The 72,089-nt window shown below is 38.4% G+C and overlaps 2 protein-coding genes, 1 long non-coding RNA gene and 1 pseudogene across 8 annotated transcripts in view; all 4 read left to right on the forward strand.

Annotated features, from left to right (window-relative positions):
* Nucleotides 1-8,914, forward strand: part of MTRF1 (mitochondrial translation release factor 1) — a 68,711-nt gene extending 59,797 nt beyond the window's left edge. For 5 of the 6 annotated variants that reach the window (XR_005531931.1, XR_005531932.1, XR_005531934.1 and 2 more), the window contains 3 exons: nt 953-1,051; nt 6,032-6,230; nt 8,650-8,914. Coding sequence is in view for 1 of the 6 variants with exons in the window: in XM_039253151.1 (XP_039109082.1) it covers nt 953-1,051; nt 6,032-6,145 (213 nt within the window). In the remaining 5 variants the exon portion in view is untranslated. Of the gene's footprint in view, nt 1-952; nt 1,052-6,031; nt 6,377-8,649 lie in introns of those variants that run through there. The other variant, XM_039253151.1, reaches the window with a different exon arrangement.
* Nucleotides 8,915-12,557: 3,643 nt separating this feature from the next.
* Nucleotides 12,558-15,976, forward strand: LOC120245915 (annotated as a pseudogene).
* KBTBD7 (kelch repeat and BTB domain containing 7) lies at nt 15,589-19,626 on the forward strand. The gene has a single exon (XM_039253159.1). It carries the CDS (start codon nt 16,199-16,201, stop codon nt 18,236-18,238), a length of 2,040 nt encoding a protein of 679 aa, XP_039109090.1. The 5' UTR covers nt 15,589-16,198; the 3' UTR covers nt 18,239-19,626.
* An 8,802-nt stretch (nt 19,627-28,428) lies between these two features.
* On the forward strand, nt 28,429-46,596 carry LOC120245930. Its single transcript, XR_005531935.1, has 3 exons — nt 28,429-28,513; nt 29,457-29,593; nt 46,586-46,596. It is a non-coding gene; the product is annotated as an uncharacterized LOC120245930 (long non-coding RNA).
* The last annotated feature ends 25,493 nt before the right edge of the window (nt 46,597-72,089 follow it).

Consider the following 72,089-nt stretch of genomic DNA (forward strand, 5'->3'; position numbering starts at 1 on the left):
AAAAAAAAAAAGAATACAAATAAGCATAGCATAAGGCAGACTGTAGTGTGCTGTGGAGAAGGTTCCAGGTGTAAGGAGTTTCAAAGGAGGAAGTTCACCTGTTTCAGTTGTTCCTAGCTGGGAAGTTGGGGATGGTTGAGCATTTGGTAAGGGCATCCCTTGAGATGATATTTTAGCTGAGCGACAGAAATGCACATAATTTTGATATGGTTTAATAAGTGGCATTGTAGTGGTTCACATAATTTTAAGAAATGATGTCTGTTGGGAAGGTTGGCCACATTATGAGGTACCTTGAATGCTGAGTTCAGTTGTGTCTGCTTAGGAGACAAGAAGAAACCAAAGAAGAAAATTTATCAGAAAACTGTTTTAAGCAGACTAAGCAGGGCAACACAATGTAAGCAGAGAAATCGAAGAAGAATCAGGAGATTTTTAAAAGAATGATGGTGAAAATAACAAGTCACTGAATGATAGAAATGGAAAGGGCAGGTTGTTAACAGGTGACCCTTGAAACCAATGGGAATGGGCAAGTGGAGAACACAATGAATTGGAGATGGCTTCTCCCGTCGAGCCTGTGTCAAAGCTCCCATGAAATGTTCGTTAAGTTCCGGGATGTCAGAGTTTCCCACTTGGAGCCAAGGGCACATGGTGGTGTCATTTATAGAAACCAGGAGGAAGAACTGATTGGGATGCAAAGATAATTTGGGTTTAAACATTTGAAGTTTAAAGTACCAAAGAGACATTCATTCTTCGTCCATAACTAAGCTTTACAAACCTGTAGTCTTAAACAGTACGTTTTTGCCCATTCTTGTTCCTTGTTGGTCACTTTGTATATCTAACTTTTTTAAAAAATTGAAACTGTTAATAATAGAAAAATCACTTACAAGTATGTTTCCATTATAATAAGGGTAATTATAAAGTTAAAATATGAATTGCCTTTTTATTATTGACACAGGTGGGAACAAGAGCCCAGTCAGAGCGAATTCGGACATATAATTTCACCCAGGATAGAGTCACTGACCACAGGATAGCGTATGAAGTTCGTGATATTAAGGTAACATTACTGAATATGCTTTATGTACTTTACTTTTCGAAGAAAAACTTTTCAAATTCTAGAGAGTTATGTCTAAAATATTACCAAGTAATTTAAAATCATTAAGCCAGTTTAAGATAGTATCTTAAAATTTGCAGACATTTGTATTAGTTTCATGGTAAGAAATGTAATCTTTATGCCAATTTCAAACAATTCTTTTGAACTCCAAATTCTTTGCTATGATACCATCACAGTGTACTTGTCTGTTCAATGTACATATATACACTGTATCAATTTCCTGTTGCGGTGTAAAAACTTACCACAGATTTGGTGATTTAAAATAATGTTTATTATCTTTATGGCTACTATAGGTTAAAAATCTGGGCACAACAGAAATGAGTTCACTGCTCTCAGGTCCAGTTGCTTGCTCTGTGGCCCTTCCTTCTGCCCGATCCCACCTTGAATCTTTTGCAGGAAGGGCTCAGGCTGCTTAGGTCAGGCCCATGCCAGTGAGATTTCTTTTGAATGACTCAAGGTCAGCTGATTAGTCACCTAATCACTGGAGTGATATTCCATCATATTCACAGCTTCTGTCTTGACATAAGGGAGGGAATTCTGCAAGCTGTGTACACCAGGGGGCATCTTAGAGCTCTACCTACCATGATGTTTTATTGTTCATTAGATTCAGGAGTTATAATTCTGCTGTTGGGGAAAGACCCTCTCATCATGATTTGAACATTATCCTAACTAAATCCCAATTGGCTGGACCACTGACATACATGATGTCACATGTATGTGACACATACATGTATCACATACATACATGACAATGATGAAGCACAGGAAAATTCCCTGTTTGCTTCCAATGAAGGGGAAAATGAAGCGGTTCTCCTAAAGGATTGAGTGTGTACGAAAGGCAAGTGATGGAAAATTCTCATCTTTTTCCTTGATGCCATGTGATACGTAAGGCTTCTTTCATTTGATTCTGTCCCATTCTGTACTCAAAATTAAAGTCTTCATTTTACAAGGGGAAATGTCTGTATTTTCAAATTATTTAGAAATGTCTGTGTATCTTATGCCACTTCCTCTGTCTTCTTAGCAATTTAAGACTGTCTTAAATAGGAACATAATAGTCTTGTCAAAAAGGAGAAAATATTTGCTAACTTCTCTTTCCTCAGGAGATGCACAGTAATAACCAAATATGTTTTGCCATATGTTCTAATTACACCATACTCTTTCAGTCGTTTTTCTGGTAGTGGTTATGTTTTTCCCTGAGTTGACTGCATTCTTAGGACAGATAATATATTTTAGAATAGCCCTAAGGTCCTCAGTTTGTATTCAGAATTGAAACAGGCAATTAAGTAGCTGTTATAGTTATAAAATATCTGGCTTTCACCTAAATACTAACATGTTTTTACTAACTAAACTAGCATGCCAGACTCTGAAATGTAAGGGAAATTATATTCGCATGCTTTCATAATGATGAACCCACCTATTGGAAAGAAAGAAAACATCTCATACTGGTGAAAAGAGGAAGTTTGGAAATGTCATGAAAAAAACATAGTAAAGCATTAAAATCTGTATGAAGGACAGTAAAGAGCCAAGTAGAAGTGAATAATGTAGGAACTGTAAGAGTTGCAGATGAGGCAGGAAAACTGATAAGGGCCTTAACCCAGGGCAGTAGCCCCAGGACAGAATGATGGACCGGAGAGGAAAGAAAGTGGGTGTCTGTGGGATTTAGCTAAGCTCAGCTCTGTTGCTTTATTTTAAAGCCTGACTTTTCCTCCATTTACATAGTTCTTTTTTTTTTTATAATTTTTTTTTTTAATGTTTTATTTATTTCTAGGAGAGATAGAGAGAGACAGCGTGAGCAGGGGAGGGTCAGAGAGAGAGGGAGTCACAGACTGAAACAGGCTCCAGGCTCTGAGCTGGCAGTCAGCACAGAGCCTGACGCGGGGCTCGAACCCACGAACCGCGAGATCATGACCTAAGCGAAAGTCGGACGCTCAACCGACTAAGCCACCCAGGCGCCCCTCCATTTACATAGTTCTTGATGAAACTGCTCTGCTCCTACAAGATTAAAGACAATAATTGGTTTGTTAGGGGAGGAAATCCGAACAAGCCCCCACCAATGGGTTCCTTCCTAGCATTTTTAAACTGGAGACAAAGAGGGTTATTCTCTTTCTTGGCTAAAGCTGAAATATGTAAAATTTACAAGAGGCTAGAAGCCACATTTCCAAATCTTGAGGAGAAGGCAATGTTCAGTAAGAGATGAAGCTGATGTATTGAAAGGAGCAAAAATAGAACTGGATGGAAAGAATCTTGATGATATTAATCCCCACATTCATTTATTCCTGGGCTTCATTCCCAGGGCCATGGCAGTAGCCTTTACATTCCTGTCCTTGGGTTCTGTGAGATCACCTCATATTCTTAGTGTGAGTTCTGGTGTAGGTGATTTTATTTTTATTTTCATTCATCTAGATAATAAGCACAGACTGCCCTATAACATATTGTTTTATGTTTTTATTGTTTCTCAAAGTCCTTGTGCAAAGTCCTGAGCATCAGCCTATCTCTTGCCCTGTATTCCCCTTAAACTGAAAATTTTCCCTTGCCCTGAATACCTTGTATTTTGTTTTCATGCCTTTCTTCATCCTCCTTTTGACTGAAATGCTCTGCTGTCTCTATTTAGAAAAATACTATTCTTTTTTTAAGATCTAATGCAAATTTTTTTCTTCCTGCCTAAACTCTTCCTGATACCACCTTCTTCTTAAAATTAACCTTGCAACCCTCACGTGCTTCCTTCATTTCTTGCGCTGATTATGGTGCCTCACCTCCCTCTGTTACTAGATTATAAACTTCTGAAGGTTAGGAACCACAAGGCCTTCATCCTTGCTCTTTGTATGTCTAGCACTCTGGTTAATCCAGTTGAACTCTACATGTAATGTGATTATCAGTTAAGAGGGATCATCCTTCTAACATAATTTCCAAATGATAATTTGAGTTCCGGGCATGCTAATTTTATAAGCAGTTTCCATTTTATGCTCACAATGGTTTAAATTTTAATTTCAAGAATCCATCATAGTGCTTTTGCTTTACTTTCAAAGTTTAATTTAAAGTTTAATATATTCTGTGTTTTGTGGAATGCAAAGATAGGAAGGCATCTTTTCCCCTACAGTTTAATTGGAGAGACAAATGTATATGCCTAACCTAAAATTCAACTTTAAGATGATTCAAGAAAGACCAAAATAAGATTAGTTCATGCTTACATCAAAACTTTAAATGTTCTGTGTTCCAGATGCTGACATTGAAATAGTTCCATTAAGCCAATGTCTAGATTTTGAACATTTCTAAAATATAAGACTCTGTTAATTCACTGTTTCCAACAGCTCTGTTATGCAGAACTTCTGTAACACAGGAAAGGTACTTAGTGATTTTTTTAGTGACTTGTAGAGATGAACTCTAGGGAAGACTACAGGGAGGTCTGACCGAACAGTTTTCACCCACTGGACATATTTTGAGGTAAAAATAAGAGCATTTATTTTTCTGAACTTTTTATTTAGAAATTTTCAAATACACTTCAAAGGCTGGTTTGAAGGGGGCACCTGGGGGCACCTGGGTGGCTCATTCGGTTGGCGTCTGACTTTGGCTCAGCTCATAATCTCACAGCTGTGGGCTCGAGCCCAGTGTCACGTCTCAGAGCCTGGAGCCTGCTTCTCTCTCTTACTCTGCCCCTCCCCAGGTTGCGCACACTCGCTCTTGCGCACTCTCTGTCTCTCTCTTTGTCTCGCTCTCTGAAAAATAAACATTAAAAAAAAAAGAATTAAAGGCTGGTTCAGTACATACCCTGTACCTAGATGCAGCAGTTGTTAACATTGCTGCATTTGCCTTCTCTTCCTCATCTACTTCCTGTATTGCTGGTGAACCATGTGAAAGCAAGTGGCAGACCTCAAGACGCTTGTCCCCTGAATATTTTGGCATAAATATTTTTTTGGTTACACAGTGCTTCTAGATTTTAAAACCACCAGAATTCCAATGTAAGAAAAAACAGGGGGCACCTGGGTGGCTCAGTCGGTTAAGCGTCCAACTTCGGTTCAGGTCATGATCTCATGGTTCGTGGGTTCGAGCCCCGCATCGGGCCTTGTGCTGACAGCTAGCTCAGACCCTGGAGCCTGTTTCAGATTCTGTGTCACCCTCTCTCTCTGCCCTCCCCTGCTCTCTCTCTCTCCCTCTGTCTCCCCCCCCCCCAGAAATAAATACAAAACATTAAAAAATTTAAAAAAAAAAAAAAAAAGTAAAAACAGAACTAGTAGAAACCACTCACGGATTAAATATACTCTATATTTGAGGGTTGGCATGAGAAGTGTGAGCTGAAATGGTCCTGGGAGGTCCAGAGGATTTGGCAAGGTAGAGAAGGGCAAGGGCTGTGCATGTTAATGTGGCAACAAAGTGCCGAGGGCATTGATGGAGGCCTTTCAGTCTTCCTTGCCCTTGGGAAATAATGTGTTATGAATGAAAAGGGTGGAATTTTCAGGACAAGAGTAAAAAGCCTTATTTTTTCTGGAGCACAAAAGGAGAAGGCAGACATCCTCCCAAAGATGGTTTGAGCCCTAGAACCCTGTTAGGAAGGTCAAGCAAAGAAATTTTAAAGAGAGAGGTGGTAAATTTCAAGTCTGTTCAGATCTCCTTTGTTTTGTTGTCTCCCAAGTTGTTGGAAAGATCCAACTTCTGGAAGGTTCATTTGTAAACAAAATGCTAATGGAAACGAAGAAAGAGTAGAATCCCATTTACCCTTTTGGATTCATTTTTTACATTAAAAGCCAGTGCAACGGGATCCTCCTCGCAAGTTAGCTGTTGTGTTCATTATGTTGTAGAACCACTTTAGTAATCCATTGTTGCTATTAAATATGGACTGTGAAGAAACAAATTAAATATACATCTAATTCTTTGCTTTGTTTCTCTGATTTCTACTAATTAGGTTTTTTAATAACTCTCTTTTCCCAGGAATTTTTATGTGGAGAGAAGTGTCTGGATCAGCTAATTCAAAGACTACTTTATTCAGCAGACGAAGAAGCCATTACTGAATTTTTGGATGGAAACCTTAAATCAGCAAAATAAATGCTGATTTTTATTTATTGTGCTATAAATGAAACAGACCTATCTCAAGAAGCAGCTGTTCATAAAATGCAGCCAAAATTACGCAGTACGTACAAATATATTTTTTAATGAATTAAGTCACATTTCTTGACCTAGGAATATGTAAAGTACAGTCCTGCTCTTCAAGTAGAGAACAAGAATGCAATGAACATTGCAAAAAACAAAAATAAAAAAATAGGTATGCAGTTTTGAAAAGAGAAATAAAGTATTGAGAATTGATTATGTGGTATAGATCACTTGTTCTCTTTACATGATTGTTTTTTTTTTTTTAGTTTGAGAGAGAGAGCACGCACAAGTCGGGGAGAGGGGCAGAGGGAAAGGGAGAAAGAATCTCAAACAGGCTCCATGCTCAGTGTGGATCCTGATGTGGGGATCGATCCCATGACCATGGGATCATAACCTGAACTGGAACCAAGACTTGGATGCCTAGCCACTGAGCCACCCAGGCCCTCTATACATGCCTTTTTTTTTTTTAAATCATCTATAAATTAAACAAATCGATTACTTCAAGATTTTACCACATGGTAAAATTTAGTGATATAAGATTTATAAACTTCTTTGTAAACCCCTTTCATTAATCATGTTAAAATTAGGCTTTAAACTGCTACTTTTATTTTTTTATTTTATTTTTTTAAACTAATTTTTTTTTTTAATGTTGGTTTATTTTTGAGAGAGAGAGAGAGAGAGAGAAAGACACAGAGTACGACCGAGACTAGGGCAGAGAGAAAAGGAGACAGAATCAGAAGTAGGTTCCAGGCTCTGAGCTGTCAGCACAGAGCCTAACACGGGGCTCAAACCCACAAACCGTGAGATCATACCCAAAGCCAAAGTTGGACACTTAACTGACTGAGCCAAACTGCTACTTTTATATAAAAAATAAATATTGTGAAGAATATAAGTCAAAAACAATGATCGTAGAGCTCTTTGAGAGCAGAACAAATTCTCTATTGTATAAACTACGCACCAATATTTAAAGTGAACTCTATGCTTGGCTTTTATTTCTTAGGTTGTTTAATTAGGCTTAACTTTGGCTTAATTTATGAGCATCAACAGATGTGGTGTAATGTGAGTAAATCTCTATGCCTGGTTTTATGCGGTAATACATGTAAAACCTAGTCCTTACTTTACAGAGCTTCCGGTTGAATGACAGAGCCAAAATATAAACCACCAACTCTAATACAGAGTGGCATGATATATTTAGTAGTTGTGCTCAGGAAGTTTCTTGAGTTCAAAAGAGAGGTGTTATTATTTTAGACATTCCCCAGAGGGGAAGCCTAGCTAAAATAGAGTTTTAAGACCAATGCAATTAGGAGGTGAAATTTTTTTCAGTGAAATTGTTTTCCCAGTTTTTTATTGTGAAATTTTTCAAGCATATGGAGAAGTTTTTAAAATACTTTTTAAAAAATAGTGCAACAAATAGTATATATTCTAGTGTTCTACTATTACCCTTTTGCCACGGTTGTTTTTTCTCTCCCTGTACACATATACATACCTGTTGTGGTTATTGGACCATTTAAAAGTCAGTTGCAGACCCTGTAACACCACGCCAAACTATCTCGGCTTGTCCTAAGTATAAGGATATTCTCCTATAATCTTAACTCTCTTATTACACTTGATTATGTAATAATAATTGATAATGATTATATAATATTTAATATCTATCACACGTTAAAATTTCTTCAGTTATCCCCAAAATGTCTTTTTAGCTGTTAGTTTTGCGCAGTCCAGGATCCAATCAAGATTCATACATTATATTTGGTTATGTCTCTTTAGTGTTTGGATTAATTCCCCAACCTTTTTTCCCTTATGATGTTGACCTTTGAAAGAACCCCACAAGGTTGTTTTGTAGAATGACCTACGTCCAGGTTTGTCTAGTTGCTTCATCAAGCTATTGGTAACCTTTATCCATCCCTTCAATGTACTGTGAAGTAATACTAAGTCTAAAAATTTATTACATTTAGTTAACACATTTGACAAGGCTTCTTCGTGGGTAATGTGAAATTCACAGTGTATCATAACAGGAAGGCCTATGGAGTTCTACTTTGGCATTATATAAACATTTTGTTCCTTGGGGAGCCTGGGTGGCTCAGTTGGTTAAGCATCTGACTTTGGCTCAAGTCATGATCTCATGGTTCGTGGGTTCGAGCCCCGCATTAGGCTCTGTGCTGATAACTTGTAGCCCGGAGCTTGCTTCAGATTCTGTGTCTCCCTCTTTCTCTGCCCCTCCCCTGCTCGCACTCTGCCTCTCAACAATAAATAAAGATTTTTAAAAAATTTTTAAATAGAAAAAAAAACATTTCATTCCTCATTTAGTGTTAGGCAGCTTCTGAGATGACCCCAGTGATCTCATTCTTGGCATTCATGCACTTGTGTAATCTGTTCCCCTTCAACACGAACTGGATTTATTGACTATCTTCTAACAAATAGAATGTATAGAAGTGGTAGATTGTCATTTCCAATATTAGGTTATAAAGAGACTTGCCTCTGGCTCAGGCTCTCTGGCTCTGCCTCTCTGGCCACTCACGCTGCTGCTGGATGGATTGGGTCTCTCCCAAGGCCCTGAGACCTCTGCACAGCCTGTCTCCAGAATGTCACCATAGACCCTTGGTCTCATCACAAGAAGGAATCCAAGACCAGACACAACAGTTGAGCAGTGCAAGTAGGAAAGTTTATGAAAGTCAGAGTACACACTCAGGTGAGCACAAACGAAAGCTGGCAGAATATTTATTACTTGGGGAGGAGATTTGTGGGGGAGCAGGTTTCTGTGCCTTTTCTCCCTTACCTGGTCAAGGTTTCTGGCCTTTCTCGTCTTGGGCCTGTCTGGTTTGATCCAGCTTTTTGTGGCTTTGTTTCTGGAGTGCTGCCATGACAGGTCTCTAATCTCCCCCCTCCCCAAGCTGGCTGTGACTCCCCCTTTGCCAGCCTTTAGGCATTCTGTTAAAACCTAACTAACTAACTTCCTACTCCAACAACATGGCGGGGGGCGAGGGGGGGGGCGGGGAGGAAGCAAGGTGATGTGAACAGCTGTATAGAATGGTCTGTGCTGTGTGACAGAACTGAGGCCCTTGTTCCAACAGCTCTCAAGGAGTTAACGTCTGCCCCCTAGCACATGTGTGAGCTGGAAGCAGATCATTCAGCCCCAGAGGTGTCTTGAAATGACTATGGTCCTGCTTGAGAATATCTGACTCTTAGAAATTGAGTAAATTAATTTTGTTTTTAGCTGCAAATTTGGGGGTAATTTCTTACACCAGAATATGTACCTAATACACCCAATGACCTTTCCTCTCACTGATTTAACATCAATTAATGACTCTTGTTTAGCCTGGATCAGCTGTTCCATTGGGAGCTACAAAATGGTGATGTTCTTATTCTTTCTACATTAATAGCTGGTATTCTTTAAAGAAAGCTTTCCTTTGTTTTTCCTCTTACTTTCTCTGAGAGATCATTTAATCCTATTCGAATCAATATCATTATTATCTCCCTAGGAAAGGCATTGCCGTCTAAAATAATTGATGTCCCTGGAGAATCTGTTTAAATTTGAAATAATGTTCAATTAAATAGGGAGTTTCAGGGTAAAGGTTAGAAACACAGAAACTGATTTTTGTTGTCATGTATTTTACATAACAGAAACATTTATCCCAGAACATGTAAATATTAAAACGTTGTGTGAATCAAAGCAAAATGAAGATAGTCTAATATGCTATGCTATGTCAAGTATTAGATCACATCATTTTTATAATTATTTTTTCCCCAGATAAAAACCACTAACACATAAACCTCAAAAGATTATTTCTGTAAAAAAAATTCCTTAATTAAGAAAGTGAAAATTGTAAGAGGAAAAGCAAGAGAAAGGGGTATTGATTTCTTACTACTTACTCATTTGATGATCAGTGTTAACATTCTCTACATGCAAAGGAAGGGTGGGCTCTACGAGGGAATGAGGGCAAAAAGAAAAGTGCTTCTTCAACCAAAAGGAGGCTCTACCTTCCTGGAAGGAAGCCCAGACCTTAGCATCACCAAGGTCTTTGCCCTTCCCTCGTCCACTAGCTCTGGCTGTTCCTTAAAGCACACACTTTATTTGGAGTGAAAAAGTCAAAAATTGGAACTATGAATCTCTAAAAATCTTGGATGCTATTTTTTTCAAACCTCTGTATATGTACAGATCTCTTGGGGATCATGCCATAATAGATTTTAATTCAGAAGGTCTGGGGCCTGTCATTCTGCATTTCTACAATTCATTTCATTTCCATGAGGTCCCAGGTCATGGCAGATACTAGTGACTCACAAACAGCACTTGGAATAGCAAAAATCTAGGATATCTATTATTCAGTGAGTACTTTCAATTGTTATACATTTTATTTTTGGACAGTGAGTCAGTTAAACCTGTAATCCTGCTTCATTCAGATAGACCAATTAGTCTCCCAAACTGTGAAGATAAATTTGGCATCTTTTAACTGTTAGTTAAATGTTAGGAATATGTTCTAGAAGAAAAATGTTAAGAATCAACTAATAAGCCAATAATAAATCAGGGTTCTTTGTTAAAAAAATATCTGGAAAGCCAAAGTTTATTGCCTCATATGTACAACACCTTTAGAAAACCAAGGAATAACAACTTTATTTAAAAAATAAACTTAGAGGGGCACCTGGGTGGCTTATTCGGTTGAGCATCTGACTTTGGCTCAGGTCATGATCTCTTGGTTTGTGGGTTCAAGCCCTATGTCAGGCTCTGTGCTGACAGCTCAGAGCCTGGAGCCTGCTTCATGTTCTGTTACCCTTTCTCTCTGCCCCTTCCCACTCATACTGTCTGTCTCTCTCTCAAAAATAAACACTTAAAAATTTTAAATAAATAAACTTAGAAAGGGATGGCTGCGTGGCTCGGTGGATTAAGTGTCGGACTCTCTCTCTTTTTTTTTTTTTCCTAGGAGAGAGAGAGACAGCATGAGCAGGGGAGGGTCAGAGAGAGAGGGAGTCACAGACTGAAACAGGCTCCAGGTTCTGAGCTGGCAGTCAGCACAGAGCCCGATGCGGGGCTCGAACCNGTCAGCACAGAGCCCGATGCGGGGCTCGAACCCACGAACCGTGAGATCATGACCTAAGCGAAAGTCGGACGCTCAACCGACTAAGCCACCCAGGCACCCCAAGTGTCGGACTCTTGATTTCGGCTCAGGTCATGATCTCAGTTCATGAGATCAAGCCCTGTATTGTGCTCCATGCTTACAGCACAGAGCCTACTTGGGGTTTTCTTTCACTGTCTCTCTGCCCCTCCCCCACTCACACACACACACTGTCTCTCAAAATAAATAAACTTAAAAAATTAGGGGTGCCTGGGTGGCTCAGTCAGTTAATCATCCAACTTTGGCTCAGTCATGATCTGACTGTTCATGGGTTCAAACCCCACATCCAGCTCTGCTCACAGTTCAGAGCCTGGAGCCTGCTTTAGACTCTGTCTCTCCCTCTCTTTCTCTGTCCCTCCCCTGCTTTTGTGCTCTCTCTCTCTCAAAACTAAACAAATCAACATCTTAAAAAAATAACAGATAAACTTAGAGATATTTTTCCTCTTTTTTAAAAGTGTATTTCTTTATTTTGTTTGTTTTCACGTGGGGCTCCATCCCATGAACTGGGAGATTATGACTTGAGCTGAAATGGAGATTCAGATGCTTAACCAACTGAGCTACCCAGGCGCCTCAACTTAGAGATATTTTAAATTGACTTTTAATTTGAGTCAAGGGATCTAAAATCAACAAACTGCTACAGACAGTCAAAAATTAAAAGAAACTGTCTTTAAAAGCATATTCTTGTGTTGGTGGGCAATAATGATTAGAAGGATGTGGAGGCCGGTGCTTCTGGGTGGCCCGTGATGTTTTATTTCCTAAGCTGAATAGGGTTACACAGGTGTATTCATTTTGTGATACTTCATCGTATTTACAACTTTGATTTGTTCCCTTTTCTCTATGTGTACTATACTTCAAATTTTTCAATAATGTAAAATTTTTTAAGTTTATAACATTCGAAACAAGTTTTGAATTATTACTACTATTAATATTGCTAAATTATGTGGAGGCATAATGTGGAGGCAGCTCACTCACGAGGCCCTCTCAAACTGAATGACATTGGACTCATTAAAAGCTCTTATGGTAGCCAGTGACTAATGGCAGTGCAAGTTACTTTGGATATAGAAAGAAAAGAGTGAACAGTTTTGTAGACCCTTTAAAAATGAGAGTAAAAAACAACACAGAGCGCCTGAGCTCCGGCACACAGGACCTGCATTAGAGGTGCTGGAGAGACAGGGGACTGTACTTTCATGGGTGGGAAAAGGCAGCAGTGGGACTGACTCATAAATGGCACTGAAGCCTAGATTCTAAGAGGTGAATGAGTGCTGTGCTTTAATGGGCTTCTTTATGAAACAAAGTGTGTAAAGGTTGCCGTAAAGAACAAATGAGTGAAATACTTTATATGTTATAGTGGTTGGAATGAAAACTGGGAGGAAGGGGTTCCAGAAAGCAGAGTACTCAAACACATGGAAACCAGTCTGCAGAAAAAGAATTTCAAGAAGTCTGTTAGACATACAAACACATTCTCTCTCTCTCTCTCTCTCTCTCTCTCTCTCTCTCTCTTCTCTCTCCTCTCTCTCTCTCTCTCTGTCTCTCTGTCCTTCCCTCCCTCCCTCTAAGTCAGTCAGGAGCAACATTCAGAGGGAAAGATGAGAGAGGATGCTCCAGGGAAAAGGATGTCTGATCTGTAAGAAAGGAATGTTGAAGTCACCCAGAATTGGAAATGGTGACAGTACCAGTGAGATGCTTCAGCCTTCTCAGAAGAAAAGGGCCAGAGTAGATCCGCTGTTGGAAACATTCATGAGCAGAGTTGAAGTTAAACATTTCTGAAGAACTAGGGGCACCTGGGTGGCTCAGTCAGCTAAGTGTCCAACTTTGGCGCAGGTCATGATCTCACACTTCATGAATTCGAGCCCCTCGTTGGTCTCTGTGCTGACAGCTCAGAACCTGGAGCCTCCTTTGGATTCTGTGTCTCCCTCTCTGCCCCTCCTCGACTCATGCTCTGTCTCTCAAAAATAAATAAACGTTGAAAAAAATTTTTAATATTTCTGAAGAACTAAAACCATGGATTATTGATGACTGAAGCATAATTAACAGGCAAAAACAGTTCTTTTAGCTTCCTGTCAAGAAGAGTATGGATTCCATTGTAAAGGATTATGTGAATTATAAGAAATCTTGAGGAAACACAGAAAATAAAGGACTTTATTTTATTGCTGTTAATGAAGTTGCGGCAGGAATTTTAAAATATTGGAATGTAGGGCACCTGGTTGGCTCAGTTGATGGAGCACGTGACTCTTAGTCTCTGGATTGTAAAGTTGAGCCCCACGTTGGGTGTAGAGATTACTTAAAAGTGAAGTCTTTAAATAAGTAGATAGATCGATAGATAAAATGGGTATACCAATTTATATTCCTATGATTAGTACATAAAGGTTCCAAAGGCTCCCTATCATCACCAACTTTTAGCATTTTTGACCTTTTTAAGTTTAGCCATTCTCAAGGGTATGCAGTGTTTTCCCGTGAATTCAATTTGCATACATCTGAGGATGAATGACAATGAGCAGCTTTTTCATGTTTTTACGGACAATTTGGTTTATGAATTTTACATATATATGTATATATACTGCAGACTATCGCTTGCCTTTTTTTTCACTGCTTTTGATAGGCAAAATCTTGTAATTTTGTTGAAGTTCATTTTATCAATTTTTTAAATGATTAGTGTTTTTGTGTGTCCTAAAATCTTTGCCTACCTCAGAGTCAGAAATAGCCTTGTTTTTTTAGAAGCATTATAGTTTCATTTCTCTGTTTAATAATTAAGATCTATTTAGAATTAATTTGTGTGTTGTATAAGCTAAGGGTCAAGGTTCTAAAATTTTAAATTCATTTCCTCAGTTATACTAGCCACATTTGAAGTACCCAGGATACTGTGGCTTCTTCCCACCTTATCAGTTAGCACAGACATAAAATATGTGTAGCATCACGATGTACTGTGGCAGCATTGCTCTAGAATTTCAGGCACAGTGCCTACTAAATACTTTGGATTCTGTAAAAGGTCATTTAAACCAACTAACAAAGGGCAGATACAAGGAAGTTAAAAATCAATCACTGAACTGATATGCAGTACCTAACATAGTCCAATTCAAAGAGACAGAAAGTAGAATGGTGGTTACCAGGGGTTTGGGAGAAAGGAGAGTTACTGTGAATGGGGACAAAGCTTCGCTTCTGCAAGATGAAAAGATTTCTGGAGACAGATGGTAATGGTTGCAAAGGAACATAGTGTACTAACTGACAAAGAAATGTACTGTTAAAGGATTGTTTCAGATGGTAACTAATGCATATTTTACTAATATAAAAATACCATAAATTGGTATTTTTTCCCCAGCTGTGTTAGTGCAGGTGAGAAGCAATCAGTGTTACTAATGACCTAATTCTCTCAAATGTATCAGAGGGATACCCAACAAAGGTACACAGGAGACACTGGAGCCCAGAGCCCTGGAGTATTTCCAGTAGACACTCTTAGGAAAAGAGCAAAACAATTGTTATTCTCCTGCTATGTGTTATCTGCCTATCAGTGTAATACTAAAGATTTCATTAAGTTGTGGTAATGCGTGACAAGCTAGAGGCAAAAGCAACATACTTTTTAAGTAAAACTTCTCTAAAAACAAAACAGATCCCAATCTCTAAGCATTTGATTTTGACAATTTAGCTAACAGTTGGTCAGTACATATATGAAACACTTTTGTAAAGCATAGACTGAACTATATTAATTTAAAATATTAGGGCATGTATGAATAGAAAGTTCTGAGGATCTTGTGCTTTAGTACAAGGTCTGTCTCTTTAAATGTTTTATTTTAAAATTCTCGTGTAAACTCCTTAATAAAGACAATTCCATAATACTCAACTAACTTGTGGAAGGGAAATGAGAGGAGCAGTATTAGACGACTTGAAAACACTAATATTAAGAACTTTATGAAAATAATCTTGCTCCCAAGAAAGAAGTATTAATGAGATATATCAACCCACCTATTTATGTGCCTGATTTTTGAAGCCACCTATATGCTATTCTCTAGGACCTCATCTTTGAGACATCCTAATGAACCTACGGATATCGTTTAGTATTGAAAATATTGTAATAGCCTTTGGAACCTTTCAAAAGAAGCAACAATAAGAAATGGAAGTTTTTCAGAAATTGCTCGTTTTCACACGTGGGTACCTCATACTTATAATAAATTCCAAAAGAAAGGCTAACAATGATTGACTCTTTATATTACAGGCACGGTGTTCAGCATGTAGTTATTCTAATCAAAAAAATTTATTGACGCGTACTGTGTCCTATGCAATTCATCTCATTTCACTCTTACACGGTCCTATGAAAAGTCTTATCCCCACTTCATAAAGACGAAAAAGTTCTCGGAGGGAAGTCAACAACAAATACTAAAACGGAAATTTTTGCCCTGGAATTTCAAAGCCAATGCTCCAAACCAACAAACCTAGAAACATAAACGCTTTCAAACTCTGTTGGCTACAACAGTCCGCCCTAAGAAACCTCGCGATATCACTCAAACTACTACTCCCAACATGCACAGCGACTTTTGTCTGTCCGCCTATCCCATTGAGCCTGGAGGGCCCCAGCATGCCTCGAGGCACGAAAGGCAGCCTGGGAGTTGTAGTTCTCCTGGACGCGTACCGCTACTGCCAGCGCGGCGGTGGCGCTTTTCTTGGTTCTGTCCAGCCTCTCTTGTAAGGTAGCTAAGACGGAGAAAGGGCGCGGAACTGGAAAGGGTGAGTCAGGCACTGGCTACACGATAAAGGGAGGCAGCACCGCGGCGTAGGGCTGAGTTAAGTAAGTGCGGCCCCTGCTTAGTCAGGGACGCCGCGATCTAGCGCCAGCGAGAAGAGGGCGAGGAGGAGCCAGAGCCCAGTCCTTGCACCCATTCTCGCCTCGTAGCCCGCCGCCATCTCCACCATGCAGTCCCGGGAAGAAGCTCCGCGCTCTCGCCGCCTGGCCAGTCCCCGCGGCGGGAGGCGACCCAAGAGGATTTCCAAGCCTTCTCTTTCGGCTTTTTTCACGGGCCCGGAGGAGCTGAAGGACACGGCTCATTCTGCAGCCCTGCTGGCGCAGCTGAAGTCTTTCTACGACGCGCGGCTGTTATGTGATGTGACCATCGAGGTGGTGACGCCTGGCAGCGGGCCTGGCACCGGCCGCCTTTTTTCCTGCAACCGTAACGTGCTGGCTGCCGCGTGTCCCTACTTCAAGAGCATGTTCACAGGTGGCATGTACGAGAGCCACCAGGCGAATGTGACCATGCATGATGTGGATGCCGAGTCCTTTGAGGTGCTGGTCGACTACTGCTACACAGGTCGCGTGTCGCTAAGTGAGGCCAACGTGCAACGCCTTTACGCGGCCTCTGACATGCTGCAGCTCGAGTACGTGCGGGAAGCCTGTGCCTCCTTCCTAGCCCGCCGCCTTGACCTGGCCAACTGCACCGCCATCCTCAAGTTCGCTGATGCCTTCGACCATCACAAGCTGCGATCACAGGCCCAGTCCTTCATAGCCCACAACTTCAAGCAGCTTAGCTGGATGGGTTCAGTTAGGGAGGAGAGTCTGGCAGATCTGAGCTTGGCCCAGCTGCAAGCCGTCCTGTGTCTGGATAGTCTAGACATAGAGAGTGAGCGGACAGTGTGTCATGTGGCGGTGCAGTGGTTAGAGACAGCTCCCAAGGAGCGGGGTCCCAACGCCGCGGAAGTCTTCAAGTGTGTCCGCTGGACACACTTCAGAGATGAAGATCAGGATTACCTGGAAGGGCTGCTGACCAAGCCCATTGTGAAAAAGCACTGTCTGGACCTTATTGAAGGGGCCCTGCAGATGCGATACGGTGACAAGTTGTACAAGACTGTAGTACCAAAGCCAGAGAGCAGCAGCAGCTCTGTTGTATCTGTAGCAGAAAATCCACCTCAGAGACTGGGTATGTGTGCCAAGGAGATGGTGATCTTCTTTGGACATCCCAGAGATCCCTTTCTCTGCTATGACCCATACTCAGGGGACATTTACACAATGCCATCCCCTTTAACCAGCTTGGCTCACACTAAGACTATCACCTCCTCAGCTGTCTGTGTCTCTCCAGACCATGACATCTACCTGGCTGCCCAGCCCAGGAAAGACCTCTGGGTGTATAAACCAGCCCAGAATAGTTGGCAGCAGCTTGCCGACCGCCTGCTGTGTCGTGAGGGCATGGATGTAGCCTACCTCAATGGCTACATCTACATTTTGGGTGGGCGAGACCCGATTACTGGTGTCAAATTGAAGGAAGTGGAATGCTACAGTGTTCAGAGAAACCAGTGGGCACTGGTGGCTCCTGTACCCCATTCCTTCTACTCCTTTGAATTAATAGTGGTCCAGAACTATCTTTATGCTGTGAACAGTAAGCGTATGCTGTGCTATGACCCTAGCCACAATATGTGGCTGAACTGTGCTTCTCTTAAACGTAGTGACTTTCAGGAAGCCTGTGTCTTCAATGATGAGATCTATTGTATCTGTGACATCCCAGTCATGAAGGTCTATAACCCAGCCAGGGGAGAATGGAGGCGGATTAGTAATATTCCCTTGGACTCAGAGACCCACAACTACCAGATTGTCAATCATGGCCAAAAGTTGCTTCTCATCACTTCTACCACCCCTCAGTGGAAAAAAAACCGGGTGACTGTTTATGAATACGATACTAGAGAAGACCAGTGGATTAATATAGGTACCATGTTAGGTCTTTTGCAGTTTGACTCTGGTTTTATTTGCCTCTGTGCTCGTGTTTATCCTTCCTGCCTTGAACCTGGGCAGAGTTTCATCACTGAGGAAGATGATGCACGGAGTGAGTCTAGTACTGAATGGGACTTAGATGGATTCAGTGAGCTGGACTCGGAGTCAGGAAGTTCAAGTTCTTTTTCTGATGATGAAGTCTGGGTGCAGGTAGCACCTCAGCGAAATGCACAGGATCAGCAGGGTTCTTTGTAAATATTTTGAAGCACTAATATGTTTTTACTTCTATGGAATGTATCTTTAAAAGATACTCTTTCCTTTTCCAAAAAAAAAAAAAAATGTTGATTAGGACTGCAGATTTGGTTTAGACAGGGTTATGTTGGAATTATTAATGTAATGTTACAAAATTATAACAGTCCATGAAATCATCCTATATAAAAATTTACTAAAATTTGAGATTAAAATAGGCAAAAAAAACTATATAATTGATTAGGATGCTTGGTGGATTTTTCATTGTTCAAGTATTTGTTGCACCACTGGTTTGTTTTGGTTAGTTACTGTTTATATTTTAGTGATCTACCTTAGTCTTCTGTTAACTTCATAATTCTATTTAGTGCTGCAAGGAATTTAACTTTTTAATTTTCATAGTATAAAATTGGACTAGAGGTTGTTCGTAGGGAATTGAATTCTACTTCAGAATAATGAAAGTAGTAGATTTCCCCAGTTTTGAATTAGCCAGTTTTAAGTATTATAATTTAACAACCTTGTTAAATATGGTTTGGTTTTCTCCCCAATGCAAAGAAAAAAAATGGTTATATATATATATATGTTATAAAATAGGGATTTCATTTTGATAATGTGCAGAATGGTCTTAAGAGCTCACAAAAAGAAAAAAATCAGGATTCCACTGCTTTAAAAGAAATTTCATTTTTAATTTTGGGATATAAAACATATATTTTCTAGAAGTGACCATTTTTCTATCTTAAAAAATACCCATTCTCGTAGTGTCACCAATTAAACACCCTTCTAAACCAAAAAAAAAGAAAAGAAAAAAAGAAAAAGTAACTTGCTTTGTAAGATCATATTTTTAATCTATCCCTGGTACATGCTTCAGTGAATCAAAGAAACAGTCCTTTTGTTCACTGGACATATGTTTGAGTAATGTAAATGTTTATCCATTGGTCATGCCTAGTCTTAAAAAGTTCATATGCTTTCCTAAAATATTTTGGCTGTATGGTTTTGGTGTTCATCTTAGAGGATTCTTCAGCAGGAAGTGATTTACTCTTTACTGTTCTTGTGAGGTAATACTGGCTTTGAAAATACATTTAAGCTAAAAAGAGTATTTTATTGAGATCAGTAGTTACTGTGTCTGTCAACTATAAAATCAAGTGCCAGCAGAGAACTTTAAAGCTTTAAGCTGTGTATGGAGTTGTTTTGTGTAGCATTGAAATGTTCTGTTCAGTTTTGTAAGTCACTGTATATGATTATCAGCTCAAAGTATTTTTGTATTAAAAGTTGACAGTTAAAGACCATAAGTGGGTGATGGCATTTGGGGCCAATAGTGAAAGTATGTTTCCTCTAAAATATTTCCCTAGCAGTGGTATACTTGGTTATTTTATTAGGATATATTTCTGTGAACCATGCTCCAGTCTTTGTTTTTTGTCTTTCTGTTTGTTTTTGTATCACCATAAAATTAGGGAAAATCCAGAAATAGAGACTAAATCACACAATTGATATTGTTAAATACAGAGAAATATAGGTGCTTACCTTTTGAGTGTCTCTTAATACATATGATTGTCACAATACACATCCATGATAAATGGTGTACATAATATAGATGCTTATAGCCCATAAATTTTTCTGTACCGACTTAGGATCCTCTTTCCGCATCTTTGTTCAACACGTTAATTCCTCTTCTGTTTTTTCTCTAGTAACTGAATGCTAACATTTTATACACTGTGGCACAGTACGAAGAAGTATGCTCCAGGATAGGGAACTGAACTTTGAGTGAAAAAAGAGAGGGAGAGAGAAAAGGATTTTACAAAAACAAGCACACAGATGTTTTCTTAGCCGTTTTCATTGGACATTCCTGTTTAACATTTTTTCTAGTGAAAGAAGATTCTTGCTTTAGCAATATGTTACTAAGAATGTCTTCCTTCAAAACAGCAAACATGCTTTAGTGGCCTAAGGCTACTCTTTGTTCTAGTTGGTATCAGGGATGTTGTTATAAGCACTGGTCTCTGCTTAGAAAGCTGTTTCTTAATAGTGTTATTTTTTGGCCAACTTACCTTCACCAGTAACTTCTTTTGATAGCTTTTTGTTTTGTAAGGTTGAATTCGGACAGTGCAGATCTCAACCAGACTATCCATCTGCATATTTAAGGTATGCAATTAATTGATAAAAGACAAATGCTGCAATTTGTCATTTTCTTCCTTCGAGTTAAGTATAAGCCAATGAGCAGTAATATCGTGGTTTACAAAGAAAGTTTTTGGGGGAAGAATTTTGGTTTCATGATATATTTGTGAATTAGGGAATAGATATTAACCATTATTTTATAGATAAGTGATTTGTATATGGTTAGTTACAAATAAAAATGGCACTAGAACCCAGGCCTTCTGAACTCTTAATTTAGTGTTTCTGATAAATGTAGAAAACCCTTGCGTGTGCAGTGAGTGACACAGCTAGCAGTGTTGAAGTCCCATCTTGATGGAAAAGCAACTTTGTCTCAGTTTTACAATTAATTAACACACCTTTTATCAAATGCTCAATAAAGTATTGTTTGTAGGGGTTATTTGTAAGATTTAGAAAGATCTTAATTGTATTTTTTGTATCTTTATGTCTGAAAAACTCAGGGAATCCAAGTTAATTTACGTACTTCAAGTGATAAGTGTCATTGGCATTTTCACAAGGATAAAAGACTAATGTAGCAAATAATTCACCTACTTTGGGTTTAGGATTAAATTTATAGTTCCTTTCATTCTCATCTAGTTGTAATATTTTTTCTGTTTTGTACCTGGATCTGATAAATCTGATGAAAGCTTTTGACTCATTGCCAAAAAATGTACATGTTCATGTTTTCATAATTTCAAGGATATTATGACACTTCTGAAGTTCTTTCACACACCCAGGATAAGAACGCTTGTGACAGAGTCCCAAGAACACTGCTACAAGAGGAATCCACAATTTTTTCACAAGGCATATTGCTCAAATGTAAGGGGAGAAGAGCATTAGTAAGTCATTCCTAAAAGAGAGCTAAAGAAATGATATATTTTTACCATCTGAAAGGGATGTGAATATTAACGGGTACCTCACAACTGAGACAAATTTGACATTTCTGCAGTTCAAATTTCTTCATGACGATTAACACAAGAATAGTTAAGTAACTATGGGGCGCCTGGGTGGTTCAGTTAAGCATCCATCTCTTGATTTCGGCTCAAATCATGGACTCATGGTTCTGAGTGAGAGCGCTATTGGGCTCTGTGCTGACCGTGTGGAGCCTGCTTGGGATTCTCTCTCTCCCTCTCTCTCTCTGCCCCTCCCCTACTCCAGCTCTGTCTCAAAAATAAATAAACAAACATTAACAAAGAGAATAGTTAAGTAATTAAATGTAAGTGACTTAAAGAAATGAATCAAATGCACTAATGTATTTGAGAGCTTTGAAACATGGAAAGATTATACATATATGTTATGCATATGATTACTGTCTAGGACAACTGTGTATAATGAAAATTCAAAGCAAAATATAGGTTCCAGATGTTTCAAACTGCCAACCTCAAACTTTTTATTAGACATGTACCTAAGTAGCAAGAGTTTTTTATCTCCTAATGACCAGGTTAACAGTGGTTGGAAGAGGGCATCTACCCATAAGGAATCTATTTACAATATAATCAGTTTGCTATTAACTGCTCATTAAACTAGAAACCACTGCTTTGCCTGATGTCATTTTTATCAGTTTGTACTGAAATGAGGAAAATATATAAAACATGATGAGTGAATTGTAAAGTAAAATTATTTAATGGAATTTGTTTTCATGTTCATAAGTTGGAAATTTATAAAAAGTTTGCAGCTCTATATTAGTCCATTAAACTTTATTTTTTTTATTTTCTTAAGTTTATTTATTTATTTGAGAGAGAGGGAGAGAATCCCAAGCAGGCTCCATGCAGTCAGCACAGAGCACGATACGGGGCTCAAACTCAACGAACTGTGAGATGACCTGAGCCAAAATCAAGGGTCAGATTCTTGACCAACTGAGCCACCCAGAACTGAGCCCCCATCCACTAAACTTTAAAAGAAAGTTTGTCTTTGATATCCTAAGATGTGGTCACCAAAATGTAGTCATCTCTAGGTTGCCTACATTTGAACTTGGGATCATTTTATGTTGTGTGCTTCTTAGCTGTTTCACTTTGCCCCTGTTCTGTCATCAGCTCTCATCCATGTCTTCACCAACACCATTTCATCCTTACAACTAATTTAAAGAAATATTCATTATAGCAAATATGATAGAACAGGAAAGTATTAGGAAAAATTATTTCTAGAAAATGTAACTAGCAATCTTAAGAGAATTGGTACGCTACTTTTTTTTTCATTGTTTTAAATATAGTTCATTGTCAATTTGGTTTCCATATAACACCCAGTGCTCTCCCAAGAAGTGCCTTCCTCCATGCCCATCGTCCATTTTCCCCTCTCCCCCACCCTCCATCAACCCTTAGTTTGTTCTAAGTACTTAAGAGTCTCTTACGGTTTGCCTCCCTCCCTCTCTCCTTAACTATTCTTTTCCCCTCCTCCTCCCCCATGGTCCTCTGTTAAGTTTCTCTTGTTCCACATATGAATGAAAACATATGATATCTGTCTTTCTCTGCCTGACTTATTTCACTTAGCATAATATCCTCGAGTTCTATCCACATTGCTACAAATGGCAGGATTTCATTCTTTCTCATTGTCGTGTAGTATTCCATTGTGTATATAAACCACATCTTCTTGATCCATTTGTCAGTTGATGGACATTTCTGCCCTTTCCATGATTTGGCTATTGTTGAAAGTGCCACTATGAGCATTGGGGTCCATGTGCCCCTATGCATCAGCACTCCTGTATCCCTTGGGTAAATTCCTAGCAGTGCCATTGCTGGGTCATAGGGGAGTTCTACTGTTAATTTTGTGAGGAACCTCCACACTGTTTTCCAGAGGGGCTGTGCCACTATGAGCATTGGGGTCCATGTGCCCCTATGCATCAGCACTTCTGTATCCCTTGGGTAAATTCCTAGCAGTGCCATTGCTGGGTCATAGGGGAGTTCTACTGTTAATTTTGTGAGGAACCTCCACACTGGTTTCCAGAGGGGATGCACCAGTTTACATTACCACCAACAGTGTAAGAGGGTGCCCATTTCTCCACATCCTCACCAGTATCTATAGTTTCCTGATTTGTTCATTTTAGCCACTCTAACCGTGTGAGGTGGTAACTCAGTGTGGTTTTGATTTGTATTTCCCTGATGATGAATGAGTGACATTGAGCATCGTTTCATGTGTCTGTTGACCATCTGGATGTCCTCTTTGGAGAAGTGTCTGTTCGTGTCTTCTGTCCATTTCTTCACTGGATCATTTGTTTTTTGGTGTGGAGTTTGGTGAGGTTCTTATCGATTTTGGATACCAGCCCTTTATCTGATATGTCATTTGCAACTATCTTTTCCCATTCTGTTGGTTGCCTATTAGTTTTGTTGATTTTCTTTTGCAGTGCAGCAGCTTTTTATCTTGATGAGGTCCCAATAGTTCATTTTTACTTTTGATAAGCAAAACCATCAAGAACCATTTAGAACCATCAAATGATTAGATATATCCAAACCAGTTTTGATTTGGTTTGGTTTGGATTTTGTTTGTTTGTTGTTGTTTGAGGAAGGAGGAAAATGGTGTTCACAGAAGCTGCCAAGTCTTAGAATACCATGGAGGCAATAGGTTCTGTGCTCTTTCCTTCACTCTGAGCCATCCTGTCACTGTATCTACTCTATCAGCTCCAGTTCCTTGTTTCTTTAACCTTATGGACTAAACATGGCCTTAGACCCCAGGTGGGTAAGGAACAGGTATCGTGGCATATTATTTCCTACACGTTGAGACATATTTTCTCACTAACTATCCCTACTCTGTGGATAGTCACCTCTTCAATGGAATTAATCTTTTTATAGTTTCACCTCCAAAGCAATTTTAGCAGCTTGAAAAACCATCTTAGGAGTGTTGAGGGAGGGGAGAGAAAACTATTCCTTAATTATGGAGTAACTGGCAAATAGCAATGGCTCTCACTTCAAGGCACAGTCTGATCAGAGTCTCAATGTCCTTATGGCTTTCTTTGTATAGAGAAGATACCATGGGGTACTGTTTTCCTCTCAGTTTATACATTAGTTATGATCTAGGTGGTGTTGTATGTGGAGACCCTAGAGCTGTTTTAATAGGATAGAGGATTCTCCTGTAAAACTCCAGTCTGTTATGTTGGCCCTCATCTAGAAAGCCATGTGAGAACAGGCTATTTACTCATTCTGCTATTCCTAGGGTGTTGTCCTGGTCCACATGGTCCAAGCTGGTTCACACTCATGTCCATATTCCAACTATAAGGAAGAGGGGAAGGGGAGTACACGACCCTTCTCTATAAGAGAAGTTGTGTACAGCACTTCCAGTCACATGACACTGGCCAGGTCTTAACCATGTAGCCACACGTAACTGCAAGAGTGCCTGGGAGAGGGTCGCCTGGGTGGCTCAATCGGTTAAACATCTGACTTCAGCTCAGGGCATGACCTCACAGCTTGTGAGTTCGAGCCCTGCGATAGGCTCTGCTGACAGCTCAGAGCCAGGAGCCTGCTTCAGATTCTGTGTCTCCTCTCTGCCCCTCCCCTGCTCATGCTCTGTCTCTGTCTCTCTCTGTCTGTCTCTCTCTCTCTCAAAAATAAACAAAAATTTTTTTAAAAAAGTGGGAAAGATACTCTTTTATTCTGGGTCAACATGTATCACGTTAAAATTTACAGATTCCTTGTAGAATGCTGAAGAAAGATATTGTATAAATCGCATTCTCTACTGTATCATCTGTCAGGCTAGATTTTATGATATGGCACCCAAAATTATTAACAGGATGCCCAAGACCCACATCCTACCAACTTAGAAACCCCAGCGGAGAAAAGCAATATTTTCTGATATCTCTGGCAGATAATTCCTGCAGATATTCCTGTCTGGATAGCCAAGTTTGGTCATTTGTAATAGATGAAGTTGGTGGATGGGAATGTTGAGGAAGACAGATAAGGAAATACCTTCAATAAAGAGTTCTAGTTCCTACAGAGACCGTAAAGAGTGCCAACAATGGGAATGTTCCAGTTACAGCATTTTGTTTTGACTGGATCCTAGGATATGAGGGGAAGGTTGGAATAAAAACAACCTGGCAATGTTGGTTAGCATCAGATCTTGGAAGCTTTGTATGCCAAGGCAAGGAATTGACTGTTTTTGCATAGAGTGTGAATTTATTGAGAATTTTTAAGTAGGGACTTGGCACAATTGAATTTGTTTTCTTGAGACTCTTCTGAATGTATTGACAGTGCAAGACTGTGGGAGCAAGAACAGTTAAGGGAATGCTAGTGTAGTCCAGTGAGATGATGTGGTCTCTATTAGGGACAGCAGTGCTGGGCTTGACAAGGAAGACCCAGACATGAAAGGGTAAAGAGATTGAGGTGGACCTATAATTGTATGTTTGGGGATGAGGGAGCTTTAAGGTGTATGCAAAAGGAAGAACCATAGGCTATCTCCTAAGATTCTTGCTTGGATATTGTGTTAGGGCATAAGCCATACTTCTGAGCCATAGAGGCCTTAAGATCAAAGATGGAAACTTGTTTCTCTCCATTGAGTCTGAAAGTGAGTATTCATGGGCTGGCTAGGTGGTTCTGCCCAGTGAGGTTCTCCACGAGCCCAGTTTCCTTTATCATTTTTCCTCCAACTCCTAGTGAATCGTCCTCATCCTCATAGGCAAAGCACACTCACCAGAATTATATCTATATTGCAGCCTGCAGGAAAAGAGGAAAGAGGAAATGCAAAAAATTCCTTTTTTAATGGACTTTTACATAATCTTGCCATTTTTCACTGGGGAGAACTTAATCGAATCACCATATCCACCTGCAAGGTTGACTAGGAAATAGTCATTAAAGGGGTAGCTCTGTGCCCAGCTAAAAGTTGGTATCTATTATGAAATAGACTAATAAGCTAACATTTTAATATAAACATGTCCAGGCTTCCTGTATTTAAATGCAGGCAATTCACAACAGCATGCAGGCTTTATTGCTATGGTGGTCATTTCAAGTCTCCCTCCTTCCACAGTAAATTCACACCCAAAAGTTAAGTTCCGTGTAATCATCTAATGATTTTTCACAAACAAATGTGCCCCTGAGATGCTTTACACCCACACACACCCGCACGCACATGCACACACGCAGAATCACATTCATCTCACACACACACACACACACACATTACACAAACATATTCAGGTTTGCCTCAGCCCAAGTATTCGTAGAAATGGCATAAATTAAGCTTTCAGAGGTCAAAGCTCTCTCCCTGAATGCCTACATTTGTTTCCAGTTCCCTCTGGGTACCTACTGCTTAGTCTTCTCACTCATCCCACACGCCAACAGCTCTCCATATTACCAGAAGGAAAAAGAGGAGAATGAAGAAGAGTAATTAGCTGTCTCTGTCATGGTTGACTGAGTGGACAGTGCTGTCAGTGTATTTGAGGATCTAGGAGTCAGATCAGATTTGGAGAAGCTGGTAGATGCACGTAACGGCCCACGTCACACCAACTTCTGATTTCAGCTGCAGTTATGGCGGGCGCTCCCAGACCATGGTAACCGGCCACTTTGCTTTTCTGGCTAAGGGCTTTCTCTTAAAAGATCATTCTCTTCTACAGTGCTCTTGCAACAGCACAGGAGTTTGAGGGGAAGTGCATGCCCCCAGAGCAGTCCTTAAGCAAGAGATGATGGAAATTGGTAGATCTATGCTGCAGCACCCCAGTTTTAAGAAAGGGACAGCTGTACAGTGCATTGTACATGGATCTTTAGTGCATTGTACATGCTGGATTGAAACCCCATCTCCCACCACAGTAATCAATTCTGTAACACATCTTCCCTGTATTGCTTCAGGGTATGGCCCATCATGTCACATCACAGAAACTTGATTTGGCCACTGGTGATATTTTGCAAAGAAGTTTCAAATCTGAAGATTTGCTTGAGGGCAGAAGGGTAGAGAAAATTAATTAGAATGAGCAAGATGAAGCTTTAATTAGCTACAAACCAAATATGGGTTTACCCAGCCCTTAAAGGGCACAGGCAAGTCCAAGCCTCACAGCCCTTCTTATAACATGACAACAACAAAAAATTCATGTTTTTATAAAAACTACACTGCCAAAAATGGTCAGCCTGAATCTCATTAACCATTAGAACAAACTTCCAGTTGACAGGAAAGACCAGCCAGAAAGATGAATTAAAACCCCTATAAAGAAGCAATTAGCAAAATCCGGAATGTGGGACACCCAGCAGGACAACAGCACAGTGTCAACAGTAATCTTCTCTCACGTGGTAAGATCTGAGGAAGTGGAAAACCCAAGCATGGGCTATTCTTTACAAGGGAATGAATGGTACCTAGTGAAGGAGAGAATACCTCAGGTTGTGGTTTTGGTTGCTTTGAGTCTTAGGCACTTTCCTATGCATGGGCAGAAATCCATTGAGAGAATAATGAGGAGCCTGAGCCCAGGAGCTCAGGGGAAGGGAGAAGATAGACCAAAGCCCAAGGGTCAGGATCATACCGGAACAAGAGCCACAACCTTTCTTCTTCCAAACCTAGAGGAAGAAAAGGAGACTTATGGATGGGGACCTGGCTGGCTCAGTCGGAAGAGCATATGTCTCTTGATCTCAGGGTCATGAGTTCGAGCCCCATGTTGGATGTATTAAAAAATCTTTTAATAAAAATAAATTCAAAAAGAAATAGAGTTCATAGAGATAGAGATGTATTTCTTATTTTTTTCTTTGAATTAGGATGCAAATGTTTCCGCTGAAAGAAAGGAAACAGCTTGGAGGAGAGGGTACATCTACTGAGTGGTGAGTTTCATAAGGGCTGGGGAGATAAGGTCTACCTCTTTACAACCCTCAACAACACCATGCATAACACCAATCAAAGTGCCTTGAACAGAGCTTAAGACCAGAGATGTTACCATAAAATAAGACTGTGCATATCCTAGATCTTGACAATATAATATATATTACAAAAATTTCTATTTTAAAAATAATCTTTACGTTAAATTTCTTTATATCATTCTTTATATTGTTTTACAGAGAGAGAATGGAGGAGAGGGGCAGAGGAAGAGAGAGAGAATCTCAAGCAGACTCCATGTCCAGTGCAGAGCCCTATGTAGGGCTCCATCCCACAATCCTGGGATCATGACCTGAGCCGAATTCAAGAGTGGAACACTCAACTGACTGAGCTACCCAAGACACCCCTTTATATTGTTTTAATCACAAGGTGATTCTTGATTTTTCATCAGTTAGAATCATAGAATACTTTTCTTATTCAAACCTAAAGAACTTTAAATAATATAGCAAGGGTCACACTGCCAGTTTATTAATAACACTGAAATTAGAGCTGTTTCCTGTCTCTTAAATCAGGGCACTTTCTAGTGTACCTTCTTGCCTCTCGAGTATCATTTATGATGACATCTTCACCATTTTTCAATATGTATACCGCCTCAAGCATAGGACTGAGAAAGTAAAATCTCAGTTGTTTTGCTTGAGATATATTCTGTCCTCCAGTCTAGTTTTTATGTGCCATAGAGCACTAAATCTGGAATCTGCACCCCATAGTAAGAACTCTGAATAAAGAGATCTCCAGACTTAACACAAAGTCATCTCAGCATAATTGAGGAAAAAAATGAAAAATTGGCTTTAGTTCAAAATAAAACCCAATAAAACCTCCAGTGATCAAATTATAAGTTTTATATATCAAAAGATGTAGTATGATTTTTAGTGTTTTGACCATTTCAGTTCAAATACAGTTCAGTAACCTGAAATCAAAACATTGAGTTAGTTGAATACATTTTGAAGTTTTCTTATAGTTAAGTTCACAGTTATGATATTAAATATGTCAAAGGTAATAATAAAGTACACTTTCTCAAATACTACCTCGGTTCTATGTGCTTACTGAAAACCGTTTTAATATATACTTGAGGAGCAATGAAACAGCCTCTAAATTTGCATCTGTTTGCACAGTATTGAGGTTCAGATTTAAAGATATGACTATCTCATTTTATTTCAAAATATAATTTAAATTTATCAAAAGTTTGTACACATTTCTCATCATGAAATTTTGAATTACAGCTAGAATCAATATTAACTTAACTATATGATATAATGTTTGAGGTCTCTGAAATGTCAAGGACTGTTAATATAGTAAGTTTCTGATTTTCTAGGAACTCAGGTCCTTCTTTTTTTCCATGCTGGCTGTCTACCAGCTGTGTCTGTGAATGTTCAAGAAAAGATAAGGAATGGAGAGCTGGAATCAGTCAACTGAATTGCTTGTCAGGAGACTCAGAAGATTTGGAGAAAGGTGAGGCACAACCAAGTATTTAAAATAAGATCTCTAAACTAAGGGTCCTATTTATTTTCCTCTATGTGGTTACATCAAGTTTTCCCAGCACCATTTGTTAGAGACTATTCTTCCCTTGTTGGTTATTCTTGACTCCCTTGCCAAATATTGATTGACTTCATATGCAAGAGTTTTTTCTGGGCTCTCTATTATATTCCATTGATCCATGTGTCTATATTTACGCCAGTGGCACACTTATAATTATTATAGTTTTATAATACAGTCACACCTTGATTTATTGTGCTTTGTTTTATTGCACTTCATAGATATTGTGGGGTTTTGTTTTGTTTTGTTGTTTTTTTGGTCTTTTTACAAATTGAAAGTTTGTGGCATTCCTGCATTGAGCCCATCTATTGGCATCATTTTTCCAACAGCATTTGCTCACTTTGTGTTTGTGTGTCATGTTTTGGCAATTCTTGCAATATTTCTGAATTTTCATTATCGTACTTGTTATGGTGGTCTATAATCTTTGGTATCACTATAGTAATTGTTCTGGGGTACCACAAATCTCACCCATATAAGATGGCAAAGCTTAATCGATAAATGTTTTGTGTATTCTGACTGCTCCACTGACCTGCTGTTTCCCTGTCTCTCTTCCTCTCCTTCGTTTTCACTGTTCCCTGAGATACAACAATATTGAAATGAGGCCACTGCAGTGGCCTCTAAGCGGTCAAAGGAAAGGGAGAGCTGCACTTCTCTTACTTTAAATCAAAAGCTAAAAATGATTATGCTTAGTGAGGAAGGCATGTCAAGAGCCAACATAGGCCAAAAGCTAACTCTTGTACCAAACAGCTAAATTTTGAATGCAAAGGAAAAGTTTCTAAAGGAAATTAAAAGTGCTACTGCAGTGAACACATGAATGATAAGAAAATGAAAGAGCTTATTACTGTTTTAGTGGTCTGGAATGAAGATCAAACCAGGTACAACATTCCCTTAAGCCCAAGTCTAATCTAGAGCAAAGCCCCAACTCTCTTCAGTTCTAAGAAGGCTGAGAGAGGGGAGGAAGCTGCAGGAAAAAAATGTGAAGCAAGCAGAAATTGATTAATGAGGTTGAAGGAAGGAAGTTGTCTCAGGGCGCCTGGGTGGCTCAGTTGGTTAAGCCTTTGACTCTTGATTCCAGATCAGCTCATGATCTCACAGATCATGAGACAGCACAGAGCTTGGATTCTCTCTTTCTCAAAATAAATAAAAATGAACATTAAAAACAAAAAACAGAAGCAGTCTCCATAACATAAAAGTGCAAGGTGAAGCAGTAAGTACTGATATAGAAGCTGCAGCAAGTTATCCAGATCTAACTGAAATAATTAATGAAGGTGGCTACACTAAACAACAGATTTTCAGTGTAGATGAAATAGCCTTCTATGGGAAGAAGGTGCCATCTAGGACTTTCACAACTGCTGTGCTTTTATAATCACGCCTTTTCCTTCCTCACTTCCATACCCCTTGCCAACCCTAGACTGTAATCCATACTTGTAATTTTTTTATTAACAGAATGTTATATAAATGCCACCATATGGTATGTAACCTTTTGAGATTTTTTTTCACTCAGCATAATTCTCTTGCGATCTATCCAAGTTTTCTGTGTATCAGTAATTCACTTCTAGATGTAGACATTCTAAATGATGTAGTAACAATCCCTGCAAAATCTCCTCCTCCATAAAAGCAATGAAAACACTAACAAAAACTCTTAAAATAAATTTATTGGAATGATGGAAATTAACTAAAGGCCCACTACATTCTGAGAAGTGTTTATTCAAGAAAAACAGACAAATCTTAATAAAAACAGTAAGCCTTGTGGCATTTTAACACGCCTTAATCTCATCCCTCTCTCCTCAGCTTTATGGGAGCCTTAAAATTCAACAACTTCACAACTCTAGTACCTGTAAAAAATAGTAATTTAGCAGCCACTGGAGGAGACATAATGGATTTGGAGATCCCTAAAAGCCCTATCCCCAGAGATTTGCTTCTCTGATGGCTCACTTAAAAGCTCCATTACCAGGACTCATCTTTATTCGACCTATTTCAGAGTACACTGTGTGAAAAACAGCTTAGCATACAGGGTTTTTGAAAAAAAAAAAAATCAGTGACACAACAAAAGAAAAAAAATAGGTAAATTGGACTTAATCAAAATTGAACTTTTGTTCTTCATATGATACCATCAATAAAATGAAAAAACAATGTAAACAGAGAAATTATCAAGTTATATATCTGATAATAGATCTGTGTCTAGAATTGTAAAAAACTCATACAATTCAATAATAAAAAATATGAATGAAGGGTTTGTATGGACATTTCTCTAAGTGACCAACAAGCACAAGAAAAAATGTTCAACATCAATAGTCATTAAAGAAAATACAAATCAAAACTGTAATGAGCTACCCCTCATACCTACACAGATTGCTAGAATCAAAAACAAAATGAGGGATGGATGGCTGGCTCGGTCAGTGGATCATGTGACTCTTCATTGCAAGGTTGTGGGTTCAAGCCTCTCATGGGTGTGGAGACTACTTAAAAAGAAAATCTTTTTAAAAAAATGAAATGAAATAAACAATAACAACGTCAAAAAAACTGGAAAATAACAAATGCTGGGAAGGATATGGAAAAAATGAAATCCCCATAACCTGCTGGTGGGAATCTAAGTGGTGCAGTTACATTGGAAAACCATTTGCAGTTCTTCAAAAAGTTAAACAGAGTTACCATATGACCTGACAATATCACTTTTAGGTACATACCCAAGAGAATTGAAAACACGCATCTAGAAAAAACAAAGAGTAGGAAAAAACTAAATGCCCATCAAGTAATAAATGAATGGGGAAAATGCCAATATCAATGCAATGGAATATTATTTGGCCATGAGTGGGAATAGAGTTCTGATACATGTTATGGCATGGATGAACCTTGGAAACATGTTAAGCGAAAGAAGACAGACACAGAGGACACATATTGTATGATTCCATTTGAATGAAATATCCAGAACAGCCAAACCCATGGAGACAGCAGAAAGTAGATAAGTAGTTAACTAGGACTGTGGGGCCACACATATGGAGCATCAGGAGGAAATAGATATTCACTGCTAACAGGTATGGAGTTTCGGGAGGGCAATGAAAATATTTTGAAATTCATGGTGATTGCTATACAACATCTACACTGTTTAGATATCTAGTTTTTATTATCATGACTGTAGTAAAATTGAGTGAATTGTAAAGCATGAGAGGATGAACTCTGTGAAGACTTCCAAGGAAGATGGTGAAGTGGAAAATCCTGGACTCACCTCGTCCCATGAATACACCTAGGTAACACCACATCTGTGTAAATACCCAGAAAATGCCCCGAAGCCTGGCGGAATAGTCTCTCCACAGTTAAATGTAGACAAGAGACCACACTAAAGAGGTGGGTAGAGATGTGGCCAGGAGCCACAGTCCCTGTGGGAGAGATGCCATTGGGCAAAGAGGGGAGAGGAACAGACCCCCATCAGGTACCGCAGGCCTGGGGAACTCTCACTAGAAAGACAAATCCCCATACCTTTGGGGATTTTTGAAAACCAGAGATGTCTAACATCAGAAGTTCTTACAATGAGTGGTGCTTAACACCTAGAACTTTAAATATCACCGGACTCAGCTCTAGGAGAGCCAGAGGGTGATAGGAATCTGAGTCCCCACCTTTAAAGAGAAAGCAAACAAACAGCCCTGCTGACATACAACATAGAAGCAGCAGGCTGAGAACTGCCTGGGGTATATGAGGGAGATTTATTTCTCCATCTCAGAGCATGTGCTAGAGGGACAGGGATCTTTGGGTGACTTCTTCAAAAACATCTGACCACTGGGCAAGTGCCATTTCCCTCTCCGAACCCGTAACCTAGTTGCACAGACACCTGCAGGAACCAGCACAGTGCCAACACTCTCCACCTAGCCTGGTAACAGTGTGCCTCTCTACCGCTCACGTTCTGCAGACACATGCCCTCCATCCCATCCTTGGCAAGAGCTTTCCAGGTGGCTGCAAGGCCCCTCCCTCAAAGGACCAGCACCAGCCTTGCTAACTGTGTGCCTAGACCCTGTGTTCTTCTGCAGACCTCTTCCTTCCAACATGCCCTTGGCAGGAGTCGATCCAAAGCAGTGTCACAAGCTTGGCACTGTGCAAACAGTCCAGCACCACTCCAAAGTGACCTGCCCTAACGAAAGGGATAGATAACCACACGCATCAGTCTAACTAAGGCCCCACCAGTGGGCTAGGGGCAGACCTCTGGTCAAACTGCAGGCCACGCCCACCAACAAAAGCTGCTCAGGGGACAACACAGGGAGAGCACCCCGAAGCTCAGAGCTACTGCAGCTCTGGCAAATGTCTTATCTGACTCAACACAAGGCCGAGGCAGCCCCCTGACTGGCCCACTATCAACCCAGGGATGAAATCTTACCCACAAAAGGCAAAGAAAACCATTGCAGATGACTGAACTGAAGGCAAAGGTTGCTCACCCACAACAGTAGGGTGTATCATGTCATTTGATAGTGATTGCATTAAAGATGTAGATTGATTTTTGTAGTATGAACATTTTAACAATATTTGTTCTAACCCATTAGCATGTTTTCAGAGCACAGGCTTTCCACCACCGTGGTTAAGATTATTCTTATGTATTTTATTATTTTTGGTGCAATTGTAAATGGAATTTTTCTCTTGATTTCTCTTTCTGCTACTTATTAGTGTATACAGATGCAATGGATTCCTGTATATTGATTTTGTATCCTGAGACCGTACTGAATTCATTTATCACTTCTAGTAGTGTTTTGGTGGAGTCTTTAGGGCTTTCTCTATATAGTATCACATCATCTGCAAATAGTGACAGTGTTACTTCTTCCTTACCAATTTGGATATATTTTATTTCCTTTTGTTGTCTGCTTGCTGTGGCTAGGACTTCCAGTACAATGTTGAATAAAAGTGGTGAGGGTGAGCATCCTTGTGTTCCTAATCATAGGGGAAAAGCTCCCAGTTTTTCACCATTGAGTACGATGTTCACTGTGGGTTTTGCAAATATAGTCTTCCTTATGTTGAAGTATGTTGCCTATAAACCTACTTTGTTGAGGGTTTTTATCATGAATGGATGTTGTCTTTGTCAAATGCTATTCTACATCTCCTGAAATGATCCTATAATTTTTATCCTTTCTTTTGTTGATGTGATGTATCACATTGACTGATTTGTGAATATTGAAACTACCCTTGCATTTCAGAAATAAACCCTACATGATTGTGATGAATGATTTTTTTTTTTAATGTACTGCTGGGGGCACCTGGTTGGCTCAGTTGGTTAAGCATCTGACTTTGGCTCAGGTCATGATCTCACAGTTTGTGTGTTCAAGCCCCATGTCAGACTCTGTGCTGACAGCTTGGAGCCTGGAGCCTGCTTTGGATTCTGCATCTCCCTCTCCCCTCTCACTCCCCACTTGCTCATGCTGTGTCTCTTTCTCTCTGTTAATTAATTAATTAATTAATTAATATCTCTGTCTCTCTCAGTCTCTTTATCTGGTTTTGTTATAAGGGTAATTAACTGCTGGTAATCAATCTGTTCAAATTTTCTTGTTTTTCCTGATACAGTTTTGAGAGGTTATATGTTTCTAGGAATTTATCTATTTCTTTTAGGCTGTCCAATTTTTTGGCATAAAATTTATCATAATCATCTCTTATTATCCTTTATATATCTGTAGTGTCAATTGTAGTTTCTCCTCATTCACTTCTGTATTTTATTTTAGTTCTCTCCGTTTTTAATGAGTCTAAGTATTTATCAATTTTGCTGATCTTTTCAATGAACCAGCTTCTGATTTCATTGATCTGTTTTATTATTATTTTTTAGTTTCTATTTCATTTATTCCTGCTCTAATCTTCATTATCTTCTTTCTTCTACTGGTTTTGTTTACTCTTTCTTTTAGCTCCTTCAGGTGTAAGGTTAAGTTGTTTATTTAGATCCTTCTTGAGGTAGGCGTGTTTTGCTATAAACTTATGTCTTAGGACAGCTTTTTCTGTATCCTAAAAATTTCGAACTATTGTATTTTCATTTGTTTCCATGTATTTTTAATTTTTTTCCTATGATTTCATTGTTGACTCATTCATCATTTAGTAGCACGTTATTTAACCTCTATGTATTTTTGTTCCTTTCCTTATAGTGTTGTGGTTGGAAAAGATGCATGGTATAACTTCTATCTTTTTCGTTTGTTGAGACTTGTGTTGTGGCCTACTATGCATCTATTCTAGAGAATGTTCCATGTGCACTTGAAAAGGATGTGTATTCTGCTATTTTAGGATGGAGTGCTCTGAATATATCCTTTAGATCCATCTGGTTTAATGTGTCATTCAAGGTCACTGTTTCCTTTTTGATTTTCTGTCTGGATGATCTATCCTTTGATGTAATTCTGGTGTTAAAGTCCCCTACTATTATGGTATTACTATTTATTACTTCCATAATGTTTGTTATTAGAAGCTTTAAGTATTTGAGTGGCCCATGTCCAATTCATAAATATAATTGTTCTATCTTCTTTTTGTTCTCTTTATGGTTATATAGTATCCTTCTTTGTTTCTTGTTACAGGCTTTGTCTTAATGTCTATTTTGTTGATATAAACATTGCTATCCTGGCAGGCCTAATAATGTGGACGGTGGACAGTGTAGTCTGGGACACACTGGGAGAGACAGCTCCCCTTCTTGGAGTGCATTTGGGAGAGGTGGCTCTGCCTCTCAGGGGACAGAAGAGCTATTGGGCACTATTGCACTGCCCCATTCATTAGCCAGAGCAGAGACACACCTGCTGAGGACAGCTAACCTGGACGCCAGCTTTTAGCTGAGCTTTACCATAAACTCCAAGCCCCTGTGAGTTTGTGAGACTGCCCTTCTGGGACAAACTAGCACCAGCCATAGTGTGGCAAGACCCTCCCCTAGAGGATCAGTGCAGGTCCCACACCATACCGGGTCCCTTAAATTTGGAGTTTTGAAAGACTGCTGGTGCACCTGAGATAAAACACAGGAGCACTGCGCCTCCAGGTGGACAGACAGCTCAGACAGGATGGACACAGGGATCTCAGAGATGCTTGTGACACATGAGGTGAGATTGTCCGCTCTTCTGTGAGAGCTTCCTGAGCAGTGGAAGGCACAACTACCCTCTCCAGGAACGAGAGAGGGGACTGAAGCCATTCGCCCCTCCCACCCTCACCCCCCACCGAGCAACACAGACGGACACAGTGAGTGGCACAGTGTCCACAGTGGAGGTCTGAGTTGCTTATACCAAGTCCCAGCCCTCTGTACCCTGCAGATGCTTTTTTACTAGGGAAAGTGTGCCTGAGAGCCAGAGCATCAGCAGGCCCCTCCCCCAGAAGACCAACACACATCCCCCATAGGCACCAAGTCTACTGACCATAGAGTGCTGCAAAGCTTCAGCTCTAGGGGAAATACAATCTAGACTCTTTTAACAAGCTGACCAAAGCACACCTAGTTAAAACTCACTACACACTGGATAAAGACCAAACACTCACCACTAAAGGCAGGGAAAAACTCTGCACAGGATTCATGTAAGTGAAAGAGCAGCCAAAACACAACAGCAGAATACACACAACATACACCAGAAACACTTCCTGGATTGCCAGGCCCTGGAGAGTATATGACCTCTTCTTAATATAGCCATTACTCTCAGGAGCAGGAAACATAACAGGCTTTCCTAACACAGATGAAAGAGAGTAGACAAAATGCCAATATGGAGGAATTCATCCCAAAAGAAGGAGCAAGAAAAGGTCATGGACAGGGATCTAATCAAAACAGATGTAACTAATATGGCTGAACCAGAATTTTAAAAAATCATTAGGATACAAGCTGGGCTTGAGAAAAGCATAGAAGACACCAGGGAGTCCCTTGCTGCAGAGATAAAAGACCTAAAAAGTAGTCAGGCCAAAATTTAAAATGCTGTAACTGAGGTGCAAAACTGACTGGTTGTCAGATCACAAAGATGGAAGAAGCAGAAGATATAAAATTATGATATGTGATATGAAGTAACATAGAATATAAAATTATGGAAAGTAATAAAGCAGAAAAGAAGAGAGAAAGAAAATATTGAATCATAAATGTAGATTTAGGAGAAATCAAGGACTCCATAAAGCATAATAACATTAGTATCATAGGAGTCCCAGAAAAAGAGAGGAAAAAAGGGACAGAAGGTTTACTTGAACAAATTAGAGCTGAAAACTTTCCTAATCTGGGGAAGGAACAAACATCCAAATCCAGCAGGCACAAAGAACTCCCACCAAAATCGACAAAAGCCAGCCAACACCAAGACATATCCTAGTAAAAGTTCCAAAATAGAAAGAAAAGGGGAAGATCCTGAAAGCAGCAAGGGGGAAAAAAGTCCCTAACTTGCTAGGGAAGACAAGTAAGATTAGCAGGAGATCTATCCACAGAAACTTGGCAGGCCAGAGGGGAGTGTCATGATATATTCAATGTGCTGAATAGGAAAAATATGCCACGAAGAACACTTTATCCAACAAGCCTGTCATTTGGAATAGAAGGAGAGATTAAGAGACAAACAAAAACTAAAGGAGTTTGTGACCATTAAACCAGCTCTTAAAGAAATATTAAAGGGGCCTCTTTGAGTGGGAAGGAAAGATCAAAAGCAACAAAGACTTGAACAGAGAAAATCTCCAGATACAACAACTTTACAGGAAATAAAATGGCACTAAATTCATATCTACCACTAATCACTCTGAATGTAAATGGACACAATGCTCCAATCAAAAGATATAGAATATCAAAATGAATTGAAAAAAAAACAAACAAGACCTTTCTATAGGCTGCCTATAAGCGATTCATTTTAGACCTAAAGACACCTCCAGATTGAAAGTGAAGGGATGGAGAACCATCTATCATGCTAATGGATGTCAAAAGAAAGCCAGAGTAGCTGTAGTTATATCAGACAAACTAGATTTTAAACCAAAGACTGTAACAAGAGATGAAGAAGGGCACTATATCATGGTTAAGGGGCCCTTCCATTAAAAAAGATCTAACAATTGTTATGTTACGTTTATGCCCCCCAAATTGGAAATTCCAAATATAGAAGTCAATTAATAACAAACATAAAGAAATTCATTGAGGCATGCCTAGGTGGCTCTGTTGGTTAAGCATCTGACTCTTGATTTTGGCTCAGGTCATGATCTTATGGTTCATGACACTGAGCCCAGCATTGGGCAGAGCTTGCTTGGAATTCTCTCTTTCTCCCTCTCTCTCTCTGTCCCTCTCTCTCTCTCTCTCTCTGTCCCTCCCCTGGTCACATGGTCTCTCTTTCCTCTCTCAAAATAAATAAGGAAACATTAAAAAAAAAAAAACACGAACTCACTGATAATAATAAAATAATAGTAGGGGACTTTAACACTCTACTTAGAGCAAAGGACAGATCATCTAAGCAGAAAATCAACAAGGAAACAATGGCTTTGAATGACACACTGGACCAGATGGACTTAAGAGATATATTCAGAACATTTCATCCTAAAGCAGCAGAATACACATTCTTTCTGAGTGCACATGGAACATTCTCCAGAATAGATCACATACTGCACCACAAATCAGGCCTCAACAAATACAGATTAAGATCATACCATGCATATTTTCCAACCGTAACACTATGAAACTCAAAGTCAACAACAAGAAAAAATGTGGAAAGACCACAAATACATGGAGGTTAAAGAACACCTTACTAAAGGATGAACCAGGAAATAAAAAAGAAGTTTAAAAATACATGGAAGCAAATGAAAAGGAAAACATGACAGTCCAAAACCTTTGGGATGCAGCAAATGCAGTCACAAGAAGGTATTATATAGCATTACAGGCCTACCTCAAGAAGCAAGAAAAGTCCCAAGTGCACAACTTAACCTTCCTCCTAAAGGAGCCAGGAAAGGAATAGCAAGTAAACCCTAAAGCCAGCAAAAGAAGGGAAAAAATAAGGTTATAACAGAAATAAAGGACATAGAAACAGGAAAATCCAATTAATAAATGGGCAGAATACATGAATAGTCATGTCTCCAAAGAAGATATACAGATGGCTGACATATGACACATCATTCTTCATCAGAGAAATTAAAATTAGAACCAAAATGAGATATTACCTCTTACTTGTCAGAATGGCTAAAATAAAAAACACAAGAAATTACAAGTGTTGTTGAGGACATGGAGAAAAAAGAATGCTTGTGCACTGTTGGTGAGAATGCAAACTTGTGCAGCTATTCTGGAAAACAGTATCTCGGAGGTTCTTCAAAAAATTAAAAATAGAAATACCAGGGTGCCTAGGTGGCTCAATAGGTTAAGTGTCTGACTCTTGATGTCAGCCCAGGTTGTGATCTCATGGTTCTTGAGATCTGTGTTTGCTGTTCTGACAGCGTGGAACCTACTTGGGATTCTCTCTCTGTCTCTCTCTGCCCCTCCTCTGCTCTCTCTCTATCTTGGGATTCTCTTTTCCCCTCTCTCTGTCCCTCCTCTGCTCTTTCTCTCTCTCTCTCTCTCTCAGGAGTCTCTCTCTCCCTCTATCTGCCCCTCCTCTGCGCTTTCTCTGTCTCTCTTTCTGTAAATAAATAACATAAAAAATAGAAATAACATATGATCCAGTAATTCGAAGACTGAGTATTTACCCAAAGAATATGAAAATACTATTTGAAAAGATATATGCATCTCTATGTTTATTGTAGCATTATTTACAATAGCCAAATTATAGAAGCAACTCAAGTGTCCATCAATAGGTGAACGGATAAAGAAGAGGTGGTATTATATACAATGGAATATTATTCAGCCATTAAAAAGAATGAAATCTTGCCATTTGCAGCAACATGGAAGATTCTAGAAGGTATAGTGCTAAGTGAAATAAGTCAATCATAGAAAGACAAATACCATACGATTTCACTCATATGTAGAATTTAAAAACAAAACAAATTAACAAAGGAAAAATAAAGAGACAACCCAAAAAACAGACTCTTAACTATAGAGAACAAACAGATAGTTATAAGAAGGAAGGTAGATGGAAGATGGAGGAAATAAGTGAAAGGGATTAAGAGTCACACTATCATGATGAGCACTGAGTAATGTAAAGAATTGTTGAATCACTATATTATACACCTGAAATTAATATAGCACTGTATGTTAATCATACAAAATTAAAATTTAACAAATAAGTAAATAAATAACATTAACTTTATGGGATGTGAACTTATATCTCAATAAAGCTTTTTATCTTTTTAAAAAATACTTAATTTCCTTTTCATTGCTGAAAAATATTTCATAGAATGTAAGTACCACAGTTTGTTTACCCACTCACCAACTGAAAGACATTTAGCTTTGTTGCTAGTTTTTGCCTATTATTAGTAAAGGAATGATAGATATGAAAAAAAACCCACATTTGAAATACACAATTCTTTTTTTTTAATACTTTATTGTCAGATTGGTTTCCATATAACACCCAGTGCTCATCCCCACAAGTGCCCTCATCCATGCCCATTACACCCCTTCCCCTCCCTCCCTCCCACCCCCATCAGCCCTCAATTTGTTCTTGGCATTCAAGAGTCTCTCATGGTTTGCCTTCCTCCCTCTCCCCCACTATTTTTCCCCTTCTTCTCCCTCCGTTAAGTTCCTCCTAATCCTCCTATACATGCAAACATATGGTGTCTGTCCTTCTCTGCCTGACTTATTTCGCTCAGCATAACACCCTCAAGGTCCATCCATGTAGCTACACATGGCCAGATTTCATTCTTTCTCATTGCCATGTAGTATTCCATAGTATAGATAAACCACATCTTCTTGATCCATTCGTCCGTTGATGGACACTTAGGCTCTTTCCATGTTTTGGCTATTGTTGAGAGTGCTACTATGAACATTGGAGTACATGTGCCCCTATGCATCAGCACTCCTGTATCCCTTAAGCAAACAATTCTTATTCTCATGTTGAAACCACCCAATTTGGAGGAATTTGAGTCAAAATAATAATAATGCTTCAGTTAGCAATTTTGTTTCTTTTTTTCCCTTAGTTTCTTTTTAATGTTTATTTATTTTGAAAAAGAAAGAGCAGGGGAGGGGCAGAGAGAGAGGGATACAAAGAATCTGAAGCAGGCTCCATGCTATCAGCACAAAGCCAAATGCAGGACTCGAACCCACAAACTGTGAGATCATGACCTAAGCTAAAATTGGACACTTAACTAACTGAGCCACCCAGGTGCCCCAGCAGTTTTGTTTCTTAAATATTTTTTATTGATAAACTGTAAGACTCCATTCTCTATTTCTCCACTTTACTAAAGTTTATGATATACTTAAAGTCACTATTTATAATATATCTATATTCTATACTGAAATATAGAGAGAACAGTAGTTCTCTGCTTTATCGAGTATCAGGGTCCATTGTTTTATTTCCTACAGGGCTTTTCTCACATGTCGGAAATATTACTGTATTGATGTATATACTCTTTATTTTCTATCTCCTGCACTAGAATGTGCACTCCATCATAAGAGAGGCCATGTTTATTTTTTTAACCTGTTCCTAGCATTGCATCATACATGGAGTTGGTGCTCACTATTGAAAAAATAAATGAATGTGTTTGGTGGTTGTTTGCATTTATATGACAAACACCTGCATTTATAGATCTCATCCTTTACTGAATTATCTATCTTTGAGAGAAAGCTATTTATTATTGCACCATTTTTTCCTGGTTGTTATAGCAACCCACTGTCCTCCTGAGCTACAAGTGAATTCTGATGTATTTATCTTCCCAGAAGAACAAACAGCATTTTCAGTTATGAAATAATGATGCTGTTATAAATCACATTTGTCATACTATAAAGGGGCATTGAGAGTTTTTCTATCTTCTATAAAGATGGCAAAAGACTAGAAGGGAAAAAAAATCTGTTCAATCCAATATATGCTAGGAAAAAAACCAAACAAACAAAACAGTATGACTCTCATCTCTACCCCTAACCTTTTTATATTTACTCCAAGTTCTCCATATTTCCACAAGCATCTGTGTATTTGGTTATGTTTTTTATCCAAACTATTTCAGCAAAATTTATCTTCAGTATCCTAGTCTCATTAAATGAAATAATGTATGTAGTATATAATACAATGTTTGGCATGAAGTATATTTTCAATAAATATTAGTGCTTAATAATATTATAGACAAAATGTTCAGCATACCATAAAAGGTATCAGTCACAACAAGAACCATGAAAATCACAACCTGAATAAGACGATTAACTAAAGTCAACATACATGAATCGTAAGTTGAAATTAAATTACTTTAGTAACTTACTATAAAGTCTCTTGAAGTGGCTGGAGAAAAATGGAGTATCTCAGCAAAGAGATTGAAGTTATAAAGTACCAAGTGGGAATTATAAAATTGTAAGATATAATAACAGAAATAAAACAACTATTCTACTGGATGGACCCAAAAGTATAGTGCAGATAATAGAAGATAGAATCACTGTTGTTCAGGAAAGATCAGTAGAATTCATTCAATATGAAAAACAGACAGGAAAGTAAACTAGAGGAAACTGAACTGAATAGAGCCTCAGGGACCTGAAACAATAACAAAATAACCAACATTTGTATTATTAAAGTCCCATGCAGGGGGGGTAAGGGAGGAAGAGTCTTGAACCAAATATATATACATATGTATGTATGTATGTATGTATATATATTCTATATATTTGAGGAAATAATTGCTGAAAATTTCAGAAATAATTCAGAAATAATTGCTGAAAATAATTGCTGAAAATTTCCCATATTTTTACACAAACTTACATATTCAAGAAGCTGAGCAAACCCCAAATGGGACAAACCTAAAGAAATCCATTCCGTGATACATCATAATTAAAATTCTTGAAACTAATAACAAAGAAAAACTGTTGAAAGAATCCAGAAAGAAATGACTCATTGCCTGTAGGACAACATCAATATATCAGTGGATTTCTCATCTGAAACCATGGAGCATGGAAGAAAGTGGCACAGCACTTTTTAAATATTAAAAGAAAAGAACTATCAACTGCAGAGCCTACATCCAGCAAAATCATCCTCTAGGAATAAAGGGGAAGTAAAGACAATCTCAGATGAAAGAAAATTAAAAGAAGTTGTTGCTAACATCTATTCTTTTTTTTTTTTCCAAATAGTTTATTGTCAAGTTGGTTTCCATATAACACCCAGTGCTCATCCCCACAAGTGCCCCCCTCTATGCCCATCTCTCCCCTCCCCCCCACACCCATCAGTCCTCAGTTTGTTCTCAGCATTCAAGAGTCTCTCATGGTTTGCCTCTCTCCCTTTCCCCCACCATTTCCCCCCTTCTTCTCTCCCATGGTCCTCTGTTAAGTTCCTCCTAATCCTCCTATACGTGCAAACATATGATATTTGTCCTTCTCTGCCTGATTTATTTCGCTCAGCATAACACCCTCAAGATCCATCCATGTTGCTACATATGGCCATATTTCATTGTTTCTCATTGCCATGTAGTATTCCATCATATAGATAAACCACATCTTCTTGATCCATTCGTCCATTGATGGACACTTAGGCTCTTTCCATATTTTAGCTATTGTTGAGAGTGCTGCTGTGAACATTGGGGTACATGTGCTCCTATGCATCAGCATTTCTGTATCCCTTGGGTAAATTTCTAGCAGTGCTATTGCTGGGTCATAGGGGAGTTCTATTGTTAATTTCCCGAGGAAACTCCACACTGTTTTCCAGAGGGGCTGTACCAGTTTACATTCCCACCAACAGTGTAGGAGGGTGCCCATTTTTCCACATCCTTGCCAGCATCTAGAGTTCTCTGACTTGCTCATTTTAGCCACTCTGACTGGCGTGAGGTGGTATCTCAGTGTGGTTTTGATTTGTATTTCCCTGATGAGGAGGGATGCTGAGCATCATTTCGTGTGTTGCTAACAGATCTATTCTTAAAGACTGGAAAAGAAATCATAAAAGAAAATATCTCGTATTAGGAAGGAAGAAGGAACAGAAAAACCAGAAATATAAATACATACAAAAGTATGTTATTAATCATACAATGGCATATTTTATAAATCATAACATTTATAAATCATATTTGACAACTGAACAAAATTATAACACCATCTGATATTCAAGATAATGATGATTAAAAGTAGATTGTCACACTCCACTCAAAAATGGTAAAATGTTGATTATAATAGACTGTGATAGGTCACATATGTGCTTTTTAATACCAAAGCAACCACTACAAAGCATACAGGGGTGCCTGGGTAGCTCATTCAGTTAAGCATCTGACTCTTGATTTCAGCTCAGGTCATGAACTAATGATTTGTGAGATCCAACCTTGCATCAAGCAGGCTCTGTGCTGGCATTTGGTATTCTCTCTCTCCCTCTCTCTCTCTGCCCCTCCTCTGCTCACACTCTAGAAAGAAAGCAAGAGAAAGAAAGAAAGAAAGAAAGAAAGAAAGAAAGAAAGAAAGAAAGAAAGAAAGAAAGAAAGAAAGAAAGGAAGGAAGGAAGGAAGGAAGGAAGAAAGGAGGGCGGGAGGGAGGGAGGGAGGGAAAGAAAGGAAGAAGAGAAAGGAAGAAAGAAGAAAAGAAAGGAAGGAAAGAAAGAAACATTATAAGAACATACACATCTGTGCACTCAAAATACCACAAATAAATACAGATAAATCCCCAAAAATGTTCAGGTAACTCACAGGAAGGCAAGAAAAGAGAAAAAGAGGAACAAGAACCAGAGAAAACAAAGACAAAATAAATAATAAAATGGGAAGCTTAAATGCTAGCATATCAATAATCACCTTAAATGCAAGTGGTCTAAATATACCAATCAAAAGAGGAAGATAAGCAGAATGACTAAAAAACATGACCTAATCATATACTGTTTATAAGAAACTCATTTCAAATTCAAAGACACAGCTAGATTAAAATAAAAGTTTGTAAAAACATATACTACACAAATATCAATTTTTAAAAGGAATAGGTGTCTATATTAATGTCTGAAATAGTAGATGGTAGAGTGAAGAAAATTACTAAAGTAGAATGGAGATGATAACAGGAAATAATACATAATAAGATCAATAGACTAGGAAAACATAATGATCTTTAATGTGTATGCACCAAACAGAGCTTTAAAATACCTGAAGCAAAAACTGATAAAACTGAATGGAAAAATAGCCAACACTTCAGTTATCATTAGGGAATTCAAGATCCCTTAACAATTACTAGATAGAAAACAAACAAGGATAGAGAAGATTTGAACAACACAACTAGTCAAAGAGTGACCTATCACTCCACCCAGTAATAACAATACACATTTCTTTTTGTTTGTCCATGGAACATTTACCAAGATCTATTACATCTTATGTCCTAAAACAAACCTTTGTGCACCTGGGTAGCTCAGTCAGTTAAGCATCAAACTCTTGATTTCAGCTCAGGTCATAATCTCAGAGTCATTAGATCAGATCAAGCCCCCACTTGGGCTCTGGACTGAGCGTGGAGTCTGCTTAAGATTTAGTCTCTTCCTTTGTCCCTCCCCCATGCTGATGCACTCACGCGCACACTTGCTCTCTCTCATGAATGCACGTGCTCACATGCTCTCTCTCTCAAAAAAAAAAAAAAAAAAGAGAAGAGAAAAGGAAAACAAACCTTCACAAATGTATAATAATTGAAATCACACAGTGTATATTTTCTGGCCTTATTGGGATCAAACTAAAAATTATTAGTTAGAATGACAATAAGATGGTCTCTAACCACAAAGAAATTAAACAACACGATTTAAAATAACCATGCAGAGGAGGGGACTTGTGGGGATGAGCACTGGGTGTTATGTGGAAACTAATTTGGCAATAAACTATTTGTAAAAAAAAAAAAAAAAAAAAGAAAGAAAGAAAAAAAAAATAACCATGCATAAGAGGAAATCTCAAAGAAATTAAAAAAAAATATTTAATGTTTATTTTTTGAAAGAGAGAGAGAGAGACAGTGTGAGCAGTTCAGAGAGAGACACACACACACAGAATCTGAAGCAGATTCCAGGCTCTGAGCTGTCAGCACAGAGCCTATTGTGGGGCTCGAACTTACAAACCACGAGATAATGACCTGAGCGGAAGTTGGATGCTTAACCACTGAGCCACCCAGGTGTCCCATCTCAAAGAATATTTTAAAATAGAATTGCCTGAAAATAAAAATACAGCCTACCAAGATTTGTTGGATGAAGCTAAAACATTGTTGAGAATGAGATTTGTAGCATTAAATGCTTACATTAGACATGACAAAAGGACTCAAATCACTAATCTAAATGTTTACTTAAGGTGGAGTTCCTGGCTGGCTCAGTCAGTGGAGCTTCTATCTCTTGATCTTGGGGTCATAAGTTTGAGCCCCAGATGGGTGTAAACATTACTTAAATAAATAAACTGAAGGAAGTAAGTAAAATAATGTTTTGCTTAAGGCACTGACAAAAGAAGAGGAAATTGAGTCCAAATAAGTAAAAGGAAGGAATTCTTATAGATCAGAGCAGGAATTAATTACATTGAAAATAAGAGAGCAGTAGAGAAAATCAATAAAATAAGAGACTGGTTTGTTTTAAAATCAATAGAATTGTTAAAATTTAGTAAGACTGACAAAAATTAAGAGAGAAAACATATATTACCAATATAAGGAATAAAACATGGGGTATCACTACATATGCAGCAGCCACTTAGATAATAAGGGAACACTACAGGAAACATTACATTCATAAATATGACTACTTAGAAATAATGGATTCCTTTTCAAAAACCACAGACTACCAGACTCAACCAGGATGAAATAGATTATATCAATATATAACCTTATGCCAATTTTTAATATCGAATTTGTTTAAATAGCACCTCAAAAAAGAAATTTACAGTCCCAGATGATTTCATTGGAGAATTCTACCAATTGTTTAAAGAATTAACACCAATTTCACATGATCTCTTCCAGAAGAGTCAAGAACACTTCCCAATTCATTTTGGGAGGGCAGTTACACTCTGATATCAAAACCATACCAAACAAGTACAAAAAAGAAAACTACAGGCAAATATCTCTCATGAACATAGATGCAAAAATTCTCAATGAAATATTAGCAAAGTGAGCACAAAAATGTATAAAAAGAAGTATGCATTATGAACAAGTGGGATTTATTTCAAATTTGTAAGCCTGGTTCAAATTTTGAAAAATCAATGTAATACACTAAGCTAAAAAAGAAAAATTATATGATTATATCAATTGATGCAGAAAAAGTATTTGATGAATTCCAACATCCATTCATGATTTTTTAAAAAGTTATAAAGAGTGATATCATGGAAATGGTAGAGTGGAGAGATCTGAGAATCCATCCTTCCACTGAAGCAACCAGTAAGCTGACAAAAACTGACAGATTCCACTTCTTTGGAACTCTGAAATCTAAGTGTAATCTTACAGCAACCAGAAAGGTGCTTAGTGAAGAAACAGACTGTTAAACTTCAACAAGAAAACATTATATTCTTATTTGCCCACCTATCTACATTCCCCAGCTAAGTGATGGCTATGGAAATGGCAGCTTGAAATCAAGGTGCATCTTGCTGGTGCTATGGGGACAATGTGAATTCTGTTCTCAAAAAATGGTACTAATGCATTTTGGTCTGCCTGGTGATCAGCATAGAGGCTGACTTTTGTTTTACTCCCATTGGGCTGGAGCAACTATCCAGGAGACAGATGACAAAAACATTTAAAGGTATATACCCTCATAGCCACCTAAGCCAAGAGACAGCAGAGGTAGCAAAGCCTGGGAAGATCCAGCCCTGGAAAGAGGCTGTGGAGGAAGATTCTTGGGGGAATAAGGGCTTTGAAGGGCGACTGCAAAGTTCAACACATGCCTAGGGCCATCGGTTTGGCCAGAAAAGATTTGAGATGACCATTGGCTTGTACCTCTGCCTAATTTTTGAGCTCCATCCAAACAGGAAGGCAGAGTTGGAGGTAAAGGCTAAGGCAGAGTTGGAGGCAAGTTGGTGTGGTGTTGAAGGAGCGCCCTAGCTCAGTGTCAGTCTACAAATATCAGGTGAGTATTGTTTTTCTTTTTCCTTTGGCCTTGGGTGTTTAAGGAAATGTCAGCCTTCTTGGATAACTGCTGAAATAACAGAAAAGAGACTTCAGTGACCACACGACACCAAAGACAGTATTTGCAAAGATAGTTTGGAAAAGCTACTAAACAAGAACGACAACTGCTTACCTAAACAATCAAGAACAGAAAGTCATGGAGAAGAGAAGATTCTGATTTCCAGAGTTACCTAATTATACTATTCAAAATTTTTGGTTTTCAACAACAACAAAATTACAAGGCATGAAAAGAAACAGGAAAGCATAGTCCACTTGCATGAAAAAAAAATTGACATAAACTATCCCTGAGGAAACCCAGACACTGGATATAGGAGACAAAGACTTTAAGACAGCTGTCTTAAATATGTTCAAAGAGTTAAAGGAAGCCATAGACAAAGATATAAAGGAAATCTGGAGAGGGAGCTGGGAAGCTCAGTCAGTTAAGCACCCAGTTTCAGCTCAGGTCATGATCTTGTGGTTTGTGGGTTTGAGCCCCACGTCAGGCTCTCATGTCGATGTTGAGCCTGCTTCAGATCTTCTGTCCTCTCTCTCCGCCCCTCTTCCACCCACTCTCTTTCTCTTTCAAAAATAAATAAAAACCAAAAAATTTTTAAAAATAAAAAAAAAATGAAGCCTGGAAAACAATATATGAATAAAATGAAAATATCAATAAAGATGTAGAAATTACAAAATGGAAGCTCTGGAGCCGACAAGTAAAATAATTGAAATGAAAAAGTCACTAGAGGGCTTTAACAGCAGATTTGAGAAGCAGAAGGAAAAAATTTCAGCAAACTATAGGATTATTGAAATAACATTGTGAAGAGAAGAAAAATTAACATCACCTAAATGATCTCGGGAACACTGGGAAGAATACCATCATTCTCTGGGAGTCCCAGACAGAGATGAGAGAATGTGCAAAAAGGGGACAGAAAGAATGCTGGAGGAAATACTGCCCAAAAACTTTCCAACTTTGATTAAAGACTGAATCTACACATCCAAGTAGTTTAATGAATTCCACGTACTAGAAGCTCAAAGAGACTGACACTGAGACACACAGTCAAAAATTTGAAAGACAGAGACAAAAAGAATTTTGCGAGTAGCAGCGGACAAGCAACTTGACACATACAAGGGATCCACAGTACAACTAATATCCAATTTGTTATCAGAAACCAGGGAGGCCAGAAAGCAATAGGATAACATATTTTAAGTACTGAAAGGGGGAAATAATTGTCACCTGAGAATTCTGGCAAAACTTTCTTTCAAAAACGAAAGCAAAATTAAGACATTCACAGATAAAAACTGAAGGAGTTAGTTACTAGTACCCCCACCCTACAAGAAATGCTTAAGGGAATCCTGGCTGGCCTGAAAGGACACTAAACAGTAACTTGAAGTCATACAAAAAAATAAAGAACTCTGGTAAGAATTGTTACATTGGAGGGGGGGAGGCGCACCTGGGTGGCTCAGTCCCCTAAGCGTCCAACTTTAGCTCAGGTCATGATCTCACGGTTTGTGGGTTCGAGCCCCTTGTTGGGCTCTGTGCTGACAGCTTGCTCAGAGGAGCCTGGAGCCTGCTTCGGGTTCTTTGTCTCCCTCTCTCTCTGACCCTCCCCTGCTCACTCTGCCTCTCTCTCTCTCTCTCTCTCTCTCTCTCTCAGAAATAAATAAAACATTAAAAAAAACTGTTAATGGTTACATGGGTAAAGATAAAGCCTGTATTATTGCATTCTGTTAATGTTATAACACCTTCTTTCCTCCTATATTATTTAAAGCACATGCAAAAAAATTTATTATAAATCTGTGCTAATAGGCATGCAATCTGTAAAGATGCAGTTCATGACTATAATAACAGAGAGGACAAGGGCAATGGGTGGCTCAGTTGGTTAAGTATCCAACTCTTAATTTTGGCTCAGGTCATGATCTCACAGTGTGTTATTAATCCAAGCCCCAACTCACATGACAATGGAGATCCTGTTTGGGATTCTCTCTCTACCTCTCTTTCTGCCCCTTCCCAGCTCTCTATTGTTTTTCTAGTCTCCATTTCATTTATTTCTGCTCTGATCATTGTTTCCTTACTTTGCTATGTTTAGTTTTTGATTTTGCTTTTCTAGTTCCTTGAGATGTAAAGTTAGGTTGTTTATTTGATATCTTTTTTTTCTTAATATAGGCATTTATTGCTATAAGTTTTCCTTCTAGAACTTCTTGTCCTACATCCCATAAATTTTAGTATTGTGTTTTAATTTTCATTTGTTTCAAAATATGTTTGGATTCCCCATTTGATTTATTCTTTGACCTGTTGTTCAGAAGTGTGCTGTTTAATGTGTTTGTGAATTTTCAAATTATCCTTCTATTACTGATTTCTAGTTTTATATTATTGTGGTCACTAACATATTATGTATCCTGGAGAGTGTTTCCTGTGTGCTTGAGAAGAATGTATATTCTGTTGCTGTTGGAAAGAATGTTTGTACATGTCTGTTACATCTGTTGTTCAAATTTGCTGTTTCCTTATTTATTTCTTGTCTGGGTGATCTATCTATTGTTGACGGGCAGGGGGAGGGGCGGATATTAAAGACCTGTTCAATTACTTTTTTGCCTTTTATTATTGAATGCTTTTATTTCTTTGTCTTCCTTAATTGCTTTAAGACTTCCAGTATTGTGTTGAATAAGAGCTATCAGAGGGGGCATTCTTGCTTGTTCCTGATCTTTGAGGTAAAGCTTTCAATCTTTCACTGTTATCTCTGATGTTAGCTGTGGGTTTGTTATACATGACATTTATTATGTTGAGGTAAGTTCCTTCTGTACCTTATTTTTTTTTAAGCATTTTTTTTTTATCATGAAAGGATGTTGTATTTTGTCAAATGCATATTCTGTATTATTGAGATGATGATATAATTTGTATCATTCATTCTATTAATGTGGTGTATCACATTTACTGATTTGTATTTGTTGAACCATCTCTTGCATCTGGGGATGAATCCTACTTGATCATGGTGTATGATTCTTTTAATGTGCTGAATTAAAGTTTGCTAATATTTTGTTGAGCATTTTTGTATCTTTATTCATTGGAAATATTGGTCTGTAGTTCCTTTTTTTTTTTTTTTTTTTTTTTTTTTTTTTTTTTTTTTTTTTTTTTTTTTTTTTTTTTTTTTTTTTTTTTTGTAGTGTACTTACCTGGCTTTGGTATTGGTAAATCTGGTCTCATAAAATGAGTTTGGAAGTGTTTCTTTCTTTTCAATTTTGTGGAACTTTGAAAAAGATTAGCATTAATTCTTCTTTAAATGTTTGATAGACTTCACCAGTGAAGCCATTTGGTCCTGGGCTTTTCTATGTTGGAATGGTTTTGATTACCGATTTGATCTCATTACTCAATATTGGCCTGTTCAGATTTTGTATTTCTTCCTGATTCAGTCTTGGTGGATTATATGCTTTTAGGAATTTACTCAATTCTTCTACATGATCCAATTTATTGGCATGTAATTGTTCATACTGGTCTCTTACCGATCCCATGAATTTCTTAGTATCAGTTGTAATGCCCCCTCTTTTATTTCTAACTTTATTTGAGTCTTCTGTGGGTTTTTTGTTAATTAAACTAGCTAAAATTTTGTTATTTATCATTTTGCATTTTGTTTATCATTTTGAAAAAGCAGCTCTACTTTCACTGATCTTTTGTATTGTTTTTCTGGTCTCTATTTCATTTATTTCCACTAAGATCAGTGTTATTTCCCTTCCTTCTGCTAACTTTAGGTTTAGTTTGTTCCTCTTTTTCCAGTTCCTAGAGTTGTGAAGTTAGGTAGTATTTGAGATCTTGATTCTAAAAAAAATATGCATTTAATGCTGTAAATATCCTTGTTAGAACTATTTTTGCAGCATCCCATATGTTTTGGTGTGTTGTGTTTCCATGTTCATTTGTTTTGAGATATGTTCTTACTTCTTTTTTCATTTTTTGTTTGACCTATTTGTTGTTCTGGAGTGTCATTTAGTTTCTACTTGCTTGAAAACATCCAGCTTTCCTTTTGTTGCTGATTTCTAGCTTCATACCATTGTTATCAAAAAAGATATTTGGTATGATTTCAATCTTCTTAAATTTTTAATATTGTTTTGTGGCCTATCATGTGATCTGTCCTGGAGAATATTCCATGTGTGCTTGAAAAGAATGTGTATTCTGCTACCTGAATGGAATGTTTTATAAATATGTGTTAGATGCATTTGTCTAAAGTGGTTCCATTCTGGAGCACATGGGTGGCTGTCGGTTGAGTGTCTGACTTTGACTTAGGTCATGATCTCACTGCGTGTGGGTTCTAGCCCCAAGTCAGACTACAATCCCAATAGGTCAGAGCCTGGAGCTTGCTTCGGATTCTGCATCTCACTCCCTCTCTGCCCCTCCCCCACTCACTCTTTCTCTCTGTCTTTCTCTCTCTCTCAAAAATAAATAAACATCTAAAGATAATTGTAAGTGGTTCAAGTCCAATGTTCCCTTGTTGATTATTCCCTGGATGATCTGTCGATTGCTGAAAGTGTAGTATTGAAGTCCCCTACTATTATTGTATTTTAGTCTGTTTTTCCCTTAAGATCTTTTAGTATTTACTTACTATATTTAGATGTTCCAATTTTGGGTGTGCATATTTATAATTATTACATGTTCTTGATGAATTGACTCCTATGTCATTATATAAATATCTTCTTTGCCTCTTGTTACTGTTTTTTGCTTAAAGTCTATTTTGTCTGAATTTTTTGGATTCCATTTGCATGGAGTATCTTTTTCCATCTCTTCACTTTGAGCTTATGTGTGTTCTTAAATCTGAAGTGAATCTTTTATAGGCAGCAGATAGATGGTTCTTGGTTGTTTTTTTTTTTTATCCATCCAGTCATTCTGTGCCTTTTGATTGATGAACGATCCATTTATATTTAATTATTGGTATGTAAAGACTTACTAATACCATCTTATTAATTGCTTCCTGGTAGTTTTATAGTTCCATTGTTTCCTTCTTCCCCTGTTTTGCCTATCTTTGTAAATTGGTAGTTTTCCGTAGTTTGATGCTCTGTTTCTTCTTCATCTTCTGTGCATCTGCTCTAAGGTTTTGCCTTGAGGTTACCATAAGGCTTACATAAAATGTCATATAGACAAAATAGTTCATTTTAAGCTGATTGCAACTTAAGTTTGATCACATAGGAAAGCTCTACCCTTATGTGCTCCCTTTAAATTTTTGGTGTTATAATTTACTTCTCATTAAAATGTGTACTTATTACCTAACTATAGTAGCTACAGTTATTTTACTCTATTGCTTCAACCTTTATACTTTAGCTAAGTAGTTAATACACTATCCTATTACAAAATCAGAGTTTTCTCCTTTTTTAATGTTTCTTTATTTATTTTGAGAGAGCACAAGTAGGAGGGGCAGAGAGAGAGGGAAAGAGAGAATCCCAAGCAGGTTCTACATCATCAGCACAGAGCCCAGTGTGAAGCTTGATCCCACTAACCATAAGATTATGACCTGAGCTGAAATCAAGAGTCAGACTCTTAACTGACTGAGCACCCAGGTGCCCCCCAAATTAGAGTTTTCTAAATCTCACTGTATATTTACCTTTACCACTGTGTTGGATACTTCCGTATGTTTTATTGTCAATAATTAGCATCTTTTCATTTCACTTACCATTATACTATCTAGATCCATTCATGTTGTTGCACATGGCAAGATTTCATTCTTTTTATGGCTGAATAAACTTCCATTATATATACATATGTATACACATTACCTCTTCTTTATCCATTTATCTATTGATGGACACTTAAATTGCTCCCATATCTTGGCTACTATAAATAATGCTGCAGTAACGTAGGGGTTAAATTCATGTTTTTGTTTTCTTTGGGTAAGTACCCAGTAGTGGTATTACTGGATTATATAGTATTTCTATCTTTAACTTTCAAGGAGCCTCTACAATGTGTTCCACAGTGGCTGCATCAGTTTCCATTCACACCAACAATGCATGAAGTATCATTTTTCTCCACATCTTCACCAACACTTCTTGTTTCTTGTGTTTATTTTAGTCATTCTGATGAGTGTAAGGTAATATCTCATTGTTGCTTTGATTTTCATTTTCATGATGATTGGTGATGTTGATTTGAGCTTCTTTTCATGTGTCTGTTGGTCGTCTATTTGTTTTCTTTGGGAAAATATCTTTTCAGGTCCTCTGCCCATTTTTTAATTGGATTTTTGGGTTTTTTGGTGTTGAGTTGTATATGTTCTATATTTTTGTATTGTGTAAGAATGATGTATGGTGTATGGTGTCCAGTTTCATTTTTATGGCATGTAGCTGTTCAGCTTTCCCAGCAATATTTGTTGAAAAGACTAAATTTTTCCCATTGTATATTCTTCTTCCTTTGTTACATATTAATTGACCAGAAAAGTATTGGATTTATTTCTAGACTCTCTACTTGGTTTTCCATTGATCTATGTGTCTGTTTTTGTTCCAGTACCATATTGTTTTGATTACTACAGCTTTGTAGTATATCTTGAAATCTGACATTGTGATACCTTCAGGGTTTTGTTTGTGTTAGTTTTTTGCTTTTTCAAATTGCTTTGGCTATTCAGGGTCTTTTGTGGTTCCATATAAATTTCAAGATTATTTGTCTATTGTTATAAAAAATGCTATTGGTATTTTGATAAGGATTGAATTAAATTTGTAGATTGCTTTGGGTGGTATGGAAATTTTTACAATATTGGTTCTCCAAATCCATGAGCATGGAATATCTTCCTATTTGTTTGCATCATCTTCAGTTTCTTTCATCAGTGTTTTATAGTTTTCAGAGTATGATATAGATTTCTCTTCCTTGGTTAAGTTTATTCCTATATATGTTATCATTTTTGGTGCAATTATAAATGAGATATTTCTCTTAATTTCTCTTTCTACCACTTCATTTTTAGTGCATTTAATTTCTACATATTAATTTCATATCCTGAAACATTACTGAATTTATCTGCCAGTTCTAGCAGTGTTTTGGTGGAGTCTTTAGGGATTTCTCTATATAGTAACGTGTCATCTGCACATAGTGACAGTTTGACTTCTTCCTTACCAATTTGGATGCCTTTTATTTCTTTTTGTTGTCTGATTGCTGTAGTATATTGAGTAAAAGTAGTGGAATGGGCATCTTTGTTTTGTTCCTGACCTTAGAGGAGAAGCTCTGTTTTTTACCATTGAGTATGATGTTTGCTGTGGATATTTCTTATATGTCCTTTATTGTGTTGAAGTGCATTCCTTCTAAATGTACTCTGTTGAGTTTTCATCATGAATAGGTATTGGACTTTTTCAAATGCTTTTTCTGCAACTATTGAAATGGTCATATGGTTTTTATCCTTTTTCTTCTTAATGTGAGATATCACACTGATTAATTTCTGAATATTGAACTACTTTGCATCACTGAAATAAACCCTACTTGATCATGGTGAATGATTTATTAATGTATGGTTGGGCTCAGTCTGCTAATATTTTGATGAAGATTTTTGCATCTATGTTTATCAGAGATATTGGCCTGTAGCTTTCTCTTTTTGTAGTGTCTTTATCTGCTTTAGGTATCAGGGTAACACTTGCCTCATAGAATGAATTTGGAATCTGTCCCTTCCCTTCTATTTTTGGGAATAGTTTGAGAAGAATAGGTACTAACTCTTCTTTAAATGTTTGGTAGAATTCACAGTGAGCCATCTGGTCCTGGACTTTTGTTTGTTGAGGGTTTATTATTATTATTGCTGATTCAATTTCATTGCTAGTAATCAGTCTGTTCAAATTTTCTATTTCTTCCTGATTCAGTTTTGGAAGGTTATATATTGCCAAGAATTTATCCATTTCTTCTAGGTTGTGTAATTTGTTGGAATATAATTTTTCATAGTATTCTCTTGTAATTCTTTGTATTTCTGTGGTATTGGTTATTTCTCTTCCATTTCTGACTTTATTTATTTGAGTTTCTCTCTCTCTCTCTCCCCTTCCTCTCTCTCACTTTCCACCCACACCCCCATCTCTTTTGATGAGGCTAGCTAAAGATTAATCAATTTTGTTGATCTTTTCAAAGAACCAGCTCCCGATTCTGTTCTATTGTCTCTATTTCATTTCTTTCTGCTCTAATTTTATTCTTTCTTTCCTTCTACTTTCTTTGGGCTTTGTTTCTTCTTCTTTTCCAGTTCTTTTAGGTGTAAGATTAGGTTGTTTGAGATTTTTCTTGCATCTTGAGATCGCCTGTATCACTATAATCTTCCCTTTTAGAACACTTTTTGCTGTATTCCAAAGATTTGGGACCATTGTGTTTTCATTTTCATTTGTCTCCATGTATTTTTTTAAATTTTATTTGATTTCATGGTTGACCTATTCATTGTTTAAGTATCATGTTATTAAACTCCATGTATTTGTGTTCTTTCCAGATTTTTCCTTGTGATTGATTTCTAGTTTCATACCGTTGTGGTTGGAAAAAATGCATGATACAATTTCAATCTTTTTTAATTTGTTGAGACTTGTTTTGTGGCCTAACATGTGACCTATTCTGGAGAATGCTCCATGTGCTTTTGAAAAGAATATGTATTCTGCTGTTTTAGGATGAAGTATTCTGAATATATCTGTTAGAAGTATGTGGTCCAATGCATCATTCAAAGCCACTGTTTGTTTCCTTGTTGATTTTCTGGTTGGATGACCTATGTATTGATGTAAAGTAAGCTGTTAAAGTCCCCTACTATTGTATTGCTATCAATTACTCCCTTTATATTTGGTATTATTTATATTAGCTTTATTTATTTGGGTGCTCTTGTTTTTGGTGATAAATATGTACAGTTGTTACATCTTCTAATTGGATTGTTCCTTTTATCATCAGGTAGTGTCCTTCTTTGTCCCATATTGCAGTCTTTGAAAGTCTGTTTTTTCAGATGTTAGGAATGCTATCCCAGCTTTCTTTGTGCTTCCATTTGCATGATAAATATTTTTCTATCCTTTTACTTTCCATCTGGATGTGTCTTTTGGTCTGAAGTGAGTCTCTTATAGGCAGCATATGGATGGGTTGCTTTTTTCTCCATTCATTCACCCTATGTCTTTTGACTGGAGCATTTAGTCCATTTGTATTCAAAGTAATTATTGATAAGTATGTACTTACTGGCATTTTGTTACTTGTTTTATGGGGGGTGGGGGTTGTAGTTCTCCATTCCTCTCTTCTCTTGCTCTCTTCCCTTGTTGTTTGATAACTTTCTTTAGTGATATGCTTATATTCCTTTTTCTTTATTTTTTGCATATATACATTACAGGTTTTTGGCTTGTTGTTACCATTAGGTTTATATACAACATCTTACACAATAGCAGTCTATAGTTAGTTAACGGTTGCTTAAGTTTGAATTCATTCTAAAAGCAGTAAATTGCTACTTTGCCCCCATATTTTACATGTGTGATGTCATACTTTACATCATTGTATTTTGTGAACACTTTGACGGATTTTTATAAATATAATTGATTTTACAGCTTTTGTTCTCTTCTTTTGTTTAGGGCATACTGCTCTCTCTCATTTTGTCTAATTCTCTGTGTTTATTTCTATGTATTTGGAAAGTCAGCTACATCTCCTGCTCTTGAAAGTAGTGGCCTTATGAAGAACAAGTCCCGTAGTGCCCTACGGTACAGCGTCCCCCGCTCAGTAGGGGTATCTTCTGTGTGTTTGTGTGCCCTACTATTGTGGCTGAGCCAGGTTTGCCTTCCGTATAGTTGGCTGCAGTGACCCACTTTGCCTGTTGTGAGCAAGGTTTGTTCCCTGTGCTGTTAAGAGACCAGTTTGGGGCTACCTTGTGTTTGTAGTTGGGTCAAACCGGATACCTGCCCTCAGCCCATGTGACAGGGCTGCAGTTGTACTAAGCTGCAAAACACTGTCCCTGTGTTGTCTCCTGAAAGGATTTCATTGTTGGGTGGAGCCTGCAGTCAGTCAGACCAGATGTCTGCCCCCAGTCCTATCTGTTGGGGTTGCAGTGGCCCCAAACTGTTGGGCTCTTTCCTTGTGCTGCCTCCTGCGAGGTTTTTGTTGGGTGGGCAGCGCTGGCAATTTCTCCAGCCTGCTCCTGGACCTGCAGCTAAACTGGTGTGTGTGCAGTTATCTTCCCCTCTTCCCAGTGCAGGAGTCGTTTTGGAGTGGTGCTATTCACTGTCAGGGCTGCTTACAGAATGAGACACATGAGGAGCGCTGTGGAGGGGTTCCCGCTGAATGGGCAGGTTGAAGTAGGAAGATCTGCAGGAGAACATGGGAGTGAGGCACGTGGTGTTAGCAAGCTAAACGGAGAGTGTTCAAGCTGGTCCCTGCAGGCGGCTAGCTATGTAGGCTGGATGGTGGACGTGGGGAAGAAATGGCACCCATCATCTTTTTGTTCTTGGAGAAGCCTCCTAAAGATCCCTGACTGTCTTGCACATGCTCTGAGATTAATAAATAAATCTCCTTCCCCTATCCTCCAGGCTCTTTTCAAACTGCTGCTTCTATGCTGTATCTTGGCAGGATTGTTTGTTGTATCATCTCTTCAAAGACAGAAACTCAGTTTCTTATCACCATCTGGCTCTCCCAGAGCTGAGCCTTTTCATTTTTAAAGTACCTAGAGTTAACCTCCACTGGTTTTACAAACTCTTGAAGTTAAGCCCTACTGGTTTTCAAAGCCAAATGTTATATGGACTTGTTTTCCCAGTGCACATCCCGGGTTACTGGGGCGCCTGTTGTGGGTTCTGTTCCTCTCCCTTCTCCATGCTTGTGGTGTCCCTCCCATTTGTGGTTAGTCTCACAGAAGAGTTTGGTTCATCTCTACTTCTACCCTTCCTCCTCTTTCTGATGTGAACTTCTCTCTCTCTCTCTCTTTTTAAATGTTTTATTATTTATTTTTAGGAGAGAGAGAGAGAGAGCACACCAGTGGGGTAAGGACAGAGAAAGAAAGAGACAGAATCGGAAGCAGGCTCCAGGCTCTGAGCTGTCAGCCCAGCGCCCAGCGCAGGCCTCCAACCCTCAAACTGTGAGATCATGACCCGAGGCAAAGTCGGATGCTTAACCGACTGAGTGTGGCCTCCTGTCTTAATTAACCGTAGAGACTTTGTTCTGCCAGTCTTTGGGTTGTTTTCTGAGTTAGTTGCACTGATGTGACTGTCATCTAGGTGTATCTGTGGGACAAAATGAGCTTAGGATCCTCCTACTCCATCTTTCCAGGCTCCTCTTACCTTTGATTTTTGACAGTTTTACTACAGTCTGTCGTGGACAAGGTTGTTTTGCATTGAGATAATAGGGTGTTCTGTTATCATCATGTACTTGGATATCTAATTCTCTTCGCGGGATTGGAAAGTTCTCAACTATTATTTCTTTAAATAAACTTTCTACCCCTGTAACCAAGACCCAAGGGTACGAGAGCACCTGGCTCCCAGGGCCCCAACAGACGAGGTTCAGCAACTTATCACTGACAAGTCCAAAGGCAGAGAGAGGAGTGGTGGTGAAACCAGAAAGGAATTTATTTCAGTGAGGCCAACACTGGGGAAACACCAGACTAGCTTCTCAAAGACAGTCTCTGAAGTGCTGAAAATTCTTTCAGGTTTATATAAGGAAAATGTGGGGTCAGGTTTGGTGGGTACATACAGCTGGGAAGTAAAGGTAGATCAATGTCTTGGGGTCAATCGCATGGGGTCTGTATCCCTTGAGAGGGAAGTTTCAGTTCTCACCATGGATGCTTTTGGCTACTTTGTCTTTTGCCTGAGTTAAAAGATAAGCTGAAAAGAACTTAATCAATTAGAAAGTACAGACTGAGGTCAGATGGAGGTAGTTGAGGCCCTCTTCTTCCCAACGCCTTCTCCCACTAGTCTCCATCTGGAAATCTTGATTTTTCTAATATTTCTATATTTGACAGAGTCCTGTTTGCCATATAGGCTTATTTCACTTCTTTTTCTTTATTCTTTGTTTTCCACTGATGAATTTATTTCAAAGTTCTTATCCTCTAGTTAATTTATTCCCTTTTCCATCTAGTCTATTGTGCTGTAGATACTCTCTATTACATTTTTTATTTTATTGATTCTTTTTCAGCTCCAAAATTTGTGTGGTCTTTTCTAAAGTATCTCTGTTAAATATCTCATTAAATGTCTTGTTTTATATCTGTTAATATCTTATTTTGTTTAGGGGAGCCTAGGTGGCTCAGTCAATTAAGTGTCTGACTCTTGATTTTGGCTTAGGTCATGATCTCACAGTTCGTGTGCATCAGGCTGTGTGCTTACAGTGCAGTCTGCTTAGGATTCTCTCCCCCCGCTCTCTGCCATTCTCCTGCTCCTGTGCTTGCTCTTTCTCTCTAAATAAATAAATAAATAAATAAATAAATAAATAAATATTTGTAAAAAGAAAAAATTTAAATATCTCATTTTGTTCATGTATTATTTTACTCCTTCTATTAAATTGTGTTTGTGTGTTTTCTTATAGCTCATTGAACTTTCCTTAAAACAGCTATTTTGAATTCTTTATCAGATCACTAAGTTCAGTGCCTTTGATTTTGGCTATTGGACGACTGGTTTTTGTTTATTTGGTTTTGATAACGTATTTCCTGGATTCTTTCTATTCCTTGTAGCTTTGTATTGCTGCTTTCACATTGGAAGCAGCAGAAAATTTTCAAATCTTTACATCTTGCCTTCAGGTGGGATATGCTGTTTGTTGGTCCTGTTATATCTGGGTTTTTCTCAGACCTTCTATGGATACATTTGCCCTACACTTCTTGCTCCCTCTCATGGTATATTTCTTAAGCTTTTATGTCTTCTCTGGTTCTTTTTTTTTTTTTTTTTTATTATTAAATTTTTTTTAAATGTTTTATTTATTTCTGAGAGAGAGAAAAACAGCATGAGCAGGGGAGGACCAGAGAGAGAGGGAGACACAGAATCTGAAGCAGNAAACAGCATGAGCAGGGGAGGACCAGAGAGAGAGGGAGACACAGAATCTGAAGCAGGCTCCAGGCTCTGAGCTGGCTTTCAGCACAGAGCCCGATATGGGGCTCAAACCCACAAATCATGTGATCATGACCTGAGCTGAAGTCATACACTTAACTGACTGAGCCACCCAGGTGCCTCTGTTTTCTCTGGTTCTTAAAACATACCAGGCTGGTTTCTAGAAATCTTTCTTTTACTTTCCAGAGATTGGAGATACAGCTCAAGATTATGCCTTTTCCCTTGTCCGCAGACCCTGGTCTATTTTTCTGAGAGCCCTCTGTTTACTGGAGAGAGCTCACTCTCACCATCACACTCAGGAGCATATACAAGGAGCCAGCTGCAGATGTGGGGCAAGTGTAGGTTAGCACACAGGGCACTGGTAGTGCCTGTGGGCCCAGGGGAGGATCCTAGGGTAAGGTTCTTCCAGAGGCTTAAGGGTAGAATTCCTGCTGAAATCCTGAGTGCAGTCAGCAAGAATGTGTTCCTTTAATGCCCTTAGATATTCTTATCTGCATCTTTTGCAATCTCCCACTTCTGAATTGTGGAGGTCATACCTCAGCACTCTGCGCACTGCTAGAGAGAAACAGGTTTCTCCAGCAGCATACCTCACAGCAGGGATAGCCTAGCATTCACTCACTGTTCTTTCTTTTCCCATGGGGGAGGTCACTGCCAGCTGATCCCAGCCCATGCACTATTACCTTGGGGGTGTGGTAGCACTGGAAAAGTCCTTCTTACCCTCTCCAATATATCCAAACTTACTTTCTTTTCTTCCTTCCTTTCTTCCTTCCTTCCTTTCCTTCCTTCCTTCCTTCCTTCCTTCCTTCCTTCCTTCCTTCCTTCCTTCCTTCCTTCTGCCTGCCTTCCTTCTTCCTTCCTTCCTTCCTTTCTCCTTTCTTCTCCAACAGTGTATTCAAATCTTCTCTTAGGTAGACTGGACTTCTACAAAGTCCCTATTATCTTTGGGTTTCCGCCCAAGCTCAGCACTCTTCTAGGTTTTCCCCAAATGCAACCAGGAGGCACTGAGGCAGGTTTGCTGGAGTTTTACTGTTTTTGTCACCCATACTGAGGGCTGTCTGGATATTACTGCATGCACAGGTGGGCAAGACTACTCCAAGATCCCTTGGCATATGGTGCTGGATCCCACATAACCTCCCACAGAGGCATTTTCATTTATGGATGGATGTCTCTTTGGTTGTTTAAAAGGAGAACAAAACATGGCTCTCTTACACTGGCATGATCCTGATGTCACTCCCCATATAATCAGTTTTCCTTTATTCACAAAATAACTTGCTAGTATATTGGATAGAATTGCTTGAATCTATGGATCAAATTGGGAAGAAGAGTCCTACGTTTATTTTAAAAGAGTATTTACAAATTATGAAAAATTTGAGTCACTCAATAATAATGAGCAGCTCTAGGATACAGATTATAAAGTTCTTTGAGAGGTTTAATGAGTTCTATAATGTATAAACCATATTTAGAGTGTTGGCTTACCACTACTTCTGTGCTTAGCTTCTAATTCTTGTTTTACTTTGGCTTAACTAAAATGAGCATCAACAGATGGTCTAATAAGAGAAGTCTGTGTAGGTTTATAGAAATGGCAGTGATAAATAAAACATAGTCCTTTTTTTCAGGAGCTGCCGACTCAGTTCTTAGAGAAATAACTGCACAAAAATGTGGCATGATGTATGTAGTAATTGTTCTGAGGAATGATTTTGAGTAAGAGAAACTATTATTTTAGGCATTTCCCAGAGAGGAAATATATGCCAGAAAAGACTAGCTGAAACAATTTTAAGCCCAGATTTTCACCAAATTTTTATTTTGAAAAATTTCAAGCATACAGAAAACACTTTTTTAAACTTTATTTATTTTATTTTGAGAGAAAGGGAGCACATTTGAACAGGGGAGGGGCAGAGAGGGGGGAGAGACGGAAACCCAAACAGGCTTCCTACTTCAGCACAAAGCCTGACACAGGGCTCAGTCTCACAGACCATGAGATTATGACCTGAGCTGAGATCAAAAGTCAGAGAGGCTTAACCGATTGAGGCATGCCCCCAAGTATACAAAAAATACTTCAATGAACATCATATATGCCACACATATTTTAATGACTCTTAATGTTTTTACATTTGCTTTTCTTCTTTTCCCTGTACTTTCTTCCTCTCTTCCTCCCTCCCTCTTCATATATATACATATATATGTGTATATATATACACATATATACACATAGACAATTGACCTTTGAATAACATGGGTTTGAACAGCACAGATCCAATTATGCCTGGATTTTTTCTTAATATTTATTTGTTTTGGGGAGAGCATAAGCAGGGGAGGGTCAAAGAGAGGGAGACACAGGATCTGAAGAGAGCTCTGTGCTGACAGACTGACAGCAGTGAGCCAGATGTGGGGCTCGAACTCATGAACCACGAGATCACGACTTGAGCCAAAGTTGGACTTTCAACTGACTGAGCCACCCATGTGCCCCATGCCTGGATTTTTTACAGTACAGAACTATAAATGTATTTTCCTTATGGTTTTCTTAATAGCATTTTCTTTTCTCTAGCTTTATTGTAATAATACAGTATATAATATGTATACAAAATTATCTGTTAGTCCACTGTCCATTTTATTGACAAGGCTTCTGGTCAATGTAGGCTATTAGTAGTTATATTTTGGGGGAGTCAAAAGTTATATATTGTTTATTCATTTATTTTTGAGAGAGAGAGAGAGAGAGAGAGAGAGAGAGAGAGAGAGAGAATGAGCAGGGCTGGGACAGCAAGAGAGACAGAATCCAAAGCAAGCTCCAGGATTTGACCTGTCAGCACAGAGCTTGATGCAGGGCTTGAACCCGCAAACTGTGACATCATGACCTGAGCAGAAGTAGGAGGCCTAACCAACTGAGCAACCCAGTGCCCCTATGTGGATTTTCAACTGGGTGAACAGTCAGCACCCCTAACACCTGCATTGTTCAATGGTTATATGTTTGTTTTTTCCAATCCAATGTCTAATTAGGATTCATACTTGCATTTGGTTGCATACTTTTATTTTCTAGATTAATTCCTCTAATTTCTTTTTTCATATAATATTGACTTTTTCAACTATCCAGCAAAATGGATTTGTCTGGCTGCTTCCTTAGGTGTTAGTAATTGTGATGTTTAATTTCATATGTCAACTTGAATGGATCACCAGGTGCCTGGATTTGGCAAGCATTATTTCTGTGTGTGTGTGTGTGTGTGTGTGCGTGTGTGTGTGTGTGTGTGTGTGCGTGTGTGTGTGTGTGTGTGTGTGTGTGTGTGTGAGGGTATTTCCAGAGGAGATTAGCATTTGAATTGGTAGGCTGAGTAAAACAGATTGCCTTTCCAATGGGGTTGGGAATTATCCAATCCACTGAGAGCCTGAATAGAATAAAAAGTCAGAGGAAGGGAGAATTCACTCTGTCCTGACTGAATAGGGACATTGGTCTTCTGTCCTCTTACTGGGACTTGTACCAGTGGTGCTCCTGGTTGATCTCATACCTTCCAACTCTGACAGGAACCACACCACCAGCTTTCCTGGGTCTCTAGCTTGGAGAGAGTGGATTCTGAGACTACATTTGCATGAACCAATTCCTTATTAATAAATACACACACACACACACACACACACACACACACACATATATCCTATTGCTTTTATTTCTCTGGCATACCCTGGATAATCCAGTAACTTTCATCTATCCCCTTGATATATTATAAATTAAATTAAACCTAATGATTAGTCAAATTTAGATTAAAATCATTTGACAAGATTTTCATAGATAATGTTGTGAAGTTCATATTATATCATAGCTGTAAGAACATGATCCAGAAGGCTCACTAAAATAACTGTTATGTCCCTTTATTGTAATGGTTCATTTTCCAATTACCAATTAGTATGCAATCTGTGGCATCATATAAACATTTGGTTCCTTGATGTGATAGGCAGGTTCTGAATTTATCCCCAGTGATCTCTGCTTATGTTATGTACTTATGTAAACTCTTCCCCTTGAATGTGGACTGAATTTATACCCTCTCTGCTAACAATAAGATTTAAAAGTAGTGATAGTATGTCTCCTCCAAGATTAGGTTATGGGAAAAAAAAAAACAAAAAACTGAAGGAGCTTCCACCCCTCTCCTTATCTCTCTGCCTCATCACTCACGCTGGGGTAGTCTGGCATGGGGAAAACCTGAGGCCCTCATTCCTACAATTCTTTTTCTTTTCTTTCCTTTTTTTCATTCCAACAATTCTTGAGGGACTAGAGACCGATATGGAAGCAGATCCTATGGCACAAGTAGAGGCCTGAGATGACTGCAGTCCTGGCCAATAGTTCCCCCCAACCTCATGAGAAAAATTGAGTCAGAAAAATCCAGCTAAATCCCAGCTAAATAAATGGATTTCAGGTCTGCAGGACAATAAATGTTACTTATTTTAAAGATGCTGAATTTGAGTGTAGCTTGTTTTCCAACAATAAATAATTGCCCCAAATCTTTTATCTCATGATTTTAGCACCTGCTAACAAGCATTGCCTGATTCAACTCTTACATTGACATTGCAAATGGTGATTTTCTAATTCCATCTTTCTTTTTATTCTTCTGTAAAGAGAGCATTCGTTTATTTTTTTCTCAGTTGAAAGATAATTAAATCTTAGTTGAATCAATGCTAGTACTTCTACTTTGAAAACAAGATGGCTAGATAGGAAGTCCTGGGCTTTAGTCCCCCTTACAAAAAGACCAACAAGCAACTATTCACAGAAAATAACATCAATGTGAAAATCGTAGAACCTAGGGGTGAGGATGAAGCCCAAGGTTGACATCCAGTTTATCCAGCCTTCCAGCATGCTTCCCAGAGGCTTGGCTCTGTCTCACCTCACACGGAACAGTGAGAGAATAAGCAGGGCTCTCCAAAATGGGGTCAGCTAGAAACAAAGGAGAAGGGAAGAACTCGCAGCAATCATAGCAACGATCATGCTATGGCACTGCATCCCTACTGGTGGTGGCACCCAGGCAGAGGGCCCAGCTAGTGGCTTCATTCACCCATGGATCTGAGCCAGTTGTTCCACCTGGCCAGGGAATACAGTTGGCAATTCTGGCTAGTATTGATCCCCAGTCAACAGTTCAGCCCAGCTATGGAGACCATTCTAACACCCCAACTGAACAGAAAGCCAAGCCAGCAGCCTCACCCAATTGCAGAGTATGGCCTCTGGCCCCACCCAACCCAGAGACCCTGACTGTGCAAGGAGCCTGGACAACAACCATGTCCCTCTGTAGAGCTTGGCCTTTAGCCCCACCTGCATGCAGAGTTCAGCCTATGTCCCTGCCTGTTTCCTGAGCACAGCTTGCAAACCCACCTGAACAGAGAGATCAAACAGTGACATTAACCAATTGAGAAGCATAGCCTACAAACTCATCTCACCAGGGACCCTAGACAGTTACTTTGCCTGACTGCTGAGCATAGCCTGTCTCAACGTCAGAGCACAAGCAATGGCCCTGAACAACTAGAGACCCAGAGCAGCCTCTGCCTTCCAGCTGAGACACTCAGAACCCCAGGCTGGGCTGATTGGGAAAGAATTTTTCCCTGTTAAAGCAAACCAGTAAACAATGGAGGAGGAGACTTCTTCCTCAAATATGCAAATACCAGTGCAAGGATCCAAGAATCATAAGTAATCAGATAAACATGACACCATCAAAAGAAACTAATAAAGTTCCAATAACCCTTTAAAAAATGAGATCTATGAACTGAGTGACAAAGAATCTAGAATCATCTTAAAGAAGTTCAGTGAACTATATGAAAACATATATAGACAACTAAATGAAGTTAGGAAAACAGCACATGAACACATGAACAGCACATGAGAATTTCAGCAGAGAAATAAAACCATTAAAAAGAAAACAAATCTTAGACCTCAAGAATACAATGCCTGAACTGAAATATTCAATAAAGAGCTTCAATATCATGCCGGCAGTCAGATTAAAGAAGCTGTGAACTTCAAGATACATCCTTTAAAATTTTCCAATCAGAGAATCAAAAGGAAAAAGTCAAAGATAAAGTGAATTTTGAAAGCAGCAGCTGATTCATCATATACAAGAAGCCCCATAAATACTAGCAGATTTCTCAGTCAAAACCTGAAGGCCATGAGGGTGTCTGATGATATATTCAAAAAATTAAAGGCAAAAACCTGTTAAACAAGAATACTATACCTGGAAAAAACTGTCCTGAGAGACAGAGACCTCCCAAGCAAGCAAAAGCTGAGGGACTTTATCACAGCCTGACCTGCCTTACAAGAGGCAGGAGTTCTTCATAGTGAAATGAAAGAACTCTAATTAACAATGAAAAACATTTAAATAAATAAAAACTCTATAAAATAGAGATATAAAAAGATAAATATATAGTCAAAGTCAGAATTTTCTAATATAATAGTGGTGCATATATTACTTTCAACTCTAGTTTAAAAGTTTCAAAAATTAATATATTCATGGGGCATCTAGTTGGCTTAGTTGGTCAAGCAACCGACTCTTTATCTCAGCTCAGGTCATGATCTTAGGGTCATGAATTCAAGCCGTGTATTGGGCTCCACGTTGGGCATAAAGCCCACTTTAAAAAAAAATAGTGTATTAAAAATAACTATAACAATAATAATTTGATAGTGGATACACAATATTTTAAAAATGTATATTGTAGGAGCACCTGGATGGCTCAGTTGGTTAAGCATCTAACTTTGGCTCAGGTCATGGTCTCACAGTCTGTGGGTTTGAGCCCTCCACCAGGCTCTGTGCTGGCAGTGCAGAGATTCTGCTTGGAATTATCTCTCTCCCTCTTTCTGCCCCTGTCCTGTTTGCATTCTCTCTCTCTCTCTTTCTCTCCCTCTCTCTCTCTCTCTCAAAATAAATAAACCTAAAAAGTGTTGTTATAAAAAAAAATGTATATTGCAACATCAATAACCAGAAAAGGGGGGTATGAATAAAAGTAGAGTTTTGTATGCAGTTGAAGTTTTTATCAGCTTAAAATAGGATAATTATAAAATACTTTATGTATGATGATAGGTAACCACAGAGGAAAAAGAGGGGAGTAGAAACACAAAGATTGGGGTGCCTAGATGGCTCAGTCAGTTAAGCAGCACCCAATTCTTTTTTTAATATAATTTATTGTCAAATTGGTTTCCATACAACACCCAGTGCTCATCCCAACAAGTGCCCTCCTCAATGCCCATCACCCTCTTTCCCCTCTCCCTCACCCCCCATCAACCCTCAATTTGTTCTTAGTATTTAAGAGTCTCTTATGGTTTGCCTCCCTCCCTCTCTATAACTTTTTTTTTTACCCCTTCCCCTTCCCCATAGTCTTCTGTTAAGTTTGTCAAGATCAACATCTGAGTGAGTGAAATATATGTTATCTCTTTTTCTCTGACTCACTTATTTCACTTAGCATGATACCCTCCATTTCCATCCACATTGCTGCAAGTGGCTATATTTCATTCTTTCTCATTGCCAAATAATATTCCATTGTATATATAAACCACATCTTCTTTACCCATTCATCAGCTGATGCACATTTAGTCTCTTTCCATAATTTGGCTATTGTTGGAAGTGCTGCTATAAACATTGGGGAACATGTGGCCCTTTGCATTAGCACTGCTGTATCCCTTGGATAAATTCCAAGTAGTAAGCACCTGATTCTTGATTGCTCAGGTCATGATCTCACATAGGGCTCTGCACTGAGCATGGAGCCTGCTTCAGATTCTCTCTTTTTGGGGCGCCTGGGTGGCTTAGTCGGTTAAGCGTCCGACTTTGCTCCTCTCCTTCTCACACACTCTCCCTCTCTTTCAAAATAAATGTACTTTAAAAAAAGAAACACAACAGATTAAAAAAAAAAAAAAAGAATCAAAGCATACCACTACAAAATTTCATCACATCACAAAGAAAAACAGCAACAGAGGAAGTAAAGAATAAAGGAACTCCAGGGGCACCTGCACGGCTCAGTCAGTTGGGCCCCAGCTCTGGTAGGGTCCTGATCTCCCGATTCGGTTTGTGAGCTTGAGGCCCACATTGGGCTTGCTGCTGTCAGTGCAGAGCCCACTTGAGATCTTCTGTCCTCCTCTCTCTGCCCCTCTCCTGCTTGCTCTCTCTCTCTCAAAAATATATATTTAAAAAAAGAGTAAAGGAACTACAAAAATCAGAAAATAAGACAGCAATAGTAAGTCCTTACATATCAAAGAGTACTTAAACATAAATTCTCCAAGCAAATAATATAGAAAGACTAAATGGGTAAATAACAAATTCCAATGATATTCTACCTACAAGAGACTCATGTTAGCTTTAAGAACACAGCTAGGTGAAAACTGAAGTTATGGAGAAAGATATTCCAAGAAAATGGCAGCCAAAAGTGAGCAAAGGCCAAAAGTAGCTACATTTATATCAGACAAAATAGACCTAATGTAAAAGAGAGTAGCAAGAGACAAGGTCATTACATGATGATAAACAGGTCAATTCATCAAGAGGATATAAATGGTAAATATTTATACACCCAACATTGAAGCACCTAATTATATAAAACGAATACTAACAGAACTGAAAGTAGAACTGAACAAAATAAAATAATTATACAGAATTTTAATACTCTGCTAAAAACAATGGATATATCACCTAGACAGAAAATAAATAAGAAAATAGCAAGTGTAGGGGCGCCTGGGTGTCTCAGTCAGTTAAGTGTCTGACTTTGGCTCAGGTCATAATCTTGCCATCTATGAGTTCTGGGCCCTGTGCTGACAGCTCAGAACCTGGACCTTGCTTCAGATTCTGTGTCTCCCTCTCTCTCTGCCCTTTCCCCCCTTGCACTCTGTCTCTCCTTTCTCTTATCTCAAAAGTAAATAAACATTAAAAATTTTAAACATTTAAAAAATAAAAAAAGAAGATAACAAGTGTAAACAATACTATATCAAATGGACCTAAAAGACAAACAGACATTCCATCCAATACCAGCAAAATACGCCTTTTTCTCAAGTGCACATATAACATTCTGTAGGACAGATCATATGTGAGGCCACAAAGCAATGTTTAAAAATCAAACACATTGAAATACCACCAAGTATCTACTCTTAGCACAACACTATGAAACTAGAAATCAATAACAGGAGGTTAATTGGAAATTTTACAAATATGTGTAAATTAAACCACGCAGTTCTGAACTACTAATGAGTCCAAGAAGAAATCAAAGGAAAACCCAAAATATTTTGAGACAAATGAATAGAAACAACATACCAAAACTTATGAGATGCAGCAAAAGCCATTCTAATAGGGAAGTTTAGAGCACTAAATGTCTAAATTAGGAAAAAAGAAAGTCTCAAATAAACAACCTAACTTTACATCTCAAGAATTAAAAAAAAGAGAACAAACTATATCCAAAGACAAGAGATGAAAAGAAGTAAGAAAGATTATAGCAGAAATAAATAAAAGAGACTAGAAAAACACACTATAATCAGGTGAGATTTATCCCTGTGATGCAAGCAAGGTTGGCTTAACATAACCAAATTAATAAGTGTGATGCATCAATCAGATTAACAAAATGAAAGATTAAAATCACATGATCATCTCAATCATTGCTAAAAAAAAAATTTTGACAAAATTCAAGATCCTTTCATGATAAAAGGTTTCAACAAATTTGGTATAGAAGAAATGCTCCTCAACATAGTAAAAGCCATATATGACAAGTCCACAGCTAACATCATATTTAATGGTACAAAGCTGGATGCTTTTGCTTTTTTAAGAATAGGACCAAGACAAGAGTGTCCACACTGACTACTTCTTGTCAACATATAATCAACTTAATCATCAGGAAAAAAGAAATCAAAACCACAATGAGATATCACCTCACTTCCGTTAAGATGATAGTATCAAAAAGACAAGAGATAACAAGTGTTGGTGATAACAAGAATGTGGAGAAAAGAGTAACTTCATTCAGCACTGTTGGAATTTAAATTGGTGTAGCCATATGTTACATTATATGGAGATTCCAAAAAAAAAAAATTAAAAATAGAACTGTATGATCCAGCAATCCCACTTCTGGGTGTATAGCCACAGAAAATGAAATAAATATCTTGAAAACATATCCATGCTCCATGTTCTTTGTAGCATTATTCACAAGAGCCAAGATATGGCTATAACCTGAATATCCAATGATGGATGGATAAAGAAAAGGTAGCCTACATATATAATGGAATATTTTTCAGCCATTAAAAGAAGGAAATGCTACCATTTGCAACAACATGGATGAACCTGGAGGGTATTATGCTAAATGAATGAAATAAGCTAGGTACATAAAGTCAAATACTGTATGACCACTTATATATGGAATGTAAAAATCTCAAACTCATAAATCCAGAGAATATATGGTGGTTGCCAGTGACTGGGGGTGAAGAAATAGGGACAGGTTGGT

The sequence above is a fragment of the Hyaena hyaena genome, unplaced genomic scaffold (assembly GCF_003009895.1).
Source record: "Hyaena hyaena isolate Hyena2069 unplaced genomic scaffold, ASM300989v1 scaffold_440, whole genome shotgun sequence".
Lineage (NCBI taxonomy): Eukaryota > Metazoa > Chordata > Mammalia > Carnivora > Hyaenidae > Hyaena > Hyaena hyaena.

Coding starts and splice junctions, on each gene's coding strand:
- KBTBD7 (XM_039253159.1), top strand. CDS start 16,199: ATGCAGTCCCGGGAAGAAGCTCCGCGCTCTCGCCGCCTGGCCAGTCCC.